Source organism: Microtus pennsylvanicus, chromosome 1 (assembly GCF_037038515.1).
Source record: "Microtus pennsylvanicus isolate mMicPen1 chromosome 1, mMicPen1.hap1, whole genome shotgun sequence".
Lineage (NCBI taxonomy): Eukaryota > Metazoa > Chordata > Mammalia > Rodentia > Cricetidae > Microtus > Microtus pennsylvanicus.
The window spans coordinates 88,713,471-88,784,036 of NC_134579.1; the positions used below are offsets into that span (position 1 = coordinate 88,713,471).

At 48.4% G+C, this 70,566-nt stretch overlaps 2 protein-coding genes across 8 annotated transcripts; one reads left to right on the forward strand and one right to left on the reverse strand.

The window, feature by feature from the left end:
• The first annotated feature begins 7,246 nt into the window (after window positions 1-7,246).
• Mtif3 (mitochondrial translational initiation factor 3) lies at window positions 7,247-19,072 on the forward strand. Of its 7 annotated transcripts, none has more exons than XM_075972196.1 (5): window positions 7,259-7,498; window positions 8,489-8,549; window positions 10,173-10,606; window positions 12,664-12,821; window positions 13,862-19,072. In XM_075972196.1, the coding sequence occupies exons 3-5, from the start codon at window positions 10,174-10,176 to the stop codon at window positions 14,075-14,077; spliced, it is 807 nt and encodes a 268-aa protein (XP_075828311.1). In that variant the 5' UTR covers window positions 7,259-7,498; window positions 8,489-8,549; window position 10,173; the 3' UTR covers window positions 14,078-19,072. The 7 variants fall into 7 exon arrangements, with proteins under 7 accessions (XP_075828300.1, XP_075828311.1, XP_075828322.1 ...); XM_075972218.1 differs by having other exon boundaries at window positions 7,273-7,332; XM_075972174.1 differs by lacking the exons at window positions 7,259-7,498; window positions 8,489-8,549 and adding exons at window positions 8,729-9,538; window positions 9,692-9,879.
• Window positions 14,064-35,825, reverse strand: Gtf3a (general transcription factor IIIA). Its single transcript, XM_075952113.1, has 10 exons — window positions 35,598-35,825; window positions 22,717-23,109; window positions 20,762-20,862; window positions 18,976-19,072; window positions 18,296-18,384; window positions 16,913-16,986; window positions 16,378-16,458; window positions 15,702-15,931; window positions 14,540-14,599; window positions 14,064-14,309 (listed from the first exon to the last, which is right to left on the reverse strand). The coding sequence occupies exons 1-10, from the start codon at window positions 35,823-35,825 to the stop codon at window positions 14,157-14,159; spliced, it is 1,506 nt and encodes a 501-aa protein (XP_075808228.1). The 3' UTR covers window positions 14,064-14,156.
• Window positions 35,826-70,566: the final 34,741 nt, after the last annotated feature.

Genomic DNA, 70,566 nt, shown 5'->3' on the forward strand with positions numbered 1-70,566 from the left:
GAAGTAACTCAGAACACACACTGCTCTTCCAGAGGACCAGAGTTCAATTCCCAGCACCCAGGCAGGCATCTCACAATTGCCTGTAACTCCAACTCCAGAGGGATTGATGCCTCTGTCTTCTTTGGGAACCTTCACACACGTGCTCACACACACACACACACTTACACACACTCTTACACACACATACATACATGCTCATATACACACATATGCACAAATACACATACAGGCATACACACAAATACAAACACACACATACATGCGCACACAGAATTAAAATAATAAAAATAACAAGCCTTTTAAAACGCTAAGTATAAAAAATTTTGTATTCATTCAAGAGGCAAACTTAGGTGTCCAGAAGATTCCCTCACACAAAACATCTCATATCCCAAACAATAACTAAACAAATTCTAGCCCTACCTGAGACAAATGGCTTTCAAGCTCACACTACTTTACTTTGCTGAGCGGTGAGTGGAAAGCATGGCTTGGGAATCCAAGTTCAGGGCGTCAAAATATCCATTATTTATATGAATGAATATCCACCTAAATACTGTACAAATGTACGGACCTCATCCGGGCAAGGCTCCTGACGAGAGAAACGTGTGGTAGTACCAGGGGCTTGGGTAGGATGAAGGACCTCGACGTTAGCGGGTAATTTCACATTTCCCACTGAACGGTGGCATGACCAGACAGTTTCTGCAGCAGTCCATCCCTGAATAGAAACTGTGGAATCGTTGCTGGAGAGACGCTGAGTGGCTCAGAGCACTGACTGCTCTCCCAGCATACACGAGTTCTATCCCCCGCACCCTCATGGTGGCTCACAGCCACCTGAAACTCTAGTCCTAGGTGATCTGAAGCCCTCTTCTGGCCTCCACAGGTATGAAACACGCACACAGGGCACATCCTTACAGGCAGGCAAAAGACCTGTACACATACAAATAAAATTAAATAAAATAAATCATAAGAGAGAGAAGAGAGGAGCTGTTCACAGATCTATAGCTGTCTTTGTGGGCTTATATAGAAATGCAAAACCAGAAAGAAACCCTCCTGCCCAGGATTAAGCTCTTGGTTTAGAGAACTAGACCCCAGGGAAATGTAAAGGAAGCTCCTTGGAATTTCTAAATAGCTAGAAATTCTATCCTAAGACGACTGAGGAAAAAAAAAACACAAAGAATCTTCTAGAAGATGGAACTTCTCCCTCAGCTGGACTGTCCCTCCATTTCTAATGAGGACTTTCTTCAACATCCCTTGTAGATTATTTTTGACTTAGCCACGCAGGGAGCCTATTTTAAAGCTCTCAATTTGAAAATCATGGACGCTTTATACAGCCCTCCACCTGCGTCTCTTTTTAGGAACACAGCCCTTTATTCGCTGATGGATGAAAACCTCCAGCAAGCACAAAACTTTGTTAAGCTGTCACTCTCAATAGAGTAAGAAAAAAAAATGATGGACAAAGAAGGAACAAATTGCATCTTCCAATAAGTTTTCTTGAAGCCCTTGTTAGAAGCTGTAACCTCCGACGTTAACTAAATTTAACCCACTGCGACCCAGAAGGTGACCTTCACCTCCCCATTCTTACGCTTCCTGAGGCTGCCGGAGAGAACTGGCTCCTGCGTTGGAAAAGGCCTCTCTGTCCTACACAAAGGCCCAGCCTTGCTGCCACCCTGCCTGGAGGCCCCTTGCCGCCCGAGGGGTCAGCACCTGGGCCGAGAAGCAGGTGACAGTAGCCTGCCTCCTTCTAGAGCAAGTTGTAAGAGTGTCTACCCGTCAAGGATCACGTGGCAGACGCAGGCATTCAAGCTACTGAAGTCCAGGTTTCCTTTGTGAGCGCAGACTTTACACAAATCAATCTATTGCTGTTCAGCTGACTGTAAAATTGGTAGATTTACTGTTGCAAAAAAAGAAGAAGAAAGAAGAAAAACACAGTTTTCACTTCCATGTTGGCAGGGCCGTGGATGCATAGGGCTGCCAACAAAGCCGCCTTTAAAATCTTTGCCGGGGAGGACTTAGCAGTTTTTTTTGTGTGTGTGGGGGGGTGTTAAACAATGACTCCAATGGACAGCGGACAGTCTTCTCTGCAAGCACACATGTAAAACTCCACACCCCAGGAACTTGGGAAAGGAGAGTAATTGGCCTCTAATTCTATTTGCCTCAAGGAGAGTGACGGTCCAGATTTTCCATCATCAATGTACTTACTGGCAGACCTGCCCTCCTCAAGTAGCGAGGAGCCAGACGGCTGTCACACGACATCGAAAAGCGGAGCTGTGCTTTATGTGAAGTGTAAGTGCTAGGTGATATGTTGGTCGTGTTTTGCTGTGACCACCACAGTAAAGAATATGGAATGTCTTCTAAGTTTTTATCATCTTGTTCTCATTGTTCTGTGTGATGTGAGCAGTGGGAACTACTCGCTTTAACAGTTTCAAAACTGAACGCAGTTGGCTCTGGGGCTATAGCTCAGTTGATACAGTGCTTGCCAGGCAAGCATGAGGATCTGAGTTCAATTCCCAGCACCCATATAAAGAGTTGAGTGTGGTGGTGCACACTTGTAATCCCAGTGCCGAGGAGGCAGTGACAGGAAGATCCTGGGGCCTCCAGCCCAGCCAACCTAGCCTAGTGGGAGAGGTCCAGGCCAATGAGAGACTGTCAAATTTTGTCAAAAGGATAGCACCTGTGGAACAATAGCCACCATTGACCTCTGATCCACTGGTCCTACACATTTGTGCATATGTGTGCACGTGTGTGCGTGTATGTGCGTGTGCACACACACACACATCAGTGATGAAAGTTAGCTAAGTCACTCCAAAACCCACCATCTTGCTTTTCCAAATGAGACATTTCAAACCCATTTTCTCTTTCATTTGGTTGTGCAAAAAGACTATGCATGGAAGAGAAATGCATCTCCTTATGTAAACATTGCATTTAATGCACATGATAGCTTTTGAAAAATTCATCACGCTGTGTAGACTCCGACACACTTATTGTGCTCATTTACAGATATGGTCGTGGTTTAATAATTGGTGTCATCGGTTTTTGACAAAAGAAATACTTGATCTGGAGTGTGATGCTGTGAGGGGCTTTATACATGATGAAGAGGTGTATTCTGGATTGATTTATAGTCTTAGGGTACATGAAGGGCTGGAAGACAGGTGTGGCTACCACCAGATGCTCTCCAGGTCTCCTGGGGGGACCTGTCTAAGTAGTCACGGAACAAATGTGTCACACAGAGGACGATTCTCAAATCTCACACACGTTGAAAGCACAGCTAAACCTACTGGTGTTTTTATTTTGTTTTGTCTTGTTTATTCAGCACATTGGTGTTTGGAGTGAGTGACCCATGGTCCCACCTGAGAGTAAACGGTCAACATGAAGACTTATCGTGATAGTTTATGATAACAGACTCGTGGATTCGTGATAGTCGTCTCATTGGATGGAGCCGGTCATCTTCAGGAAATTTTGAATGCTTTTCCTAACGTTTGGTCAAAGCCTACCCCCGCCCCAGCACATCTTGTTTCCTGCATCCCTTTCACCATAGCAGCAGGCAGAAGATGAATGCATGTCTTCTCAGCCGTTAGACCCACGCTATACTGACAGAGTCACTGCCCTGAACCCATGCAGACTTGACAGCATCTCTACAAGTTCAAAAGAAACCCAAGAATTGCACTAGTATGTGGTTTGCTTTTAAAACTGTGACTGTCCCTAGTCACCAAGCAAGAGGGAGTGTCTGCTGGTGTCTGTGCAGACTTTCTTCACCAGCTTGTCCCAAGGTACCCTCTCTGGTGCCCTGGCTGCTGTGGGTGGCCTAGCCGCTCCCCTGAAAGGTTGGACTCATTGACAGGCTTGCTGTGGACATCAGTGTCATGCTCTTTGGTGTGTAAGGACCACTTGTTCTGAAATTAATTTGAGACAGAATTTTTGAAAGAGTTTCCATGGAGACCTTTTTTGGTCTTTTTTGTTTTGGGTTTTTTTTGTTGTTGTTGTTGTTTTGTTTTTAGTTTTTTGAGACAGGGTTTCTCTGTGTAGTCCTGGCTGTCCTAAAACTAACTCTGTAGACCAGGTTGGCCTTAAATTCACAAAGATCCACCTGCTTCTGCCTCCTGAGTTCTGGGATTACAGGCATGTGCCACCACTGACCGGCGAGATCTTTTAAATAAAAGTAAAATTTGGAAAAAAAAATATTGAGGACTTATAGACCTGCCATCTCTTAGTTAAACATTCATCCTGACAGGACTTTTTCTGGAGCTATAAGACAGCTTTGTTACCGGTGAGAAATGTAACAGAGGCAGCAATGGTACCAGAAAGGTTTAATACAGACAGAAACCCCCAATATTCCAATATTTGTCCAAAGAATCTGAAGTTCTTTTTTGACAGACAAATCAGAAACTGCGCCTTGGGAAATAGGTGAGAGAAAGACAGTCTCAGGGCAGGGTGCTTGTTGTATGTGTTGTCTTCATTCAAGAGTCTCCAAATCCTGCCACCACCAAGCTGAACCTATTGCTCCCAATGTCTCCTTAAAATAGGCCACATCCTGGAGAGATGGCTCAGTGGTTAAGAGCACTGGCTGCTCTTCCAGAGGATCCAGGTTCAGTTCCCAGCACCCACATGGCAGCTCACACCTGTCTGTAACTCCAGTCCCAGGGGATCTGACTCCCTCACACAGACATCTATGCAGGCAAAACACCAATGCACATTAAAAACATTTTTAAAAATCAGATTATTTTTTTAAAAAAATAGACTACATCCCATTTCCTGGAGGCTAAAACAGGATTCAGGAGCTGAAGGGGAAAGTGGGGGTGCGAGTCCTAAGGCCATGTCTACAGCAGCATTCCTCCTTCTGTCTGACTTCTCTCAGGAATGCAAAAGCAAAACCGCTATCCTAGGTCCAGCGCTGTAGCATTCACCTTCTCGCCCAGCGCTCAAGAGGTCAAGCAGGGCACGCTGCTTGTTGTACATGTTGTATGAGACAGAGGACCTCTGTGAGTTCATGTCCTTCCTGGTCTACTTTGGGAAATCCAGTACAGCCAGGACTGCATAGAGAGAGCCTGTCTCAAACAGAATAAAACAACATTTTTTTAAAAAACCCACCATCATGTAGGTGTTAGGACAGCTAATGGTGGCAGCTGCTCCAGCCATTCGCTAGGTCCCATGGCCTTCAAAGAAGGCTACAGCAAGATGCTGAGCAGGTAAAGTTACCAGGGATGTCTGTCTGGTTAAATTTCTTAAACCATAATCTTATCAAACTGTAAGGCCTTTGTTTGCATAGTAAATGCTTCTGTTTCCTTGTGTCCATTGGACTTCGCGTTTCCACAGAGCAGTGTCTCTTCTCCAGCACAAGTACTATCGAGGAATACGGCACCAGGCTGCTTGGGTCAGCTTTTCTTTTTCTCTTTCTCCTCTTTTCATTTCTTTTATTTTTATTTTTTTTCTTTTATTTTTAAATACTCAGGATAGAAACCGGGGCTTGCACATACTGGGCAAGTACTCTTGCTCTGGGGTTAGGGATTTAACTCAGAGTTAGAGCACTTGCCTAGTGAGTACTAGGTTCTACACCCTAAATCAATCAATCAATCAATCAATCAATCAATCAAACAAGGATGATCCGTCACTGAACTCTTTCCCCAGTCCCCTTCACTCTTTCTTTTTTTTTTCTCCTTTTAAAATCTTTTAAAGTTATTTTGATCTGTTTGTGTGTGTGTATCTTCCTGCACGTCTGCATGTACCCGCGTGCATGGAGGTGCCTCCAAGGTAATAACAGGGCGTTGGGGTCCTTGGAACTGGAGTTACAGGCAGCTGTGGGTGCTGGGAACAGAACCCAGGGCCTCTGCAAGAGAAATACCCTCTTAACCACTGAGCTATCCAGCCTTCTTGTTACAGTCATTACATTGCTAATTGCATGATGTCGGGACAAGTCATATAGTGTCTTCATGTTTCTGTCCCCTCATCAAGGAAATGGGTAATGACAGCAGTAGCTCACAAGGGTGTCTGGAGGATTAAACTAACTTGATACACATTAAGTGCTTAGAAGTGTGGCAAATGTTGTCGTAAATACAGGCGCATGTGGCCGTGGTGGACCTGTCTACCCAGAGGTATCCGCACAGCTGTGCTTCCGTCTTCCCATCAAGGACTAATCCCAGCAGAAGAAAACGCGTCTCTAATTCTTCATTTCACTTGGAAATGACCGGCATGCAGGCCCCAGACTGGTCTTTGGGTCATACAGAATTGCTTCAGGTTTTGCCATATCACAGATCCAAGGTTCATGTGCCAGAGGCTGTGATTTGATGGGAAAAGGAGACTTAGACGTGGCTCTCAAGAAGCTATTTAAGGCTGCCTTAGTTTCCTCTGATGCAAGCGTAATAGCTGTAATCAAGTATTACCCTGGTTATCTGTTGAGAATTAAGTAAGACAAGTCTTGTCATACTTAACACGCAGCCTATAAATACAATGGTTTCTGTTCACAAAAAGAATGTAAATACCACCACTTAGGAATCCCCTGTTGAGAACCGAGAGAAGCAGGGACTAACACCGAAGTAGGACAGTTAGTGGCCTGGTTGCAGGGGTGCGGACCCCAAGAGCCAGCAGGTGTAACACAGACCGTGAAGTTCCCATCTGCCCTCTTCCCCAGCTCTGTGGATGAGCTGCGATTTCTCCCAGTTCTGACAGCCCTGGAACCTGAATCCATCACTTGTCTTGGCAGGGAGGCTTACTCCTGGCTACCCAGAGTTCTCACTAGCCTGATTGCTCTTATGGCAGTATTCATACCAAAGAGTGGAGTCCAGACATTTATGGAACACATTTATGAGGCATTTGATAGTTCGTTAATACTGCTATTAATGTAATTGACCCAAGTGATGCAGTGACTTTGCTCCAGGGACTTCACTTTGGGTTTTGTTTGTTTGTATGTTGCTTGGTTTTGGTCTTTCAAGACAAGACTTCTCTGTAGCTTTGGAGCCTGTTCTGGAACTCACTCTGTAGACCAAGCTGGCCTCGAACTCACAGAGCTCCGCCTGCCTCTGCCTCCTGAGTACTGTGATTAAAGGAACGGCCACCACCGGCCCGCTTGGGACTTTACGTTTAACGTTCTCTTCGCCTCCGGAGCAGCAGAAGGTAAGTAGCAATATCCTCAACTTCTTCCTCAGAACTTCTGCACTTCCGTCGTCCCCCGCCCCCCCGGGACTTTATCCTAAAAGCGGAAACCGCGACTGCTGGTGGCACCTTCCCTTTAAAGGACTCGGGAAGTCCCGCCTGCTACGGAAGCCGGCGCGGTCCTTCCGCGGAGCCCGTGTACCGATCTGCCGTTTCCTCCCGCTCGCCGTCCCCGGCCCGAGTAGCGCTAAGGTGAGGGCTCGGCGGTGCGGGGCTGAGGCGGAAGGACGTGCCCCGGGGACAGTGTGCACAACACCCAGGGCGGACGGGGTACGGCGCCCCCAGGCTTCAGGACCCAACCCAGCTGCCGCGCTCCCGAGCCACTGAACAAGCAATCCCAGCCATTTTCGCCGCGCAGGTGCGCACGCGCACGACATGTTGGGTGGGGGACTTGGGGGGGGGGAGTGTGTGTCTGGCTTCCTGGTGGCCGTGTCCTTCGGGTGGGCGTGACCGCTGCCGACCCTTAGAACACCTTGTGAGGATTTTTTATTTTCCTTATTTTTGTCTTTTATTGAAACAGGGTCTCACTATGTAGCTCTGGCTGTCCTGGAGCTTACTCTGTAGAGACCCACCTGCCTTAGTTTCCAAAGTGCTGCGACTAAAGGCGCGCGTCGCCGTGCCCGGACTTTTGAAACTCCTGAAAGTGGGGGTGAGAGAATCCATAGTTATAGTGGAGGCCAAAGTTGAGTCCACAGTATATTGCATCTACTCGAGCCCATTCCTTCTGGAGTGAATAGGTGTCAGGATGTCAGGGCTTGTGACTGTAAAGTGATAAATACCATTAGTATGTTTAGGATCCCTTCAAAAATTGTTGGAAAGCCTGTCCAATCCCAAGCCATAATTCATTTTATTATTATTATTATTTCAGAAAACTAAGCAACTCAAATAGCAATTTTTAAAACAAGACATTGTAATACGTTACAGCTCAGAGATAGACTAATTTGATTCATACTTATTAAAAGTTGTGAACCGTAAGCACTTTGCAGTTCGTAGTTTGCCGTAGCCTTGAATCTGAACTGAGGTGTTTGAGGCAGTGGGCATTTGCTGGTGCTCTGTGCTCTGACGCAAAGTAGGTGCGAAGTGTGTTGTGGGTGTTGATGCTATCAGGCAAGCTCACTGTGGTGTGGCCATAGATCAGGCTGTGTTGAGGACAAAGGCTACCGTGGAGTTGCTAGTTGCCGCATGAGTGCATGCTGGTGGAAGCACCATGGGCTCATTGTGCAGGTGTTTGGGAGTTAATTTTTGATTCTTGCTCATTCGGACATGATATTGAATCAGCTGCCACATCCAGCTACACAGCCCCCAGTTTAAGAAGCTGGATATTAAGCGTTCCTAAGTTTTGTTCTAGAGACGTCTTTGCAGCCCCCATCATCACTATCTTGTGAAGAACACAGTCCGGGCGTCACACGGTAATCAGTCCCTTATCCATAAGAGCCTGAGCCCAAGCAGCTCAGGTGTCCATTAATAATAAATTAGACTTCTGCGGGGTGCAGTGCTGTGTCCTGAGGACCGCTTCTCAGAATAAGGTACAAACTAACAGGTGTTCTGTATCGGACACAGTGAGTCAGGTCAAGCCCAATTTAAAAACTAAAAGCAGGTTTATTTGCACAAAGCAACTTCCCAGGGAGCTCTCCAGCCCCAGAGATTGAGGCGGGAGAAGTCACATGCCAGGACTAAAGCTGGGCGCGCATAGAGCCTCTAGGGGAGGGGTGATGACATGTCCACCGTAAGCTGGGTGTGTGCCCAAGTATGGTCAAAAACTGACCACTTCAGGTGGGGATTTGGACTGCTGGGAACTTCAGCCTAAGAGATGTTTGCATTTTCAGCATGTTGAAGGAAATTACAGCCGTTTTCCTTAACGTTTAAATCATGCAACTGGCTAGGGAGAACCCCTTCATGCTGCCAAACTGTAAGTGAAATATCACCGCCAAACAAAATTATAAGGTGTTCAGGGAAATCTAGAACCCAAGAATCTTGTCTAGAAAGGGCTGTCAGGGCCGGACTGTCATGTTAAAAAGACCGAATTGGGGCAGGCAGTGTCTGCTGGCTACTTTGTAACCAATCCTAGCCACTCGTGGGTGGAGGATGCCACCAGTTTCTGCATAGGCCGCTCAGTACATTGTTTCTATGCAAAGATTTTCCAAGATTGTTGCTGCTGTGTTTGGGGGCTGAGGATTAAACCAGGGCCTTGCAGGTTTTTGGCAAATGTTCTACCACTGAGCCAAATTCCCATGTCCCCAGTAAGGAATTCTAAATAATACATTCTTATGAATTTGTGATTTTTTTTTTCCTCAGACAGGGTCTCACTGTGTAGAGCAGGCTGGCCTAGCACTCACAGAGATCCACTCTGCCCCTGAAGTGCTGGGATTAAAGGCGTGCACAAGAAGAGCCATGAGAAGTGAGAACAGCACTTTTTATTGTTTGACTGTGGTAAAGAAGCATTAAAAAAAAAAAGTACCTATATATGTGTGTGTGTGTGTGTGTGTGTGTGTATTTCTTATATTTTACAAGTGCTTGTCTGCATATGTATCTGTGTACCACATGTGTGCAGTCTCTTCAGAGGCCGGAAGAGGGTGTCAGATCCCCGGAACTAGAGTTACAGTTGAACATTTGGACACCGTATGATTGCTGGGAATCCCGCCCAGGTGCTCTACCAAAGGATGAGACTCTTAACCTCTGAGCCATCTCTGGAGCCCCTGAAATGACATTTCTACTTCATCCTTGTAAACAAACCCTTAGGTAAACTTGACTTTTGAGCTGGTACTGTAGGATCTAGGGAAGAATAGATGTCACGAATGTGAAAGCAAAGGTAGAGAGTGAAGAGTCGTGCTGTGGTGCTCAGTCTGGTCACCAGCTGCACGAGGGATGGTAGCCGCCAAGGGGCCATGCCTTGGTGTTGCCTTCCTATGCGTGGATCTGGTGATCTGTGTGCCGTAAGGCGCCGCAGCCTCGCCTGCACCACACTGTGCCATACTAGCAGACCATGGCATCATCGATTGTGTGGTAATACACTTTCCCCATTACCTTATCAGGATGGCTGTTCTTCTGAAGAGGCTAACGCTGCAAACCTCAATTGGAAGATGTTTCAGAAAACCCACTGTGAAGCCAGACCCGGCACAGCTGTCCCTTGCTGCCTCCACCACGAAGCTCGTGCATCTCACCTTTGCCAAAGGTTTCAGTACTGCTGGAGACGCCCACAGTGAGAAGAGACAGAAGAGGAAAGATGCTTTTACTAACACTGGAAGGAAAATCAGTGAGCGGATTATCCGCGTCCTGGATGAGAAAGGCAGTGACCTGGGACTGATGCACCGAGCCGATGTGATCAGACTCATGGACAAGCAGGACTTGAGGCTGGTGCAGAGGAACACCAGCTCAGAGCCACCAGAGTACCAGCTCATGACTGGAGCACAGATCCACCAGGAGCGGCTCAAGCTCCGGGAACAGGAAAAGACCACCCCAAAAGCTGGTAGGTGCTTTAATGTTGGTGCCTCAGATACACCAGAACAGTGTTTCTCAGCTTGTGGGTTGAGATCCCCCTTTGCACAGGGGTATACGGAACAGCAATCAGATCACCATGAGGGACTATATTAAAGGGGACAACACTAGGAAAGTTGAGAGCCACAGCTTCAGGACAACACAGCAGCACTCACTCTCGTGTTTGCCAAGGTGTCAGTGGGACGTGAGGAACCGGGAACCCTGGTGTGCCCGGTTTTACCATCATTGCAGGGAGGTACACATCCCTACTTCCAGTCCCCTCATTTTTGATGTCCCATGTCCATCACTTCTTTTTTTTAAACCGTCAAGTATGCGGGGGAGACACTGTAAGCCCACCAGAGTGATGGAAGTCGCCGTCATCTTGCAGCCTGGGCTCCAGATGCAGTGGCGAGCCCTGGGGCTGACGGGGCTGATGGGGCAGTGAAGTGACACTCGAAAGAGAGGTTTTCCAGATCCAACCTCCTTTCTGTCATTTTGCTTTTCACGCACCTTATAAATGCTGGAACTGTTCACAGTACCCCTGGCCTGTGCACATGGCCAGTCACCTTCAGACACCTGTCACGGAAGCCACCTGGAACTGGGCACTCAACGAGGAGTTGGCTTTTATGGCTCCCAGGTATGGAAGACTCCATTCCATGGGCTTCATGCTGTGACAAGGATTGGGGGACTAGCCCCACTGTGGGAGGCTGAGAGCTGTGAGGAAAGATAACCTGTTTCTTTACACCCCAGGAATGCTAACCAGAAAACAGACGTTCATAGGAAACTAACGAGATCAGGGAGTCAGGATATCAAACCATGTCACAGCCAGAAAATGTGGAGCAGACTGGGAGCCTGGAGAGCCTGGTGGCTTCACTCCTTTCTCACAGAGACCCAGAGCCAACTGGTGGAAAACAAGGGGTGCTAGAAACTTTTTAAAGACCTGTAAGAAAAGGCACTAAAGGTGGTTGTGGTGGCACACATCTTTAATCCCAGCACTCAAGAGGCAGAACCAAGTGGATCTCTGAGTTCGAGGCCAGCCTGATCTACAAATCGAGGGACAGGATGGCGAGGGCTGTTAAACACAGAAATCCTGTCTTGAAAAAAACAAACAAACAAAAAACCAAAAATACAAAGGAAAGGAAAGGTAATAAACAGTTGTTTATCAGTGAATCTGGCTGTGGTTCAGGTTTTAAAACATTGTGGAAAAGTTGGCATCTCCTCCACTCTCCCAAGAGATGTTGTCATGAACTTGAGCCAGTGTTAATATGACAGATGTTGAGAAACAGTGTGTGGATTTTTAAAATGGCACATCCCATGTTCACAGGACAGCTGTGGGTAAGTTACTGGATCTGATTTGTTATTCCATCTCCACGGCATCCTGCTTCTTCCGTTCTTTATTCTTATGAATGTTTGTGTGCATTCTGGAGTCTGTGAGCCTAAATGGGCCAGGCTGCAGCGCCTGTGTTCCAGTACTGTCACAGTGATTTTCAGCAGTGACAGTGAGGAGCCACTGCTGTCTGAGCGAGTCTCCGAGTTGTCCACTATGCCCCAACTGTATCTCTTGGGTGGTCTTCCTGCAGATTCATAGCTCAGTCTGACACACGGTCTGGGGGCGGGGTCAGTGGGTGAGAGTGCTTGTGCACAAGAGTGGTAAAATCCAGTGTCAGCCGCACTCCAAGCCTGCCCCTTTGGGGAAATGGGAGCCCACAGGCTGGTGACCCTGGTGTACAATGTGCAAACAAGACTTTCTCCAGGGAGGTGAGAACCGCATGCACACACATCTGCACACGCATGCACACCTGCATTCACAAGGCCAAGTGCACACATACACGCAAAAGCCTTAGCGGATTTTAACTATTAATTTAGCACATTAAAAACAACAAACCTTTATGCCTGTCTCCCCCATTTAAAAAAGCATCTGATGGTCCATGAGGCTGAAATTAGATGGGGCTCAGAGCCTGTGGGCCTCAACTCTTACCAGTGTGTGCGGAAGCTGTTTCAAAGGAGAGCAGACACAGCCCAGCAATAAAGTTCACTGTTTCCACCCAGGACCAACTGTGACAAAGGAACTCATGTTTTCTTCAAATATTGGACAGCATGATTTGGACACAAAGAGTAAACAGATTCAGCAGTGGATTGAGAAAAAATACCACGTTCAAGTCACAATAAAGAAGGGGAAAAATGCAGACCAGCCAGGGAATGAGCCGGTGAGTAAGTGTAAGCACCCGCTGGGTCTTTGTTCTCCCGTGCAAAAATACAACTGTCGAAAAACTGCAAGACTACAGGCAAAGAAACTGACTAGTAACTACCACCCTGTGTGGTACCAGCTTCCTAGTGTCAGACTGTACACCTACTGTATGTTTTCTGTTATAATGTATTTGCCACATGTGAACCCAAGGACCCAGGTTCAATCCCCAGTATCCACATGGCAGTTAACAAATTTCTAACTCCAGTTCTAGGGAATGACGCCATCTTCTGGTCTCTGTGGGCTCCACACACATGGTGTACATCAGGCAGAACACCCATACACAGTTTTTTAAGAATTGTAATATAAAAGCTATATTGTCTTTTAAAAAATACAAAAAGTAGATAATTCGCCGGGCGATGGTGGCGCACGCCTTTAATCCCAGCACTCGGGAGGCAGAGGCAGGCGGATCTCTGTGAGTTCGAGACCAGCCTGGTCTACAGAGTTAGTTCCAGGACAGGCTCCAAAGCCACAGAGAAACCCTGTCTCAAAAAAAACCAGAAAAAAAAAAGTAGATAATTCATAGGATTCTCTTCTATTCACCTGTTCTCTCAAGAACTTTATTCCTTAGACTTGCTGGAGTTTCTGTGCTGTGCTGTTTGGCCTTAATCCTAGCTCTCTTTATCCACACCAAAGGTGCGCTGCTACAGTGGGTTTGCAGCCTAGGCTGCTCGCGTCACATACTCGCAGGGCACAGCTCAACTGCTTCCAACTGAGTCCAGGTGGGACCTTCTTCCCTCCCTTCAGAATAAGGACGGTACTTTGCCAAGATCCAAAGCCAGTGCCTGATTTTGGGAAAGCATGGGTGGGCTAGCTATAACAGAGCAGAGGCTGCAGTCCGTCAGTGTTAGCACACATGTGGAGTTCCCATGCAGATGTCAGTGCACAGCAGACATGGGAACTGAGCGGCCTGTCACAGAAGCTCCAACGTGCAATGCTCAGTTTCACCTCAGCGTCAGAGACACCAAGTTTAAACTAATCTTGCACTGTTGTCCTTTGTAGGATGAGATATTTAACCAGATTCTCCAGACTATGCCTGGAATAGCAACCTTCTCAAGCAGACCGAAAGCCATTAAAGGAGGAACGGCCTCCACATGTGCTTTTCGTCCCTTAAGCAAGAAAGAAGAGAAGGCATACAGAGACTCTCAGGAGGCGGAGAGAAGACACACTCTGAGCAAGGATAACAGAAACACGGAGTCAGAAGTTCTGTGTCACTGACTTTAATAAAAAAGTCCAGGCTCATGCAGAAGCTCCTGCTGGCTGCTCTAGAGTCCCTCATGTGGCTGGCCAGTGCTGCTCACTGGAGGGTAAGTGATGCAGCTGGTGGGAGCATCTGGCCTTGCAGGCTACTGCCTAAAGGCTCAGAGGAGTCTGGCTCTGGTTTCTTTTTAGGAGGGAGGTACCCACTGAGGTGAGAGGCCAAGCTCCGTCTTTCCCGACGTGGTCTTACCTATGGGAGTAAGGAAAACAGACAACTGAATTCCCCATCAGAATTGCTTGTGTCACAACCACGTCCACTTCGATGGAGTTACACCTTCAACGGGTGGATACACACACAGCGGCGGGGGCGGGCCAGGTGGAGTCACACCTTCAACAGGTGGACATATACAGGGTGGAGGGGGGGGGATAGATGCCAAGCAGACCTTACAGCTGAGTGCTGGTGCAAGCAGCTCGACTTACTTTGAGCTTCATCCTCTTCTTGTCAGGATCATGCACAACGCTGTGCCTTATAAGGCTTTGCTGCAGTGCAGGAAAAAGAAGGCCACTTTAGAAACCCTTGGTCCAGGGCTGGAGAGCTGGCTCAGTGGTTAGAGCATGAGCCACTCTTGCAGAGGACCCAGGTTCTGTTCCCAGAAACTACATGGTGGCTTAGACCCACATGTATGCTGGTTCCAATAATTAGGCTTTTAAAAATTTAAAAATTCTTGGGTATCTGCTAACATTAAAATGTCATGAAAATCTACAAACTACCAGCTGCCTTTCTGTTGTGGGATGAATTTGACCAGAGCCTAGGGGACTTCCACTCCTCAGCAGAGTGGCGTTCAGTCTTTCCCAAGGGCCACGCAGGGAATTTATTCCATCCGTCTACTGACTTAGATCTTGCCTGAGAAGGGAAGCCTGCTGGGATTGAACTCCCAGCTCATGCCTGCTTAGCTGACTCTCTGTGGCATCCTTGAAATCTGGCTTCTGCCCTGCTGGCTGGCAGCAGTGGTCGCCACACCTGTCCCAGTGTGGACTGACCTGAGCTATGCTTGGAGAGTTTACAGTCCATAGTAAGCTTGTAAGAGACCAGCTAGGCCGAAGCAAACTGCACAGTCCCCTGCTAGGAACCATGTTCTCACCTAACCCTGTGAATCATGCCAAGATCCCACAGCGGAGAGGTTGCCCAACCATGGTACCCACCTCCTTTCTCAGACCCTATGTGATGGTCTACAAGTTCACAGAGTACTGGCTCTCTAAGTGGAGATAAAGGACCCTGGCTCTCCCACAGCACAGCTAGAATCCCCTAGAGCAGTGGTTCTTAACCTGAGGGTCAAGACCCCTTTGGGGTTGACTATCAGATATCCTGCATATGAGATATTTACATCATGATTTATAACAGTAGCAAAGTTATAGTTATGAAGTAGCAAAGAAATAATTTTATGGTTGGGGGGGGTCACCATATGAGGAACTTTAAAGGGTCACAGCATTAGGAAGGTTGAGAACCACTACCATGAGCAATTGTCAAAATAAGTTCATCAGCTTCCAAACCTGGGGCTTCTGGCCTGGCTGGGGTCAGAATGGGGACCTGGGGTTCTGCAGGCTGGACATGAAGACCACCTGGTTGGAGCAGGACACTCACTTTCATTGCAAACGTCTTGCCGCAGCCAGCATGCTCACACACGAACGGCCGCTCTTCCTCGTGGAAGGAGAGAATGTGGCTCTGCAGGTTGAACACGGTAGTGTAGGTTCTCCCACAGCCTTCTCGCACACAGTGGTACACGTCTCTCTCTGGAGCATGAGTCTTCATGTGCTGCTTAAGGTAGTCTTTGCGCTTGAATGTCTTCTGGCACACCGCACAGGTGACTTCCTCTGGTGGGGAGACACTCACTTAGCCAACCTCTCTATCTATTACTGCACATCTAGTCCTGAGACTCCACACAAACCGGGGATGTCAGAGGAAACTTAAACCCCTCATCTCACTGCCGCTGGCTCTGAACCCCTTAAGTCCTCTCATGACTCCCAACTTCCCTGACTCTTCAGTTGGCAAGGAGCAGGTGTCCCTAGCATGGTGACTGGGCAGGCATCTGCCTCTGTCCTCTGACATGCAGCAACATTTCCCAAGAAGCCCTGCAGAGTTGCAGAGTCTCACAAAAGCCAAGTGAACAGCAACAGCAGCTTGGAGATGTGGAGCCCAGGAAGCCAGCACTACACATGATGCCAAGCCCTCCTTTACAGCATCGTGTGCATCTCAGTCTTTCAGAGTGCGCCCTCAGCTCCCCAGGGCCGATGCCCGCCCTCAGCTCCATGTCACCTACCTTTATGGGCTTCCCTCATGTGCTTCAAAAGCTCTGTCCATGTTTTTGCCACAAAAGAACATCCCTTTTGACACAGATAGCCTGTTCAACAAAACAAAAACAAAAAATTATCCATTGCCTATTCTGAACCAGAAAGGAACCGTGTGCCCGTGTAGTCTTTCTCCTCTCTCAAAACTGTGCTGCTCTGCTGGAGGAAATGAAGTGGGGGTGTTACGCTCACTGCTCTGGCAACTTCGACTGTCTAAACCTTTTGTGCACTTTAGAGGAGCTAACTAGAAAGAGACTCATAGGTGGTACACAAAAAGGGTTATTAATAATCTAATCTCGAAGCATAGCCGGGTGCTTAGTACCACACTGGTTTAATGGCAATGACAAGGGACCAAGACCCAAATAACAGAGCAGTGTCCTTTCCCACACAGCTCTGTGTACTCAGTGTGACTATGGAGTGACTAAGGATGCCCAGCGGCCCGAGCAGCAAGCACATCCTGCTGGTGGTGTGTCTCTCAGTGCCAGCATAGTGCCCGGCTGTACGTACCCTCGTGAACCTTCCCATGCCGCTTCAGACTGCTGGGTGAGGCAAAGTGCTTCCCACATCCCTCCTGGGGGCACCTGGGAAAGCAGCACAGGAAGCATTAGCTAGTCCCTGACCGTGGAGAACTTTGTTGAGATCCTCTCATCAGAGCCCATCGCTTCCCACACCAAATCTGTCACCAAAATAAAAACTCAGCTGTGGCCCTAAATACAAACACCAGTGACTTGGCCAGCTTTGGAGCAAAACAAGCTATTTTGAGAAAAAAAAAATCACACATCTTTTGTTTATGTCATCAAATTAAAAGTTCTCATGGTTCTGAAAATATCCTGCATTGTGGCTACTTCAGGAGGCTGGCTGACTTGGTTTAGGTGACAATGGACCATCCTGAGCTGTCTGTGTGGCCAAAGTGCTACATATTGTCAGATAAGAACATAGTGCAGGGCCTGGAGGTGCAGCTCAGTGGGACCAGCACCAGAAAAACGCCAACAAGAGATTGTGTTTGTAGCTGGCTGGTGGTGGCACATATCTTTAATCCCAGCACTCCGGAGGGAAGCAAAGACAGGTGGATCTCTGTGAGTTCAAGGCCAGCCTGGTCTACAAAGCGAGTTCCAGGACAGCCAGAACTGTTACACACAGAAACTTGTCTCAAACAAACAAAACCAAACCAAATGGTGTTTGCTGCTGGGCATGGTGGTCCATGCCTTTGATCCCAGCACTGAGGAGCAGGGACAGGACAACTGAGAGTCCAAGGCTAGCCTGAGCTGTGCAGCAAGAGCCTGGCTCAAGGAAACAGAAAAGAGAAGCAACCAGGGAGGAAAGGGAGACGGTAACAGCAGATGCAAGGGCTGCAGGGGAGTGGGGAAAGAAGGGCCGAGCACTGGCTCTTCAGTACCAGTGAAAACTGCACAGCAAGGCAGCGCCAGGGCCACAGGCCTGTGGGTGACACCGCACTGTCACTGCAGCAGCACAGGGCAGAGCGCACCCCGTGGGAGCCAGAAGCAAGGCCCTGGTCAGCCCAACTGTGCAGGGAGACACCACACAGGCAGGCAGACTCCGTGGCACACACACCTGACCACCGCACCCCACCCCATGTGTCCTGAGTACTCAAGAAACCCTCAGTGCAGATAGAGCCCAGTTACTTCCGTTCTGTAAGAGAAAGTCTTCAGAATGGCATGCCATAAAGCCGAACAGGCGGTTCCTCACCTTCACTTCAAGCTTAGCCAGCGCTGCAAGATTCACACAAGCTGTTCTCCACACACGCAAAATGATTTTTAGAGACATGAAAACAAATATTACTGTTCAAGTCCCCATGGGCACACACGACAGCTCCGCTCAGGACCCCGATCTTTGTCTTTCTCTGAACTGCAGTGTTGGCAAAGCACTGACCTGAAGAGCGGCTCGCCCGTGTGCTGGCACTGATGTGTTTTCAGCTGCTGGTGCTTCTTAAAGGCCTTCATGCAACCTTCAAAACTGCACTGTGAAGACATAAATGCACTGTTCAGTAAGGGAGAGACTCAACAGCTGCTGAAGTCCTCTCGAGGCTACAGGTGGCCTCGTGGTTAAGGACACTGCTTCTCTCTCGGAGGATACAGTGCGGACTCCAGCACCCACCTGGTGCTTCACAAGCTCCCTAACTCCAGTTCCAGAGGAACTGACACCCTCCTCTGACCTCCACAACACCAACATGCATGTAGTGCACAGGCACATACGCAGGCAAAACACTTGCACATAAAAAAAAAATGAATAAATATAAAACTTTTTAAATTAAACAACAGTTTCTCAGCATCTAAGTGCCTCGGGGAAGTATAAACTTTACCCACTTAGTCCCTGTGAAATGCTTCATCTCAAAACTTAAAGAGCAATGACATTCAGAAAAGCAAGCATGCTTCTGCTGAGGTAGCCAGCAGTAACATAGGGTGCCTTGCATGATGAGGGAGAACTTGCAAGATGAGGACAGCCAATGCTGGGCCTCGCATACCTAGTAAGAGAAAATCTGCCTTCTGTGAACTCACTTTGGTGGCAAATGTAAAAATCATCAGAGTTGAAGCATATAAAGCCATACTCACTATATACTGTTTCTGTGGATTTTCATGTTTGCGTTCAATGTGTTTCTTCAAGTTGGATTTTGTGTTGAATTTCTGATTACAGCCATTATCTTCACAACTGCAAGAGATTGTATGAACCAAAATATAATACACTAACGTGAAAGAGGGTTTAGGGTGTGAACATCTGGGGCTGGAGAGACGGCTCAGGTAACAGCACTGGCTGCTCGAGCAGAGGACCCAGGTTCAGTTCCTAGCACCCATGTGGTGGCTTGTAACCACCTGTAACTCCAGTTCCAGGGGATCTCATGCCCTTTTCTGGTCTCCACAGGCACCCTGCACACACAACACAGAAATACATGCAGGCAAACCCCAATATATATAAAATCATAAAATGGTATTTTAAAAAAGGATGTGTATATCCTTCTACATTATAAAAGCTGATGATTGTGCTTGGTGGAAGGTCTTGTGCTTGTGTCGGGAGCTGGGGGACAGTAGCACATGCCACCCATGTCATGCAGGCCTCAGCTGGAGGTGTGCAACAGGATGCTTTGGACGTCCACTCTGGGCAAAATGCACACTGGCTCACCCATCCCTGTACACTGGCAAAGGGAGGAGAACACCGGCCTTGGACACCTGATCGCACCTCGGGCTCTAGGTTCCACCATTTTGATTTAGAATCCAATAACCTAACTTTTGTGAGAAATGTCCCTATAAACTGCATTTTCAACAGGAAAAGAGCCTGGCTCTAGTATGTAAAAAAATAATACTTGGCACAAAAGTGTGACCCACTGTCCCCTCTGGAATGTCACTAAGCCATTCCACTTCCCCTTGGCCTTAAAGGAGTTAAGTCCCTCGTGAAGAGTTCATGGCCTGAGCAATGAACGAGGACCCTTTCCCAGTCTCGCTGCACTAGAAGATGCCCCTTGGGCACTGTGCACCTGGGCAAGGGGTCAAGAGTCCGCAAACACAATGAGGGGGTACAGTGCAGAGGCCACACCAGCACATGGGAGGGGGAGTTATGTACCTGAGCTTTCTCCCCACTGCCCCTCCAATTAGAGGTGGCCATGGCTAAGCTCAGGCCACCCCACTCAACACTCATGGCGCCTGAAATGGGAACAGCATGCCTACTGCCCTCCTTGAAAAAGCTGGGCACCAAAAAGGCATCTTGGACTACAGGGTTGAAGGACCAAGATGAGAATGATATAGAGAGACCAATCTCCCAAGTCCCCAAAGACCCTAGAGTACCCCACCCTTCTCAATCCTACTTCTGCATTCCAGTCAGAACACAGAAAGCCCGATGTGTGAGCGACTTGTGCTTACTTCCTCTGCACTCTTAAAACTACAGACAGTTAAACACAAGCACAGGACGGGAGGACAGGGTCACAAATCCTGGCAGGAACCAGTGGCACAGGCAGGGGCAAGACGGACCCTGGCAAGCTGGAGAAAAGCGTTGTCGTCAAGGACAGCTGGACCAGTTTCATTTCTGAGGGCCCAGCACACGGGGAAGATACGGAGAAAAGGACAGAGAAGCACAGGCATTGCATGGCACAGAAGGGGCACGGATGTTATACAATCTGAGTGCAAAACCACTGTCATGAAGTCCCCTGCTCTTGACAGTAGCCAGCCTGAGCCACCAGCGACACTTCGAGGTTCAAATTCAGGTTGTCAAGCTTGGTGGCAAGTACTTTTACCAGCTAAGCCATTTCGCCCGCACCCTCCATTCTTAATCCTATGAATCAGCAATCATCTTGCCAGGGCTACGTGCAAGATAGGACCTACTGCAAAGGTCTAGTCAGCCCGTACTCACACAAACGGCTTTTCTCCGGTGTGAATCAGAACATGTCGACTCAGATGGTAGTCTCTGATGAATGCCTTGCCACAGCCCTCATAGTCACAAACAAATGGCCTCTGGTGCAGAGAAAAGGGGGAAGGAGAAATGTTACAGTTATTGATTGAATGACTGATTGTGTGTGTGTACCACTACATACACGTGGAGGTCAGAGGACAACTTTCAGTGTCAGTTCTTTCCGTCTACCCTTGGGTTCCAGGAATCCAGGTCCTTAAATCTGGCTCCCAGTGCCCCTCCTCACCAAGCTCTGTTGTTACAAGTCTGATCTGTGGGAGGCAAAAGCTCCAGGCTTCCTCTCTAGGACTATGTCCATTCAGCAAGGCTCCTGCTATGGGCAGGCAAGAGCTAATTCTGCTGCAATGAGTTCCACATCATAACCACCCCATCTTCTCACAAGGTCACTGCTTTGTGGACGGACAGTGTACTGACTGGTTTTGTCTGCCAATTTGACACAAGCTAGAGTCATGAGAGGAAGAAGCCTCAGTTGAGGAAAAGCCTTGATGAGATCCTGTAAGGCATTTTGTCATTTAGTGATCAGAAGGGGGAAGGACCAGCCCGCTGTGGGTGGCACCAGCTCTGGGTTGTTGGTGCTGGGTTCTATAAGGTGGCTTGAACAAGTCATGGGAAGCAAGCCAGTAAGCAGCTCCCCTCCATGGCCTCTGCATCAGCTCCTGCTTCCAGGATCCTGCCCTGTCTCAGTTCCTGTCCTGACTTCCTTCGGTGATGAACAGCAATGCTGAAGTGTAAGCCAAATAAACCCTTTCCTCCCCAACTTGCTTTTTGATCTTGGTGTTCTGTCACAGCCATAGATAGCCTAAGACAGCATCTGAAATAAGTGGGAGAACCCGCTCCTAGCAGGGACCAGGATTCCCCTGCAAACCCCTTTTCAAGGTTACTTTGCTGTGAGCACATGTGGCCTGTTTGCGCATCTCTCCCACAGCATCCCAACCAATGGGAACTCAGGGCAGAGGAAGGAGCAGGTTGTCTCATCCCAGGGAGCTCAGTGTCTGGACTAAGAGATGCCTGAGGCACCGATACAGGAAAATAAATGCATCACAGTTGAAAAAGCTCATAGCTGCAAGGGCAGACAAAGGAAACAGCTCCCAGCCCTAACTGCAATCTCCCTTTGGGACCCTGGAAGGAGGGGAGGGGAGGGGATGCTCTGGTGGATCCACAGTAAAGATTTTATATATATATATATATATATACACACACACACACGTGTACCTAACTATGGAAATACTCTGAAATCCAGGAGAGTGGTACCAAGACCTCATTCACAGTACTAGACAGCCAGTGGACAGGAGCACACAGGTGAGTCGCACTGCCCAGAACAGAGTCAAAGAACCTTGTCCTTGTTCAGCTCCAGTCCCAGAGTAGGGTCGACACTAGTCAAATTATTATGGGACAATAAACACAACTTAGTGTCCAACCAAAGTGCAGCATTTGTAGTCTAGAAGGAAAGGCAAGCTCTGCCTCCGACACGGACCAATGTGGGACCAGAATGGACAAGGAGAAGAGGGGCTAATGTCACAAAGATGTTACGAGGAATGGCAGTAATGGATAAGTCTGCCAAGAGACGGGCCAGGGGAAAGATACAAACAGGAAGGCTTTTCCTGACTACCCGTTACCCAGCTTGATACCTGACCAAAGCCCTGCAATTAAAAGGGTGTACACTTATTGCTTGCAGGGAACCCTTAAGCTTTCCCCTGCAGGAGCTGTAGGAGGCGGAGATTCACTGGATGGGTGTGTCTAGGGGGTGTCTGACTTCCAGATCCCAGTACTGGTCTGACCCCCTACTAATGATGATTGGGACAAGGGCTGCCCTAGACCTCCGTCCTTGCTCCACCAAGGCCAAGACTAGGACGCAGCCCCCACGCCGGGTTAACCACGCGCATCCGCGGCCAGGTTACCTCCCCCGTGTGCTTGCACAGATGCGCGTCTAGCTTCCAGGCTTTGTTGTAACTGGCGCCACAGTCGGGGAAGGAGCAGATGAACCTGGTGGGGAGCGCGGGGCGCGGCGGGGCGGGGCCCGCACAGGCCGCCACGAACGCGTCCTCGAAGGTCAGGGACGACACCGCTTCCGCGACGGAGACCCGCGGCTCCAGGGCGATGCGGCCGCTCCCGGGCCGAGGCCGGGCAGCCACGTGCCGCTCATGGAACGCCCGGACAGCACAACAGGAAATCAGCGTACGTTCCCCGGACTCCACACTTCCGGGAACGCGGCCTCGCCGGGCTCCAGGCCCCGCCCAGCAAACCCCGCGCCTCGACTGCGCATGCTCAGAGAGCCCGGCAGAAGACCCTGGCTGCGCTTGCGTTCGGAAAGGCCGGCTTTGTGCTCAGCTGTGTGGGTTTACAGAAACCGGAAGCACTGCTTGAGGGCCCAAAGTGCCCACCTGGTTTAAAATGGCCTGTTCTTCACATTCCAGGTTTGCCCTCTGCCTCCTGCCACAAGCCGCAGACACAGTACATCTCAAGCTTGTCTGCTCATTCTCTTAGCGTGGGGATTTTTAAAATGTCCAAAACCCCGAGTTTATTAGGATCAATTAAACAGTAATTTCTGAAGGCAAATATGCTGATGAGTGTTTCGTCGACTTTCTTTTTGTTTTTGAGTCCTCAAGTGTTTGGGGCCGTTCTCAGCCCTAGGCTTTCCTCTTTCTGTTCTCTTGATTTAATCTCTGTGTTGGCAGAGACTGAAAAATGCCCTTTTTGAATCTTTACCAGCAGGGTGGTGTGCATTTATGAAGGGCTGAGCTAGCTGATCTTACTGTTGGCTGAGTGAAGATGGCCATGAATTATCTTTACTAAAGAATGTTTTGAACGCACTGTACCCCAGTAAAACTCATCCACGTGAAAAGGGATTGATTGGATAGGCGGTAGTGGCGCACAGCACGCCTTTAATCCCAGCACTCGGAGACAGAGGCAGGTGAATCTCTTTGAGTTTGAGGCCATCCTGGTCCACAGAGTGAGTTCCAGGACAGCCAGGGCAATACAGAGAAAACTGTCTCAAAAAACCAAAAGGAAAAGGGGGGGGGGGGGGTTTGGAAGGATACAAGAGGGTCTCAACAAACCAGATGCAGAAAGGTCTGGGGACAAGAAAGTTGTTCACAGGTCATTTTCTGTGTCGCTATTGGGATCTCCTCATGCTCACCCTTGCTCCTTGGATTCACGCCCCACGTGCCTGTGTGTATAGCTGGATGGCTCTCACTTAGTCCCCCCTCCCGCATTCCCCCCCCCCATCTCCTCCACTCTAACTTCAGACACGCCCTCCCAGTTCCGGTACTCTCCCTACCTCTCTGTCCTTCCCTTTCTCTGAAGACCAGCTTCTAGAAGATTCTGAGGTCCTGTACCTGCGACTCTTGTTTTCCAAAGAGTTTGGCCTCAGCTAAGCAGCATGGACTGCGTAATCTTCTCCCATCTATCCTCTTAGCGAATAACCTTGGTTAGACAATATGGTGCCCAGCTAAGATTCAGGCTCTTCTCAGACCTGAACATCTCCGCCCCGTTCCCGTGGGCGGGGCTTGTGAGTCATGAGGATCAAGAAGATGTACAGAGAACTATCACACCCATACTCTAGCTGGGGGCTTTCTCCATCACTTGACTTTGTTCTCCCTTACTCAGGGGGACCTTCACTCATCCTTGGATTCTGTTCCCAACTTTGAGGCTACTTTGACGCTATCAGTCAGAAGCAACCGTGTGTGATTTCCAAGCCTAAGTCTCAAGAAAACTTGTCTGTGTCCCCTGCACCTGTGCCATTGCCCAAGGATAAATTTTTGTCCAAGAAGACTGGAGGAGCAAAGCTGAGCCCTACCAGCCAAGCCCAGCATGAATAAGCCAGTCAGCCATACCAGTCGGATCTAGCACGCATCTGTGGCAATGACTAGAAGCCATTGAGTTGTAGAGAGGCTTGTGGGCCAGCGATTTGGTAGCAATAACCAATACACCCTTGGCTGGCTTATGCTCATATAAGAAACGTGCTCAGCTGTAGGTGGGTTTTTCTTTGGGCTGCCAGCTCACACTCTCACACACACACACAAACACAAATCACAGAGACTTCTTTTTTTAAAAAAAATATTTTTTATGGTTTATTTAATGTGCATTGGTGTGAAGGTGTCAGATCCCCTGCAACTGGATCTTCAGACAGTTGTGAGCTGCCATGTGGGTGCTGGGAATTGAACCCAGGTCCTTTGGAAGAGCAGTCAGTGCTCTTAACCACTGAGCCATCTCTCCAACCCTCACAGAGACTTCATATTAAGTATGAAAGGTCGGCCAATAGCTTAGGCTTTTATAACTTAAATTAACCTGTATCTTTTAATCTATGTTCTTTTACATGGCTTGTTTGCCTTTATTTTATGAAGCCCATGATGCTGGCTCCGCATCCCTGGCATCTCCTCAGGATTCTGCCCTTCTTCTTTCCAACATCCTCTCCGCCTGAAAATGCTGCCTAGCTATTGGCCGTTCAGCTTTTTATGAAACCAATCACAATTGACGTATCTAAACAAGTATCTCGCGACACCCAGCCAACAAACATGCTCAAATATGTTTCTGTCATCCTTTAAACAAACAACTCTGTCTTAGATCCCGGTGATTACACCGTTCATTACTGATCACACCCCTGCCCTACATAGCCACGTGTTTTAAAAACAACTTACTCCTTTTGCCCAGTCATGCTTTCATCGTTACCACCACCACCACCATCACCACCACCACCACCATCACCACCACCACCACCACCACCACCACCACCATCATCACCAAAACATTAAGCATGCCCCAGAATGGAACCAACAGTACACAGAGCCCATTGGACTCTCACTCAGCTTCAACCACCATCAAATTTTGGCCATTCTGGTTGCATCTTAGTCTCTATACCCTTAAGACCCACATACCTTTAAGTCCAGCATATCCAAAGCGTCTCTTCTTACCCCAGTGAATGCTGCCACAGTCTACCCTCCAACTGACCATAAATGTCCCATTCTAGACTGTACTTACTCATTTTCACTTATGCCCAAGGAAGACCTTAGCGCTCTAGTATCTAGGCTGAGCCATGACTCCATCAGCAAAGGAGTACTAGGGAGACTTCAGTTCTATCTCAACTACACGAAGAGAATTCTATTACTAATCCAGATATCATCTGGTCTCTGGTTAATTCCATCGAGACCTTCAAAACCATCTGACATCTGTGATCTCATCAGGTAGAGCATATTCCATAACTGAGGGAGAAGCCCCTTCCAGAAGCTGGACCCTTCCCGCGTTGTCTATGATTACAAAGAGTGATCATTTTTTGAACCAACACTTGACAGAAAAAATATGCTATTAAAGAAGAAGTGGGGATATAGTGGATTGGAAAGGAAGTTCTGGAATACTAAGTGCATCCTAAGAGGACCTTGTCATTAGCAGAGTTGGAGGTCTGGAGTTGAGGGGGTAGCCATGCGACTGGGACGGAGGAGGCCTGTGAGTGCTTACCCTGCTGGTTAGAGATGCGGGCTTTGGGGTGCTGGGCCCTGACTTTGTGTCCTGTTTCCTATTTGACCTTTAGGCAGTTAATTTCTCTGAAATCCACGTTTTCTATAAAAAACAGTTCCAGTGCCAGTGGCCCTAGAACTGCGTGAGATAATAAGCCCATGTGTGATGTTTAACACAGGGCTAAGTAATTAGAACACAGCAGCCTGTTCCCTTCAGATCTAGAGCAGTTGACACTTCTATCTCTCTAAGGAAGTTCCGTGCCTTCCACGAGCTTCTTGGCTGGTACACTTTTTAAGCTTCTGTCTTGAAGAAGTCTCTGTGGTAAAGTACCGACAGTGGCCTCTGGCCAGCGCCAGATAGGACCCCAGGCTCTCAGTCAGCAGCCATAAAGGACCCTGCCCTTCAGAAAAGTAACCCTGGCTCACTTCTTCACGGTGGCTCTGGGGAGACCCTGAAGGGAAGAAAGACCAACTGTGTCCAGACTCCTGACCCACAGAAACTGTGTAATAAGAAATGCTGGTTGTGGGGCTGGACATGGCACATGCCTGTAATCCCAGCACTCAGGAAGCAGAGGCAGGCAGATGTCTATAAATTCGAGGTCAGCCTGGTCTCCACACAAAGTTCCAGGGCAGCCAAAGCTACACAGAGTGACCCTATTTCAAAAACAAAACACCAAACCAAACACAAAAAATTAAATGCATGTCGGAAAACAAAACAAAAAGAAATGTGTGGTGGTTTAGCCCACTAAGTAAGGGGCGAAATTGTTATTTGGCCCAACCAACATATAGAGCCCTAGTTCTGTGCTTCACAAAGTAACTCTAAAGTTGGAGCTGGGCTCTCACAAAGGAGAGAAGAGATAAGCAAGAAGGAAGAAGGGCCTTCTGGGAACCAGGGAAGACTCTGACACAGAATTCAGGCATTTAGAAAACGTAGCCAGGCAGTGATGGTCTTTAATCCCAGCACTCAGGATGCAGAGATAGTTGGAGCTCTGTGAGTTTGAGGCCAGCCTGGTCTACAGAGCACATTCCAGGACAGCTACAAGTATACAGAGAAACTCTGTCTTGAAAGACAAGCAAACAGGGCTAGAGAGATGGCTCAGTGGTTAAGAGCATGGCCTGCTCTTCCAAAGGTCCTGAGTTCAATTCCCAGCTCACAACCATCTGTAATGAGGTCTGGTGCCCTCTTCTGGCCTGCAGACATACAGACAGAATATTGTATACATAATAAATAAACAAATATTTAAAAAAAGAAAAGAAAAACAAGCAAACAAAAAGTAATAATAAATACAATTTGTATTATCTTATGTGTATGGCTTTTTTGCTGTGTGTGTATTTGTGCATCTTGTGTGTACAGTGATCACCAAGGCCAAAAGCGGGCAGCAGATACCTGGGACTGGAGTTACAGGGGCCACCATCACGTGCAGGCTGGGAGAGCAGCCAGTGTTCCTAACCACTCCCCTAGCTCTTCAGCCTCAATTCAGCTAGTTTCTATTTCTTCCTAACCAAAACTCAGATGTATACTGTGCTAAGAATGAGCGTGTATGGTAAAATCTGCAATCTCCTAGGGCAGACCACACAATCCCCGAGATGGTCTGCCCCAGGAGACTTCAGTGTGGGATCCCATTTGTCCAAGTTCTGCTTTTTATAACTGCTGGAAGTTGAATGCAAGGCTTTGTCCATAAACGCAAGCAGCAGTATCTGCTCTTTCCTCTTATTGGAGCAGTGAGCAAAGTCTTATTCATGTAGCCCTGGCTGGCCTGAAACTCGCCGTATAGACCAGGCTAGTCTCGAACTCAAGAGATCCTTCTGCCTTTGCTTCCTGAGTGCTGGAATTAAAGGTGCGGGCCACCATGCCCAACATGCTCTTTCTTCTTTTGTCACCCAGGTGGTAAGGTAGAAAACTCTTTGGGTTGGTTCCGGTCGTTACCACCAGCAAGTGACTCAGGCAGCAGCCCCCACCCCGTAGTGGTTCCTCTAAAGAGTTGAAGTCACCCTGGCCAACAGCCTTCACTAGGGTGGTTTCAAGTCATCTGAGCAGGTTGATTGGCCTCTGTGCTGCTGCTACCCTGACAGTCACATACCCTCCTCCCCATAGCAAGGCTTAACTAACCGGTGTAAAGGAGCCAAGCATGTGGCTGAGGGGACCTGTTCTGAGGTTAACTCTCATCACCCCCACTTCTGTGCTCTGCATGGCAATCACAAAATACTGTGTGTCTGTAAGCTGTAGGTTTACACTGACACCTGAGTGCTGGCCCAGGTGAAAAGTGACTGTATGAATAGCGCTAAATAAATTTCGTGAGTTAGGAGACAAAGGCTCACAAACCAAATCTAACCATTTTGCCTCCGGGTTAAGCAAGAGAGAATCCCCTGCCACACAACACCTCACCTGCAGCTCCAGTCCCACTGTGCCCCCAGTCTTCCAGAAATGCTACAGAAGCTTCTGTCTGATTGCTTCTTCTGAAGGCAAGCTGTCACTTGTGGCTTGTCCTCGCCCCCCAGCTATGCCATCGGCACTTGCCTCCCAGTCTCCACACCCATTCACTGCGTGTTCCCTGTGATGTTTGCAGATAATCTAGAATTGTGGACAGGCTGTTGAGGCACGCTCCATTTAGTCTTCTTCATTATCGACTGGTCACATGACTCCCCACTGGCTTTTCTGATTAGCCCTCCTCTCCCTTGGTCGGCTTGCGCTTTCTCCTGCAGCCCTAAAAGCTCTTGGGGGGGGGGGGGGGCAGCGCCACCAGCCCATCCCTAATCACTGCCACCCACTTCAAGTCCATTTTAGTCCGAGGGAGCCAGACACTGTCTAGCCAGTGAGGCTTAATTGCTCTCTGATTACCCTTGGGGTCAGGCTCTCGCCAACACACGGTCTCTATCTGCAGCACATACAAGGGTTTTGTGTTTGATAATTTCCCCCAACAGCCAGGAGAAATGTGCCTGACTGACATGAACAGGCATCTCTGGGAAGTCCTTTTGCCGTTTCTGCCTGGCTTCTTGCTTTACCTTGGAGGCGGGATCCGTCCATCTCTCTTCCCTTCCCCTGACACCATTTTGATCCAGTTTACCACAGTCGCATCTGACCTCAGCCACAGATAGCATCTGTACCCATCACCCCTGGTCCTTTCTCTCCACTGCTGCTCAGGGATATTCTCAAACTCCAGCAGTTTGAGGAGTGACCCACTATCGCTGGGATAGTGTCCCAGTTCCTTTCTGATGTAATTTGTAAAGTCTCACAGACCTTAGATAAGTCCAGGCCTCATTTCTTCCACTCCCATCATGGCCAAGGATGCTCAGCTGAGCTGCCTTCCTTAGCCACACTCACCTTCTCCCGCTCTTACGCAGATCCTACCAGATGCCAAGGACCACTGTGCTGTCTCTTGGTTTCCATCACTGCCTCCTTCCTCCTCCATCTTCCAAAATTTGTAAATGCCCACCCACCTATCAGATGGCTGTTTAGGAGTCAGTTCCTCCAGAGATCTTCCCAGACCTCCTCCAGCTAGCCATTGGTCCTGTTGGTGGCGTGGGGGCAGAGGAAGGGGTGTCAGATAAAGGCAACTAGATCCAGAGGTCGTACCCAAGAGGGATGGATCCACACAGTCTTCCATAGAATGTATAGTGTGCCACAGGCATTGCCACGATTGCCTTGGCAGCAAGTAGATGCTAGAGCATCAGATGGACAGTGTGGACTTCTGACCTAGATTGCCAAAAGTCTGGTGGCCTCCAGATCCTGCCAAGTAGGTTTTTAAGCCTGAAACAGGTTTTCTTTCTCTTGGAACTTTTAGATCGCTGACTTTGTCTTATTCCAAAGTCAAAGGTCAAGGAATCCCTAGCCTCTGTGCCCATCTGACCAATACTACAAGATGAAAGGAGAAGGAAGTTTAGAGGAGCCTTGGGACCAATCCTTTCTTGCTGGTTTCAGGGCCAACTTCAGCCTCTAGAACCATCTCTCTTCAAAATGATGGGTTATATGTGGAGAAGAAGGAGCCGGGAGGGTCTGTGTGTTCCTCCAGATGTCCGGGTCCTCTGGGAGAGCTAAAGGCTGCATCCTGGAAGACCCTGGCTCTCATCTGTGGGATAACTCCAGCTCACTAAGAAATCGCCAAAGGACCACTACTGCTGTAGGTTTAGCCATAGAGAAGAACAAACAGCTGGCTCTAGTAGGATGTCTTCTAAAAACAGGGCTTCGAGCAGATGTAGGGGCAGCTGCTGGCTCATCTGGCCACGAGCCCGTCCCCCCTCTCTCTCTAAAGGGATCTAAAAAGAGCAAAAATGCCTTTGTGTTGCTGCAGCTGGAATGGAAAGTTCCATCTGGATTTCCCGTGTTCTAGTTCTTCAGAGCTCGTGGACATGGGTTCAAGGAGCAGCTAGCCAGCAAGTGGAGCAGCAAGTCCTTAGAGGCAAGAGTCTTCTTTGGTCACCCCATCCTTCCATCTCTACAAGTACCAGCTCTCCATACAAACCAAAACTATGACACCTGTGTTATCCTGGCGTGCATTGCCTTCCCCCAGGGCGCTGCAAGTGTGTGTACCCAGTAAGCAGTTGCCTCTTCAGCTGTGTATGTTGCTGTTGTGTGTTCAACCACTTTATATTGTTCACGGAGGAGGTTCCCATCATCGATAGTGAGGTAAACAGGCAGCAGACAGTCTAGCATCTGGATGTGCATGTATGCACATATGTAGCATCCTTAAGGATCTAACTGCAAATCAATTTCTCTGTATCTCACATAGATAACCAACATGGCCCTCAGATGACCTGGAACTGGGCTCTCTGCTACTTCTCAGCTTTGGACCTGGGCAATCTATTCATTTTGTCCATTTCTCCATCTAAAGGAAAAAATAGAATTGTATGCATGGCTTTAAGCTCTGGGAAAACAAGAGAGTAAACCAAACAGACCCAGCCCTTGCGGGGACAGCATCCAGAACCTGTTGAATCTGGGCTGGAGAAGAGGGGAAGAGTGGGTTCCGCCCCACAAGGAAGGGAGGGAAAAGCACTTCTTCTGTCTTGTCTTGATGATACTGTGGCCAGAGCTCATGCTGTACCAAATTCAGGACATGACAGGAAAGAATAAAAAATGTTGCTTCAGGAGGGAGAATTAAAAAAAAAAAAATTACACAGTGCCATCTTGTGGTGAGGAAAAGGAACATGCGTTCCAATCATAATTCTTTATTGGCTTTTATATGACATTAGCAGGTGTAAATAAATTGCATGCTATTACACCCTCAATTCCTCCCATATGGTCGGGCAGCATTTTAAAGTGGTCAGCAAATGTTGACAGCAATCTATACTTGTCCCACTAACACATTTACCACAAGTAATTAACTTAACTACCTGATAAAAATGTCATTGGCATGCTGTAATGCTAGCTATTGTCCGAAAAGACTTTGACTGACAGTTTCTTGTGTTGGTTCTCTGGTTATCTTTATAGGCACATAATCAAATTCAAATTTGATCATTATTTTTACGATTTGATTAAAGTAAACAGCCAAACTGTGTGATCGCGATCCAGGAAGATTTATTCTTTGCTCCAATGATGGGCTTTGGATTTTTATATTATTAGAAGACAATAACCAATTAGCCTGATTGCTTTGTGATGGTGCCAAATGCTGGCAGCCACGCCCTCCTATGAATGTAACTCATCAGCAGGATTCCACGGGCTCTGGGACATCAATCTGTATGCTTTCAGGGTTCCGGTTGCTGCTCCAGGAACAGCCATCATTCCGTGCAAGCCTTTCATTGCCACACAAATAGGAGCGACACAAGCTGAGTTTCGTGAACCATGGCAAGCGTGCCCGCCCGCCTGGGGTCAGATTGGCAGAGGGTGAATGGCAAAGCAGCAGCTGCCTGAGCCCGGGTGGCGCAGCTCCACACAGTCCTATGAGCTGCGGGTCCAGGCTGTTATAAACAGCTCCAACAATGAAAAGCTCCTTGGGGCTGCTTCAGCTGTGACTCGTAGTGTGTGCCTTTTACACATGGAATGCAGTCCTCCAATAGGAAACAGCCTTCTGTGTAAGCTGGACAACGGTCTCCTCTTGCATACGTCTGATAAAAGACACCTCAAAAAATGTGATAATTGGGTCTGGAGAGGTGACTCAGCGGTATAGAGTTTTTGCTGTTATTGCCTAGGATGCTGGCTGGTATTATTCCCACATGGTGGCTGGAGACTACTAGTCCAGTTCCAGGGGATCTGGTGCCCTCTTCTGGCCTCCACAGGCACTGCATGCATGTGGTACACAGACAAACATAAAGGCAAAACACCCATACACGTAATTTCTTTAAAAATTTTTTTTTAATGTGACAGTTTTTAGAGTTTTTCTCCCCCTGACTAAAGGGTTGTCAGGACCCAGTAGATACTTCCATTAATGTAGGTGATTTCTCAACACCCTACCCTTTGCTAGCCTGTGTTGGTGAAGGCCATGTCTCAAGACTACAGACCATGGAAACAGCAAGACTTCAGTATGGTGCTGATGCTTCAGGCATTAATAGACTCAGATTATGTCTTTGGCCATTTATTGGAAAGGCTAAGACAGAATCGGACCAATCTCTAAAGCCCGGTTTCCCAAATCCTGAAGGCTTACCTTATGTGTCCACACCCACCCACCCACCTGAAGCAACCTGATCTTTGCCCAGAAGACACACAAGTACCTGCCAGCCTCAGCCCTGGGCTCACAAGGGCCTCAGAGCTCACTGACTTCCTGTAGGGAGTACTAAAGTGCCTATGTATCAGCTCCTGGCTCCAATGGTCTCTTCCTGGTTCCGCCCATGCCACGTAACACCCATGCCTCCCTAGCAAGACGTTAAGTGACATGGGAGCAGCAGGCCACTTGTGAGGAGCAGGTGGCAGAACCCGTCTGTTTGCTCAATAAATGCTCACCAAGAGCTTATCCCATGCTGAAAAAAAGGAGGGAAGGAAGGAAGGAAGGAAGGAAGGAAGGAAGGAAGGAAGGAAGGAAGGGAAGGGAGGGAGGGAGGGAGGGGAAGAAAGAGAAAGAAAGAAAGAAAGAAAGAAAGAAAGAAAGAAAGAAAGAAAGAAAAGAAGGGAGGGAGGGAGGGGAAGAGAGAGAGAGAGAGAGAGAGAGAGAGAGAGAGAGAGAGAAAGAAAGAAAGAAAGAAAGAAAGAAAGAAAGAAAGAAAGAAAGAAAGAAAGAAAGAAATGCGGGCAAACAGTATTTCCTAGATGCAGACTGTGTCCAAGGTCCTAGGTCACCCAGACGTCTGGGAGTGAGAGATCACACCGAAATCAGAGATTATCTGTCAGCGGTGTCTGCTCTCCTGTGCGCTGCTGTCAGAGAATTTATGTCGAGCAGTTTGATGATAAGATGGGCTTGGGGAAGTTCTCGAGGCTCCAAATTTCTTGCTGTTCTCACATTCAGCATTTGTCCCAGTGGAGCTGGCTCAACTCCAGCCTAAAGAGCGCCGAGATGCTTCCTGGGTTCCCGATGTGGCCTGCCACACTTAGCTCAGTGCAGCAGGAAGTTAAGGGGGCAGTTGCGCTGCCAATTCCAAATTACCCTTTGCAAACACAGTGCCCTTTACAGGGAAACACCACCCAGTTCACGAATGGAGCGATTGAGAAAGAACTTTACCCACCATTAATGTTTTACAGCCTTTCTCAAAAAGAATCACCTTTGACCCCAAGACGGAGCGGTATTGCTCCCGAGTGAGAAAGTTCTAGGTGCCGATGCTGTTCCAGCCACCATAGTTTTGAGGGGAGGAAGGGAGTTTCAAGGCAGGGGTTTCACTGTGTAGCTCTGGCTGTCCTAGAACTCACTCTGTAGACCACGCTGGTCTCAAACTCAGAGAGATCCTCCTGCCTCTGCCTCCCCGGTGCTGAGATTACAGGCATGAGCCACCACAGCTCAGATAGACAGACTCTTTCAAGCACACGAGAAAGCCAACCCAGACTTCCCAGAGCTGTGCTAACAGCCAGCCGCGTAGCCTTCATCCAGAATGATATACGGCTAGTTATCCAAGCACTTCCCTGCCTGCAAGGGAGCTGGGCCTCTGCAGTGGCGAGGCAAGGGAAAGCCACCGTTCTTCAGTCTCAGAAACCAGAGGAGTTGCAAGTAGGCCTGTCGGGAGTGAACTGCAGAAATTCTGCAGCTGCCTCAGCTCCAGCAGCAGGGTGCCAACTGGCTCAACATGAGTGATTTTAATCAAGCCAAGCTGGGGACAGCGAGACATGGGGCTGCAATGCCAGTCCAGAGCCTGAGCTGCCTCTGGGCCAGGCAGCCCCTCCTAAGCAGGGACGAGTGTCTCCTCGGTTAATGACGGCCGGCACTAACAGGCTCATTTTTCAAGATGACTGACGTTCAGTTGTTTGTAACCTAAGAAACTGGTCATTGAGTACATGAGTATGATTAGTTATTAGTCACTAACACCAGGCAGAAGTAGAGTTGACTGAGAAGACTCGCGGTTAGGGTTAGGTGTTTTTCCCTGGAGGCCTGCTGACTGGACAACACATCACCGTAGAGCTAGAATTCCTGTAACCTGGAGGGGTAAGCTTTGTCATCGGTGCTGTCCTTACAATGACAGATAGACTTTTGTTTTTTTTTTCTTGTCTCTCTTTCTTTCTTTCTTTCTTTCTTTCTTTCTTTCTTTCTTTCTTTCTTTCTTTCTTTTTGTAAGTTTAACTCCTGTTGTTTGTGTGACCTTACTGTCTCCTTAGTTAAGTGGGCTTGCTTGCTGGGTACACTGTTTTTCAGGATCTGCCTGTGACATTTTAATAGTTTCACCTTAACACGCAAATGCATGACTCACATGAACACCATCTGTTCATGCTCCTGTTTCTAAGTCACAAACATGTGTGTGTGTGTATATAAGTGTGTGTAAGTAAGTGTGTGAGTGTGTGTGTGTGTGAGTGTGTGAATGTGTGTGTCAGTGGACAACTCTGTGGAGTTGGTTCTCTCCTTCCACTTTAATGTGAATTCCAGGATTGAACTCAGGTCACCATCTTGTGTCTGGTGTCTTTACCTCACTAACCCCAGTGTTAGCAAAGATTTCATGTATGGATATACGTGTGTCTGCCTGAGTGTTTGGGCATATGCGTGTGTGCTGGTGCATAAGCCTGGGAAGGTATTAGGTCCCTCAGATGTCTGAAGTTCCAGACATTCACAGGATGTTCAGTCTGTTAGGTGCGGACTGGAATCTGAAGTCTGCTTCTCCTGATTGGGCAGCGAGCACTGTTGGCTGAGAGTTATCTTTCTAGCCCCTGGGTTATAATTTGTATGTCTTGATAACCAGTGATTATCTTGAATTCTTGACACAGGAGATTCCTGAAGAGCCTTTGCAACCAGCTAGCCAGCTCTGGTGTGGCAGAGTGCGGCCATAACCGAAACACAGAGCGTGGCTGTAACCGACAGCTGTAACTGACGGAAGGGCTGTTTGAGCTTCTTTCTCCTCCCAGTTCCCCTAGCAGCGGCTCCGCTGGGCCTCTCCACCACCACTGTCACCGTCACCACAACGTGGCCAGCTCCGGAGATGAGCTGTGGTTCTGTGCGGCCGAGATCAGCCAGGGCAGGTCCACACTTCAGCCAGTCCAGGAAGCTCAGCCCCACCATAAAGAGAAGGCAAGCAGCAGTTGGGAATTAGGAAGAGATTGGCAGCCTGCACTAAAGCCTCCTGGGGCCATACAAATCTGCCCCGGGTTATTTCTCCAGAAACAAGGTGTGGGCTTTATACAGGCTTCTATTTTCTTTTCCTGAAGAATCTTAACCCCAAACTTTAATTATAAGTCATAAAACTCCAATTCCATTTTCAAAGCTATTTCCAAAGATGTAATTTACACATTTATTGACTTTATGCCTTGACTAAAAGTCCCTCTATGAATAATTGCTTCTGTCTTCTTTATTAGTCAAGTGTGGGTTCTTCAAAGTTTGATTCCCACTGTATTCCCTTTTTACAAGTTATTTATTGATTTTGTGTGTACGGGTGTTTTGCCCATGCATGTATGTCTGTGCATCATGTGTGTGCAGTACCCACAGAAGCCAGAACAGAACACTGGATCCTCTGGGTCTGGAATTACAAATGATTGTGAGGTTCTATGTGGGTGCTGGAAACTGAACCCGGGACCTCTGCAAGAACAGATGGCCCTGGTATCACCTTCATAAAATCAAGTCTTCATGTCTCTCAAAAAAGGATCCTTTTTTTGAAAATGTAACAAGGTGTAACACATTGCCTCAGCTCCCACTTCTGCTTTATCTGTTGACGGAAACTTGGGTCCTTCTGCTGGGGAATGTTCTAGACTTGCCCCGGCTTTTGGCTCCTAACATGTGCTATTCCCATCAGACTCTGGGATTCTTCTCTCAGAACTTGTACCCGTGGTTTCCCATGGAGCACCAGCTATTTTTAAAACATTTTTTAGAGCCATCCTGGGCTGCTGAACACAAATACCTGCCCTTTGTAAGACACGACAGGACAATCCCTGTAGATGTTTGAGTCTCCTCATAGAGGAATTTAATGATGGGATAAAAAACAATGGCAAGGTAATTGTTCTTGACCTAAGAGCCCTCCTTTCTATAATGCAGGAGAAAGAGCCACCTTCAGACCCAACAAGCTGGCTTCTAAGAAGGGTGGAGGAGCAGGTCTGTGAGCGACTTGAAACAGACACCTAAACTGCTGTCTGTCATCGGAGTGCCTTTAACAGTCACATTTATGCACATACAAACCAACTTTTTTTTTAATTAACAGTACCTCTCTTTATAGCTCAGGTTAGCCTAGAATTTGTGATCCTCCTGCCTCCGCCTGCTGGAGGTACATTTCTCTTTCTGAAGGAGGGATCACTGCTTGCTGGACTTCATCAATGACTTTTACATCTCCTTCCATTCTTAGCCTAGTCAACCCAGCTGTCGAGTCAGCTACTGTAGGGAATGGCTGGGTATCAGCGCCGCTGGACTATCTATCAGCGCTGCTGGACTGACATCGCCTAGTTTTGTACTTTGCCCGCATCTCCCAGCAGCTCTTGCAGCTGTCCCATCTGGGTCTGCTCCCCCTAGACTTGCATCTCCAGGGTTTACAGGAATCCTGGCAAAGCCGTTGCTCCGCTCCCATCTCTGAAGCCCAACAAAACAAGGCCTGGGCACCTTCCCGCCCACGGCGCCAATTCCATCCTGTTCCAGGTCCCATTCCTAGGTGAGGTGGAGACAGGTTCTGTAACCAGCAAATATAAAACCGACTGCTGGAAGCCAAGACTCTTCGGTGAGCAGGTGTTTTCCAGTCTTGGTCAACAGACAGTTTGTTCAAACTCCCACCTGGGGTTTATAGATGAAGTGGACAGGAGTCGCTTTTGGGAAAGGTCTTGAGTAAAACGGTGCTTCCTTGAGCAGAGCTTTGGCGAGACTAGGTACAAGTCTAGATAGTCATTTCACACAGCAAAAGCTAAAAGAGAGAGCCATCCTCTGAAGATCAGCCCAAAATGATAGACAAGTGACCAAAAGAGCTGAAATAATGTTCTTATTTATACAGCCCCACCTGTATTTTGTCCAATTTTCACTTCTGAGGACAAATTTACAAACAGAAGCCCAAACCAATAAAAGCTGGGGGGAAGCTGGGCAGTGGTGGCACACACCTTTAATCCCAACACTCCGGAGGCAGAGGTAGGCAGATCTCTGTGAGTTCAAGGCCAGCCTGGTCTACAGAGTGACTTCCAGGGCAGACTCCAAAGCTACACAGAGAAACCTTTTGTAGAAAAATAAAAAAAAGAAAGAAAGGCTGGAGAGATGGCTCAGAGGTTAAGAGCATTGCCTGCGCTTCCAAAGGTCCTGAGTTCAATTCCCAGTAACCACATGGTGGCTCACAACCATCTGTAATGGGGTCTGGTGCCCTCTTCTGGTCTGCAGGCATACACACAGACACAATATTGTGTACATAATAAATAAATAAATATTTAAAAAAAAAAAGAAAGAAAGAAAAAAGAAAGGAAGAAAGGAAGGAAGATAGGAAGGAAGAAAGGAAGGAAGAAAGCAAGAAGAAAGAAAGCAAGAAAGAAAGATCAAAATTAAATACTGGGCATGGTGGTGTAGACTTTTAACAGCAGGCAGACCTTTGTGAGTTCCAGGGCACCCAGTGCTACATAGTTCTACCCTGTCTCAAAATAATAACAGTATTAATAATAGTTTGAATCATGTTTCTCACAGACCTTCAGTATATTCAAAGACACATAATTTCCCTCAGTTTTGGCCCGCTGTGTCCAGCATGCCTGGGAATTTAATAGATAATAAACATTTTAATGGCAAGCATTCATCCCTCAAAATAAGGAGTGAAAAATTATTATACATAGGTAAATTAATTTTAGTTCGTGGCTTCTGTTTTGGTTCCTCTCTGCATTGACTCCCATGCAGGAATGTCAATTTTTCAAGGAAGGGGACACATTTTCTTACTTGCCTCTTGACAACTCCAAATTAAAGACATCTAGGAAAAAGAAGGGTGTGTGCTTTCTAGGTGTCGTGCCGTGTCCCACTCCATCGTATGCTGTTTTCTGCCCTCTACCCCTGTCCCCAGCAGCCGGCCGGCAATCATAGCGTTGGTGCTGACGGCATTGACTTTGGCATTGGGCAGCGCAGCAGGGCAAACAGCAACTACACGCTACATGATGACTCTCAGGGAAACCGTCCTTTACCTAGTTGGAACTTGTTTTTATTACCTGCATAAAGAGGACAATACTACCGGTTTGATAGGGTTGTTGAAGGAAATAAAAGAGATAGTCATATAAGAAAATAAACATGTTGAGGAGAACGGTGTTTAACCTATTTGGATCGGGAGGGTAAAACTACGCCAGCCTACATCAGTCATGAAATCGCTGGTCTAAAGTCCAAAGGAAAGCAATCTTGTACTTCAGTTCCCAGGTAATAACTTCTAAAAGGTTCTCAACTTCTCTGATTATGTGAGCCCCACCATGTACAGAACAGAGCTCCACTCTCTTGGATTCTTTTTTTTTTATTTATTATGTACACAATATTCGGTCTGTGTATGTCTGCAGGCCAGAAGAGAGCACCAGACCTCATTACAGGTGGTTGTGAGCCACCATGTGGTTGCTGGGAATTGAACTCAGGACCTTTGGAAGAGCAGGCAATGCTCTTAACCGCTGAGCCATCTCTCCAGTCCCCTCTTTTGGATTCTTGCTTTTATTATTATTAATATTTATTTTATGCATATGAGTATTTTGGTTGCACGTATGCCTGTGCTCCATGTGCATGCAGTGTCCACAGAGGTCAGAAGAAGGCATGCTAAACTCCTAGAAGTGGAGTTACAGATGGTTGTGAGCCACCATGTGGGTGCTGGGAATCGATCCTGGCTCTCTGCAAGAGCAGCCAGTGCTCTTAACCACCGAGCCTTCTCTCCAGCCCCGAGACTCCTGCATTTGAAGTGCCATTTCACAGATTTAAAGTTGAAGACATGGAAGTGTTCTGAGTGCCTATAAGGAGGTAGCCTGGTGTTTGTAATTCTGTGCTTGAGATGGCACGATAAAGTCAGCCCCTAGGCTTCTGGTTCATTCTGCCTGTGATTTGGGGACTCTGGGAGCACCTCCCAAGCGGTCTCCAGAGAACCTTCAGAGGCCAGGAGGGGTCTAAGAGAAATGTCCTTGATCTCACCCATTATCTAGTCTCTAGGGATTCAGAGTCCAGGAGGGTCATGTGATTTGATTTGAGATGCTTTAAATTCCTTTAATTCTGTGATAAGGCAAGCATTCACTAGGAAGATCATTATTGCAGGAAGATGGTATTGATAATTGCAGGTTAGATGAAGAATTTTAGGACTCTGTGGGAGTGGAGGAAGAGATGGCTCAGCAGTTAAGAGCACTTGCTGCTCTTCCAGAGGACCACGTTTGGTTCCCAAATCCGTTCCAGGGGATCGATTGCCTTCTTGCAGCCTCCTTGGGCAGAAACAGTAAGATCTTTGTGAGTCTGGGGCCAGCCTACGCTACATGTTTCCAGGAAATCCAGGGCTACATAGAGAGACCTGGCCTCAAAATAGAAGAATTCTAAGAAGGAGGAAGAATTTTAGGGATCTCACAATGAGTGTCCTGTGTGAATATTCGCATATGTACACAATTAGTAGAGAAAAGGACCCGTGTAGAAAGAGAACAGGAAGGCAGGCTCTGTAGTCCCAAAGAGGAAAGGATCAAATGAAGATTAAGCCACCTTTGCTGGCTCCCAATGCTGAACGGGCACAACTGAGATGTCAACCCCTTTATTCTTTCTACACATCCATTAATCCTCTCCAGTTCATTCTTACGTTTGTTATCACCAGATAAGTTTAGACTGATGAGTCTCCCACAGAAGTAAAATCTAATCCAATGACTAGTAACCATAACAACAGCAAATGCAGCCACAATGTGGCTGGCTGACCATTTATGGGGACTTTGTTAAGGGGCTGTGCCTGGCACCGACTGTAAGTGGTGCAAGGACTTTAGGACATTCTCTCTGCCTCCTCCAAACTTACAGTGTCCCTAGAGAGACAAGCATATAGGCAACCAACTCAACATGAAGGGGGAAAGAAGTGGAATCACAGGCAGTGTGCACCAGGGTTAGTACTGGGAGGCAAGAATCCACCAAGGGTATCACTTCCCAATGCCAAGTGTGATCACGTGACAGTGGTAGAGGAAAAGCAGCCACCTGGGAGTGTTTACACCACAGGAAGAGCCAACACTACAGATCGAGGCTTATTCCCACGAAGAGGTGATTGCTGTGCCCAGGTGAGGGGACACCTGAACAGGTCCTGCAGGTGGAGCTGAGTTCTCTCCCTGAGACGTATGTTCCGGGTCTCTGCCCACTCTTGATGTTTTTTTTTTTTTTCTATCAGTTCTGGGTTTGCTTCCCAGGTCCAGCTGTGGCAGAGGGAAATGACAGTGGGATGAGTCTTTGGGGCACTTAACCTCTCCCTTACCCCTCGTCCCCATGCGCAGGCTGAAGCGCATGTCACCATCATCAAATCCAATGAACAGGGCCAAAAACCTGAACAAGCTCAGCATTGTAGAGATGGAAATCCCCATTCCCTGGGAATTTTCCTATTTAACGTAATCTAAGTGATCAGATTCACTAAAATGGGTCCTTTAGAGGCAATTGGGTGTATCAATGTTCATTGAAAGATAATAAACGGGAGGCCACGGTCTCTACCGGCTTCTTCCCGCTGTAAGTGCGTGTATATTGCCTTTAAAATAATTATTGAACCATTAAGGGTTTATGGAAAGACATTCACAGTCCAATAAGACGTTTCTGTGTTTTGTAGGTCCCATAAAATTTGGAATGAAAACGTGAGAAGAATACTACACCCATGCAATGGGAAGTGATGCTTGCTTGTTCTGTGTCTTGTAGAGGATGGTTTGGAGTCAGCTGGGGCAGCTGATCAGATTCCTAGAGCATCGTGGTACGCACCCATCTTTGACTTCGGTTCATTTTTCAAAGTCAAAAGAGGCATCTGCAGGAACCGTAAGAAGTCAGTACAGAATCAGGTCATCTGGGGAAGGCAACGCATCTCCTAGTGTCTACCTGAATCCACGCTTATGGGGTTGTGGGAGGCGGGAGAGCATCTTAAGCGTCACGCTCCACCTCAGTGCAGCTTGACAATGGACTCCTCGCTATGAACACGCTGCTGCTCTGGGGACAAGATTTTTCAAAGAGGCCATGGGTTTGTGGCAGTGGTCTCCAGGGGCAGGCCACAGGCCTACCAGCCACATTAACAGGAGGGCCAAGGGGGCTCTCAGGGACAGTGACACAAGAAGGGAGGAGAATAGGAGAAATCCCGTTGGGGGAAATTCCATGAACCTCGCTTCTTTTCCACAGCTGCTAAAGCTGGCTTCCCAGGACTGCATCACTGAGTGCCCAGCTCCAGCTCCAGGCTTGTCCAACATATCATTCCCTCCAAATGCTGGGATCTCCGGAACAGTCTTCCATCTTCCTTTTAAGAAAACACATATGGCGGATCATGCCCAGCACCCGCTGTAAAACACATATGAGCCAGGCAGTGGTGGTTCACGCCTTTAATCCCAGCACTTGAGAGGCAGAGGCAGGCAGATCTCTGTGAGTTTGAGGCCAGCCTGATCTACGAGAGCTAGTTCCAGGATAGGCTCCAAGCTACAGAGAAACCCTATCTCAAAAAACAAAAACAAAAACAAACCAAAAACAGCAACAAGGAAAACATATATGTCTCTCTCTTTATTTATTCTTTTTTCCTAGCTAATTTTTAAATTTTATAACTTATTTATTTGCATTTTTTGTACACCAGTGTTTTGCCTACAGGTATGCCTGTATGAGGACATCAGATCCCCTGGAACAGGAGTTAAAGACAGTTGTGAATCGTCATGTGGGTGCTGAGAATTGAACCGGGGACCTCTGGAAGAGCAGCCAGTGCTCTTAACCCTTGAACCATTTTTCCAGCCCCTATTTTTTTTTCTTTTTTCTTTTTTGTTTTGGTTTGATTTGGTTTCTCAACACAGGGTTTTTCTGTGTAGCCCTACAGCCCTGGCTGTCCTGGATCTCACACTGTAGACCGGCTTGGCCTCAAACTCCCAGAGATTCGCCTACCTCTGCTTCCTGAATGCTGAGATTAAAGGTGTGTGCTCCACACCCGGCTCACAGATGTCTCTCTTGATGAATAAGCTGTTTCTTGGTTGATTATCCTCCAACTTTTCCTGAATTATCCATTTCTCCAAAGACTTAAGAAGTCCGGCGTTTGAGTGTGTTCTCGTGCAAATTCATATTAACAGCTACCAAAGTGGGGTCTATGAGCCCTTGAGGGGGCCAAGATTCGTTGGGGGCTCCCTGATGATCTCTCTCTCCTGCCCTGTGTGTATGTGTGTAGAGATGTATATAACATATATATGCTTTCATGCATAAGACATATATGCTATGAACATTTGCAAAGTAGAAAACATGGCATCAGTGAGATCGGCAAATAAGAAGCCACGCTATTCCTATTCTTTTTTGCTGCTTTGGAAAATACAATTTGTCTTGTTTTTCTGATTTTTCGAGATAGGGTTTCCCTGTAGCTTTGGAGCCTGTCCTGGAACTAGCTCTTGTAGACCAGGCTGGCCTTGAACTCACAGAGATCCACCTGCCTCTGCCTCCCGAGTGCTGGGATTAAAGGCGTGCGCCACCACTAGAAAATACAATTATTTTAATGAGAATCCATATGTGAGCATAGAAAGAATTTACTATTGTTGTTTTGATTGTTCTAATTTGGTTTTGTAGTGCTAAGGGTCAAATATGGGGCCTGTGCACATTAGACAAGCCTTTGATCATTCTCAACCCCTCGGGACTGTTTTATAGTAATCTAATAAATCATGATTGTAAATGCTTTCATTTTAGTCTCTGAAATGATAAGCATAGATGGATATGACTCGCAGGCAAAAATTCATTAACACTTCATTATAAAGGGAATTTTAAAACTAATTTGTGTGGGGGCTGGAGAGATGGCTTAGCTGTTAAGAGCAGTGGCTGCTTTTCCAGAGGACCTGGGTTCGACTCCCAGCACCCACACGGTGGCTTGTAACTGTCTGTAAATCTAGTTACAGGGATTGCAGAAGAGAATAATAACTAATTTATGTGTGTGGGTGTCTTGTTTGCAAATAGATCTGTGGACCATGGGAGTGTCTGTTCCCACAAAGGCCAGCAGAGGGCGTTGGAGCCCCTGAGGCTAAACTTACAGATGGCTGTGAGCCACCCGTGGGTGCCGGGAATCAAAGTCAAGTTCTCTGGAAGAGCAGCCAGAGCTCTTAACCGCTGAACCATCTCTACAGACCCTTAAAATTTAACTCTTTAAACGGAGACTGTAAATATCTCTAGAAAAGTGCATTTGAACTAGATTTCAGGTCTTTTTAAATCCTAGTCCCTTGTAGCTCAAAAATGTAATCTAACAAATTAGTTATTTTGAATTTACAGGGGACAGTCAGTAACTCAGCAATATATAAACACCAGCGAACAACTTAAATTACATGGTAAAAAGATTTAACCAGAGCCAGAGGTGGGTGCTGGGAATTAATGAGATCTGTAATGAGATCTGGTGCCCTCTTCTGGCCTGCAAGCATACACACAGGCAGAACACTGTATACATAATAAATAAATAAATCTTTAAAAAAAAATTAGCCAACCTAAATGGCACATCCATATCTCCTCCTCAAGGCTCCTGGACACCTTGGAAAGGAAGAACTGGAGGGGAAAGGAGAGACATGACATGGGCATTGCGCACACGAACTCTCCCCAGCTGTGGTTATCCCCACAAGATCTGCTTCTTAATGCTTTCCACTAGGGAGATGGTCCTGTCTGCAAAGTGCTCGGTGCCCAGGCAAGGGAACCTGGCTTCAGATCCCCAGCACCCACACAAGAGCCAGGCACACCAGGGCACACCTGCAATCCCAGCACTGAGAGGTGGAGACAGGGGGATGGATGGGACTCCAAGGCATGGCTTTGGGCCCTAATGATGACCTGTTGGTCAATCTGAGCATCTCGCTGTCCCTGTGTCCTTGTCTCCTAGTCTCTTTTGCTCTGTGTTTCTTGGGATTCCTCTATCAGGCCTGGCTGGGTGCAAGGACCCACTTCCTGCTTTCAGGGAATCGGCTGTCCCTGAAGCGGTGTTTCACAGGGTGACAGAAGCCACAGCAGAGTTCCATCCCTCTGGAGCGTAGAGAGACATGGTGACGTTTCTGAGCATGTAGGCCAGATGGCAAGGCCCAAATCTTCCGTTTAATAACAGTTTCCTTTTATGCCTGTCACTCACCACCCAAGCCAAGAAATACGACATCTCCAGCTCCACCGGTCCGTTCCCATGTGGTTCCTTTCTCTGCTGTGACAACCACTCATCGATGACAGTCATCTCCCGGCTACTTCATTGTCTCACGTGTTTCTGTCTCTCCTGCTGACTACCGTGATTTTGGTTTGATGCCTTTGCCCACACCCCTTGGTAACCTCGTTTCTAAATAGCACGCGTGTGTTCTTGGATGTGGCTCATAGCTATGCTTCTGTGATCCTCATGGGCACTACCCAACCAGCTCATTCATCTTGAAGCGGAGTGATTACCCAAGGCAACAGCAGTCAGCAGTGAGTGGCTCCATTTAGCTGCCAATGAACGGCGCCAAGCTGCGGGACTAGGAGCCAGTTTTATGGAAAGGGCACCTGGAAGATCTATTGCCAGGGCTGAAGAGATGTCTCAGAGGTTACGAGAACATAATTCTCTTTCAGAGGACACAGTTTCGGGTCCTAGCACCCACATCGGACAGTTTACAACCACTTGTAACTACAGCTCTGGGGATCTGACGCCCTCTTCTGGCCTCCTGGGGCACTTGCCTGCACATGTACGGACTTACACATAGACATATGTGATATAATTTTTTAAGAACTAAAAAGAGATATATGTTATTTACAATCTAGAATATTTATCTTTAAAAAATAATTTGCAACTGGGCAGTGGGGTCACACACCTTTAATCCCAGCACTTGGGAGGCAGAAGCAGGAGGATCTGTATGAGTTGGAAAGTAGCCTGGTCTACAAAGTGAGTTTCAGGACAGTCAGAGCTACACAGTGAGACCCTGTCTCAAAAAGGGGGGGGGGAGCTTTAGTAGCTCTTCCAAAGGTCCCAGCACCTGCATCAAGCAGCACACAACTGCCTATAAACCCTATCTTTGCCCTTATCTGGCCTTTGACAGCACACATGACGCATACAAACGTACACACACACACACACACACACACAAAAGTTCAAATGAAATAGTGTTTAAAAGCAGAATCATCAGGAAAGTCCTGCACCATCAATGAGAGGGCATAGTCTCAGCACACATTAGCATGTATTATGAAGCTTCTAGAATTCAATCAGTTAACATGAGCACAAAATAGACAGACAGGGAAGCAGAATAGAAAATTCAGAAACATATCCAGTTGCACATGGGAACGTAGGATACCATAAGGAAACGTTCCAAATCCACAAACCAGAAAGGAGCGGCTTGTTCACGTCTCAGAACCAGAAGTGATGGGTGACTGATACAGTTGCTTGTAGGAAACGACAGCCAAATGCTTTGACATAGCAGGACAAGGCAAAGAGATGAGAGATGACTGAGAGAACATGGCCGCTGTGTGCCACAATCTTTTGGAAGATATGAAAGAGTAAGGATGTAGCTCGTAGGAGAAAAACTCCAAGTTAGTCAAGAAAGAAAGAGGGGGAAGGGAGAGGGAGGAAGGAAGAGAGGGGATGAGGGAGGCAGAGAAGGAAGGAGGAAGGAAGAATGGGTGGAAGGAAGAAAGGAAGGAAGGAAAGAAGGAAGGGAGGGAGGAAGGAAGGAAGGAAATAGGAAGGAAGGGAGGAAGGGAGGAAGGAAGGAAGGAAGGAAGGAAAAGAAAATCTTTCTATTGGAAACACCCAAAGTAAAAATAACACCTAGTGGGTTTTACTGAGGACTGCCTAGAACTGCAATGGTTCAGAAGCATCCAGAGCTGGAGTCTGTAAGGAGGAAAGCCATCATGTATGTGTGATGTGATGGTGGGTGTGCTGGTTTAAATGAGGATGCCTCCTTAGTCTTAGGCATTTGAACATTTGGTTCCCAGCTGCTGGTGGGAGGTGGAGATCTGGGATTTGTTGCTGGTGCAAAAGATAAAGTAGAGCACAATATTTATCATTTGCTACTGTTACCTTTTGTGTGTGTGAGTGTTTTGTCTACATGTATGCATGTGCACTATGTGTGTGCAGAACCCACAGAGGCCAGAAGGGGGCAGTAGATACCTTGGAATTGAAGTCACTGATGGCTGTGAGCAGTCATGTGGGTGCTAGGAACTGAACTTGGGTCCTTTGCAAAAGCAGCCAGTGTTCTTAATTGTTGAGCTATCTCTCACTTCCCCGCCACTATTTTTCTATGAGGAGAAGTAGCATAAAAAGATACTTTAAAAGCAGTGGGTTTCATTAAACTATGTATAAACCCTTAAAATGGAGATATAAAGCTTAATACTTAAACACTATAACACTGTAAGGAAGGATGAAATACATTTAAGGATGCAAGGATAAGATAAAAGGTAGTAATATTTTTTATATACTATATCTTTTTCTTTTAAGAAAGGGAAATTGTATTTATTAATTTATTTATTTTGGCAATAAGGATTAAACCCAGGCCTTGACACTTGCTAGGCAAGAGCTCTACCACTGAACTATGGACGACCTTATCTTCAAATCAGTCTGTGAACCAAGAACAACCTACAGATACACTCTCCTGCCTTTCAGGGGTAATGGCAATGCTGGCTCCCTCTGGCAGTGTCCTTCTGTTTAGTGGAAGGTGGCAGGGACTTGATGAAACCTCCTTCTGGTGCTTCTGAGAGCAAATCCCTGTGTGAGGAAGAAAGCCAGGCAGATGCAGAGACCTTGGTGATCCTGGATAGATCTGAAGTCCCAGAGTTACACCTTATGGCAGCTCCCTCTTTAATGTAAAAGTACATGTTTTCATCTGGGTATGGTAGCCTTTAATCCCAGCACTCAGGAGGCAGAGGCAGGAGGATCTCTCTGAATTGAGGCCAACCTGGTCTGCAGAACAAGTTCCAAGACAGCCAAGGCTCTTACACCAAGAAACCCTGTCTTGAAAACCCCAAAGGAAAAAAAAAAGTACATACTTTCTGGCCATCTTCACAAAAAAAAGCTTTGAGAAGCTGGCCCTGTGGGAGTAGCTGGTGCTTTAGCCTGAAGAAGTTGGCCCTGTGGGAATAGCTGGTGCTTTAGTCTGGAGAAGCTGGCCCTGTGGGAGTAGCTGGTGCTTTAACCTGGAGAAGCTGGCCCTCTGGGAGTAGCTGATGCTTTAGCCTGGAGAAGCTGGCCCTTTGGGAGTAGCTGGCACTTCAGTATGCAGATTTCCAACACCCAACATCCTCCACTGAGAGCAGGTGGCCTCCACTTGGAGAAGTGGCCCTGCTGCAGGTCTGGGGACAGACATATTCTACATGTCCCATGCCAGGAATTAAGGATGCTTCTTCGCTGACAGTGGAAGACTTGCGACTTGAAGGGCCTTTCACTGGCCATGGACAGGACAAGCTAGACATTTTCATCAAGGTTATAAACTTCATTGGGTTGAAAACAAGCCCTGATGTTTAGGTCACTAGTCTTGCAGTAACACCCAGGTCATTCACAACAATCATAGCTCATTGGGTAGCAGCAAAAACAAGGGTCCCCTATCTGTCATAGACTTGTTATCTGTGAACAAAAAGCTGCTGAGGGAGGGCTTGCTCTACCGTAAAGAATCTAAAACACTCCAGAAACATCCAAATGTTCACAGTTTACGAGGTTCCCAATTCAAATAAGGCAACCATTAAAGATAAAGAAAACCCAGGGACACACAAGTGTAGACCGGCTGTCTGAACGCTACTGGGGGACACTTACGGATATTTGGAGGAGCTGATACCATGGTGGTAATTTTTTAAAGGATTTTTATTGTTTAGAAATCCTTGAGAAAATAGATAGGTGATGAACTTTCTGGATTTGCTTTAGAATAATCTAGGGGTGGAATAAACTAGGGGCACAGGAGAAGATGAGCAAACTGGCCCTGGCCTGGAATTGAAACCCACAAAAGACAAGGATCCTCAGGGCGTGTACTCTCCACTTTCTTCTGTTGTTTGTTTTCAGGAAAGAATCAAGCTTGGCACCAGACTGGCCTCAAAGTGCTGACCTTCCTGCCTTAGCCTCCCAAGTGCTGGGTTTGCAAGGGTATAGCACCATGCCTAGCAGATGTGGGAGTATCATATCAGCTAATGGGCCAGGCAGTGTTTAAATGAATACAATTTGTGTGTTGTTATTTTGGGGCATAAGCTAGCCAGGCCAGGAGATGGGCGGCAGGAACACAGCCCACAGCTCCCACTACACCTAGCTTTATATTTAAAGGAATATCTTAGCTAGGAGGCTGATGGCTCAGCAGTTAAGAACACTTGTTGTTCTTACTGGGGACCCCGGTTTGATTCCCAGCACCCATACCACACTGGTTCACAGCTCTAGTTGCAAGAATTCTGATGCCCTCTTCTGGCCTCCACAGGTACCTGCATGCAGGTGGTACACATAAAACCTCATGCAGGCATTCATTAAAAGAAAAATTAAGCCAGGTGATAATGGTGGTGCATGTCTTTAAATCCCAGCACTCAGGAGGCAGAGATAGGCAGATCTCCGAGTTCGAGGCTAGCCTGGTCTACAGAGCCAGTTCCAGGATAGTCAGAGCTACACAGAGAAACCATATCTCAAAAAACAAAACAAACAAAATTTAAAAGAACATCCTAACCAATTAGAACAAATAATGACACATATGTATGAAAATACCACAATGAAACTCATGACTTTGTATGATAACTAAAAACATTAAACAATTAAATATAAAATAAAAATAAATCTTGCTTTGTTTTTCTTTTTTGTTTGGTTGGGTTTTTGTTGTTGTTGTTTTGTTTTGTTCTTTTCCCTGAGACAGGGTTCCTCTGAAGCTTTGGAGCCCATCCTAGAACTCACTCTGTAGACCAGGATGGCCTTGAACTCACAGAGATCTCCCTGCACCTGCCCTCCGAGTGCTGGGATTAAAGGTGTGTCCCACCACCGCATGGCATTGTTTTTCAAAACAAGATTTCTCTGTGTAGTCCCGTCCCACCTGTCCTGGAACTCCACTTTATAGAGCAGGGTGGCCTCAAACTCACAGATCCACCTACCTCTGCATCGAGAGAGTTGGGATTAAAGGTGTGCACCACCATAACCAGGTGTGTGTGTGTGTGTATGCATATTTTAAAGAGAAAATAAAAAGAACATTCTAGCCTCTAACAACTGAGAAAAGGTGGACCACAGACCTGCCCAGGAGTGGAAGTTGGGTCGGAATCAGGATGGGACCTTAGGGGCAGAAACAGGAAACTTTCTGGCTCTTTGGCACTTTATCTGAGTACACCTGGGTAGGGGGATGAGGGAGGCCTGCTGGGGTGATGGGGGTGAAGAATCGGAAGGCTGTGGGGCATCTTCACCAGCACGACTCTCTTCCCAGGCAAGCAGCTGGCAGGCCAGCAGTATAGTCAAGCCGCTGCAGAGATGCCCACCAAACTGCCCTGCTTTGATCTGCTAGAAACGGCTCTCTCTCTCTCTCTGCGGCTCTCTCTCTCTCTGCCTCTACTCCCTCCTTCCCTCTCTTCTCTCTCGTTCTTCCCCCTCCCAGCTTCCAGGGTTCCCCGGGCCTGTGTGTGGTGGGTACTGGGCAAACACTAAGCTGGGCTGATGTGTCCAGAGAATAGAAAACGGCCTTTGGAAGGTGGTGGTACCAGAGTGTCTGGTCGTTTTCCTGCTGAAAACACATCCCAGAAGAAATTCACCCCTTTAGCTGGCTAGGTGGGTCCCAGAATCTGGTATTTGACAGTCAGGGACATTTCCAGCTGGAGAGGTTGGCATATCTCTTGGAGGGTACTCCCGCTTAGCTGTGCCTCTGAGGAGGGTTGAAGGGCGAAATGACGGGTGTGCCTCTGGTCACTTGTTTTGTGACCTCAGGGTGACTTATTCCCCCACCCCTACACACAGCCCCTCCTGTCCAGGACCATCCAGGCATGTCGCTTGTCTAAGAATCGCATTGCTGTGCCCAGGGTGGCTATTCTCCTATGATGTCCCATTGCATGGACAGACACACGTATTCCTGAGGGAAGGTAAAAACTAAACATGCATGCTTAAAACATAACTGGACCCGTGTTCCCGTGCCCTGGAAGTTTTATTACTGAGCCATGCCAAACGCCTTGCTTTTTTGAACCCAGACCTTGTTCTGTATCTCTGTCACCTCAGCACTGGCTGTCTGGCCTAAAAGCAGGTGCGTCTTAAAGGTATGACCAAACGGCAAGGGAAGCTTATACACACAGTGGCAGGTGTGCCCGTGCTGCCTCGGTGAGGCTTCCAGAAATTACAGACAGAGCCACTTTTGGCTTTGCAGAAGAGCATCTGCCTTCCTAAGCAGCTTCAGAAACTCCCAGGAGAACGACATCCCCGCCACGGCCCACTCCCCTCCCCCTCATCCCGTGAACCACCTCTCTTTACACTTCTCAGCTGTAAGAGGGGAGGGGCTAAAAAAACCAGCTGTCTGCAGCCCCAAGTCCATTATAAAGGAATTTACGCTATAGAGGCTGACCTAAAGGGTGGCTCCCTAGAAGCCCAGAGGCCCTGACGTCCAACCCTCTTGTCCCCCCACCGCCCCGCTACGCTTGCCCCCCCCCCCCCGCGCCCCATCAGGTTGGAATGTGGGATCGCCCCTGGATGCCTGGAGCGGGTGGGGGAGGGGCGCTCCTCCCCCATCCGCACTGGAGCCTGTGATGTTGGGAGCTGCTCCGACAGGAAGGCCATTCTCAGCCGGGTCGGCCCACCCCGGCCACCACTTTCCCCATTGATCTGGCCAAACGAACCCGCACCTGGCTCTCCCGTGTTGTAAACACTTTTATTTTCCCTCGGGTTTATGGCCTCCCCTTACAAGGCTCCACGACTTGTTTAAAAGTGCGCCAAACAAAGGGCTCTGGGGATTACAGACTAGCTGCTGGTTTATGGTGGTCTTCCTTTGTCTCGTCTTCTCCCGCTCTCTTCCTGCCTCCCCCACCCCCTCCAGCGCCAGGTACACGGGCCCTTTAGGAGAGCCCTCCCTGTCAACTGCTGGGGGCTTCCGACTCCAAACATCTGGTTCCCCTCAGCGGTAAGCTGGCTGACAGGAGGTGTGGGACTGGGCACTGAGACCCTGAGTGTCCTCAGGTCAGGCTTCGGCTTGTCACCGTGAGATGAGGGTTCTGGGATGTCTCCATGGGGCTTACCAAATGGCGTCTCTAGCACATAACCTCTCATGGGCCAGCCCAGCTACGGGGTAAAGATATTCTTGGTCTTCTGTTGTATTTTCTGCCAGGCTGGCAAGCCCACACTTGATGTAGTCACTACCATGGAAGTCCAGAGGGTGTGCTAACTCAAATGCCTGTGTGGATGGGTGCCTGGGGGATGGGCTCTCATGTCTTCAATGGACTCAGGTTGCAGGAGCTCCCGAGGGCTGGGTCCAGATAGCAAGTGATAAACAGGTCCATATGTGAAAGAATGGACTCAAATGTTTGTATGTCCCAACAGCCATTATTCAAAGAGCGAAGAGGTGGAAAAGACCCACGTGCCTATCAATGAATAGAGACGGCTGAACAATGGGATAATGCATATCACTGAGCCTCTTGGAAAGGACGAAAATTGCAGTACGCGCCGCTGCAGTGTAGACAAGTCTTAAAGACCTTATGCTTAGTGAGATAAGTCAGTCACAAAGGAATGGGGTTAGCCGCTCAGCTTTATAGCAACAGCGATAGCAGGGTGCTTTCCCGTGACTGTGGGGAAGCAATGGGAGTCACGGTTCTAGTGGGACCTCGCAGCTGGACGGTGGAGATGGCTGTGCACCAAGGTGCACTTTGATGCTCCTGAAACATAGTCTCGGATGGTTTTTAAATGGCCAAGTTAATGGCATGTGGGTTCTATCACTTCTTTTGACATTTATTTATTTTGTGTGTGTTGTGGGTGTGTGTGTGTGTGGAGGGAGCACCCATGCCACCGTGTGAAGGGAGCATCTGTGCCACAGACAGCGGTGGCACATTCCTTTAATCCCAGCACTCGGGAGGCAGAGGCAGGTGGATCTCTGTGAGTTTGAAGCCAGCCTGGTCTACAGAGCAAGTTCCAGGACAGGCTCCAAAGCTACAGAGAAACCCTGTCTCGAAAAACCAAAAAAAAAAAAAAGCTATTTTTATAATTTCTCCTCTTTTTCTAGATAAATATTGACTCCTTATGTCTGACTGTGCACCGTGTGCATCCCTTATACACAAGGAGCCAGAAGAAGGTGTCAGATCCCCTAGAATTGAATTATAGACAGTTGTGAGCTGCCATGCAGGTGCTGGGAGTCAAACCCAGGTCCTCTGCAAGAGCAGCCAACATTCTTATCTGTTGAGCCATCTCTACAGCCATTAAACATTCCCTTCTGTACCTCATGGTTTCCAATGGCACTTATTATGTGATACTTAGTTTCATTTTCTGAAAGTGGAGCCTATGTAGGTAGCCTGTACAGTCATAATGGCACACACCTTTAATCTCAGCACATGGGAGGCAGAGGCAGGCGGATCTCTGTGAGTTTGAGACCAGCATGGTCTACAGAGCTAGTTCCAGGACAGGCTCCAAAGCTTCAGAGAAACCCGAATAAGTTTAAGGCAAAGAGGTGCCCCCCAAAAGACAATTCATGTACCCAATATATGTTTGCCTTAAACTTATTCGTGGTGTTCGTGGCACCCAATCTTTATTGTTGCCTATGGCAAAATAGCTCCTTCTCCAGACACTAAGCAGGTGGGAGGTCCAAGTTCGATCCTCTGCCAGCAAGCAAGCCCTGCAGAAAGGATTACTGAATATAATTCTCTAAGAATAGAAGCTGCGGTTCCAGGCAGGTCAACCACACCCCAGTAGATGGCCCCACACCCAGGAGTATATGGATGGCACAAATTGGAGTTGATGGGTTTTTACATTTAAAAATTTAAAAAAGAACATAAAGTTGAACATATGGGGAGGGGCCCTGAGTCCAGGAGGAGTCAGGCTGAAAAGGTTATCAAAATCCATAGCAGAAAATTCTAAAATATAAACCATTTAAAAATATACTCATGAGAGATTTTTTTTTGCTTTGTTTTGTATTGTTTTGCTTTTATTTGAGACAGGGGTTCTCTGTGTATCCCTGGCTGTCTGAAACTTGTTCTATACTCAAAGCTGGTCTTGAACTCACAGAGACCCGCCTGCCTCTGCCTCCTGAGTGCTGGGATTAAAGGCGTGCGCCACCACTGCCCAGTTGAGATATTATTTTTTTTTAACAGGATAGTTTCCTTTTCTTACTTAAACATCCACAATTAAAGTTTTATGTTCTAAGCTTGTTTGAGGGACACATGCCATATTTCAAGCCAACTGAGGATATGTCACGTGGAGAGTTGGTGGCAATATCGTTTAACCATCATAGTCAATGTCACTTTTAGCATCAAAGGAGTCCTATTGATCGTTTCGATTAGAGTAGATAGAACCGAAGATGTTGCCTTAACTTTAGGAAATTGTGTTGACAGAAATTCCATGCAAATGTGTCCAGGAAAAGATAGATCAAGCTGGTTTAGTGTCTACCCAGTGGCAGAGGACTTGGGAAACGTCCCCATGGGTTCCAAATCTGTGCCAACCAATCTCAAAAAAAAAAAAGAAAGAAAGAAAGAAAAAAGAAAGAAAGAAAGAGGAAAAAAATAAAAAAGAAAGAAAGAAAGAGGGCTGGCAAAAGAGGAAAAGAGGTGGCTTAGAGCACTGGGAGCTCTTGCAGAGGTCCCAGGTTCAATTCCCAGTACCTACATGGCAGCTCACAACCTAGTTCAAGTTCCGGGCTCTCACACCCTCTTCTAACTTCTTTGGATACCAGGCACATGGTACATACACATACTTGCAGGCAAAATATGCATACATATAGAATAGCTAGATCTTTTAAAAATTGACTGGGGGTGGTGGCACACACCTTTAAAACCCAACGCTTGGGAGGCATACACAGGTGGATCTCTGTGAGTTTAAGGCTAGCCTGGTCTATATCGTGAGTTTCAAGACAGACAGAGCTACCTAGTGAGATGCCATCTCAAAACCAAAACAAACAAAAATTTCGAGAATAAAATTAATGCATACTGGACGTGTACGGATTTTTGTCTTGCTGTTCCTTATCCCCTAGACACTGCGTTCCCAATGCCAACTATTCACACAGCATTTACATTGTGTTAGTCATTACAAGAAATCCAGAGATGGTTGAACGTGAGAGGGTGTGTTTTGGATCTATAAGGGTCGCACAAGGGACTCCAGCCAATTTGACGGCAGGATCCCTAGGGTCGGTGGACCACAGAGCCCCGAAGCGGTTTATGGCCACACAGCGCCACCTACTGGTCATTTCCTGAGTAAAGACAAGCCCGGCGTGAAATCAAGGGGGATTGCGGACTCAGCTCGACAGATGAGAAGTAAGCGAGGCTGAGGCTGTGCTAGTTTGTCCTGTGGCTTGCCAGCATGAAGACACCTCAAAGGACTGGCTGCATCTAGCGACGTCTGCCAACCGGGAGCCCATCAGATAAAACGGGAGGCTAGTGCCACACGCTGACTCACAGGCAAGACTCCTGAGGCTGTGCCTGTGCACTCCGAGGGTTAACAGCCAACTGAATCAGACACACCAAGTAGAAAGTGGCCTTCTCTTTAATTATCCTAGGAAATGACACTCCTCGGCACCAGGCTGTCTAGGGACGGGCTAGGAGGTTGGGTATGACAAGTCTATTGCTCCCTGACTCACTGACAGGACCCTCTCCCAACACTGCTCTTCAGAGGAGACTCAAGGAGGTCGAGGGAGGGGTTTTAAGGTCTCCCTTATCCGGTCCATGTGACCAAGCCAGGGCTTTCCAGAACTCTTCAGAATAGGCGAGGCATCTGGGTGGCTGAGGGAGAAATAGGAGCCTGCCACCATGCGGGCAATGTAACCCTACGGAGCAATATATCGCGCCAGCAGGCCGTATTTAGTGGCTTCCACTCACTTTGCTGTGTCTGCATTCCGACACTCAGATGTCAGAGCTGGGGAGGGCTAAGAACACCCGGGTTCACACTAAATGCCGGTAGGTATTCTGCGGGTGGAACCAAATAATAAACAGGCCGCGGAATCCTTGAGCTGCTCAAATGTAAGGATGCCGGGATACATACCAGGATACGCAAACACTGCCTTGTGGGGAGTGTGGGGTTAGCGGGTGGGATCTCCTGGAAGGAGCAGAAGCCGCCGCGCCAAGTGGGATAGGCCACGGCAGTGAGCTGGAGCAGCCAAGGACGTGTGCTCACGGGTACGGGTGCTCAGCCTCTCTGGATCAGGGGTTGTGTGTTTGTGCCTGTCACTCCATGTCACATCTGAGTAGAGTACAGACAAACATCTCAAAAACCACCAGTTCCCTGTCTGGAAGGATCCCTAATAACACACCCAACAGCAAAACCAGCCTTGTAATGGGGAACCGGGAGCTCGGTGGTTCCGAATTTACAGTGGTCCACTTGAGGGCAGCTCCACCGGATGGGGTGAAAGCCACACACAGTCAGTTGAAACTGTACTTCAGGTTTGGAACCTGGATCTTCTGGCTAGTGGAGATGCACTCTGATGCTCTTTCATGATCCTGGCAGACAGCAGCGGTCACAACCACAGGCTACAGCTGTGGGTTTCTTCAGGGTGGATGGACCACAGTGTTTTCCACTTAGGGTATGTCAATGTGCTATGGGTTTACTAAGGCACAATCTGCTCATTACTCAAGAAGCAACGGCAGATGCTGAGGCTAGTGAGAGTGGATGGTGAGCTTGACTCAATTCTTTCTGGTTTTTCTTTTTCTTTCTTTCTTTTTTTAATTTTTTTTTAATTTTTTTCGAGACAGGGTTTCTCTGTAACTTTGGGGTCTGTCCTGGAACTAGCTCTTGTAGACCAGGCTGGCCTCGAACTCACAGAGATCCGCCTGCCTCTGCCTCCCGAGTGCTGGAATTAAAGGCGTGTGCCACCAGCCACTAGACCCAATTCTTAGTTCCTTAAACTCCTTAGCTAAATTCCTCCTTCTGAACATGCCTTTTATCGCCATCCTGCAGGCGAGGACCCTCGGTTGCACATAGTTTAAACCTTCTGTAGGGAAACCGGGATGTCAACACCACCAGTCTGGCTGAAGCTTGTTAAAAGTGTTAAAAGCTCTGCTCCACTTATATCTATGGCGAAATGGAGGGTGTGGCCTGGTGGAATAAGAACTAAGCAGTCATAGGAACAGTGGGTTGGTGGGCACCCTTTCTGGGATCTTCCTTTCTGCTTTGTGTAGACATCTTTGCACATTTTCCCCACGAATACTTCTTTTCTAGATTTGTATTGATTTATTTATTTTGAGAGAGAGGGAACTGAGAAAGAGCAGTCTGTTTGCAAAAAGCAGTGGGCAGCTTCCAGTTTCCGGTTGCCTGCTCTTCCGGTTGCCTGCTGCGCCCATCTCCACAGCCTGGCGACCCAGTGGCTTGTTCAGGGCGGTCTGTTTGCCGACTGCAAACAAGAGCCCTGCTGGGGACGTCAGGGAAGCAGCTGCTGGGTGTCCAGTGCAGCTTGAGTGTGGTTTGTAAAGTAAACGGACTCTAATTTGGACAAATACGGCTGGGGCCTGGAACCCGGGGCAGCGAAAGCTGCAAGGAGGTGTTGACCTGGAGGCACCTTGTCTCCAGGACCCAACGGGGAAATGGGAGTGGCCCAGGAATGCGGGTTGAGGACTACCGTCTGCTGGGGGGAGCCGACAACAGTCCACAGCCATTTGACACCTTTGGTATTGGACTTGTCTGCAAAGGAGAATTGGTAGAGGGTGCTATGGAGTGTTTGTTTACAGTTACCTCACCTTCTCGGAACCACAAGTTCAGCTAGGTTTGAGGCTTGACTTCCTTATGGACAGCTCAGGTAAAAGCCAGTCTAGGAAGGGTGTCCGCCTTTGCCAGGCTCTGGCATAAAACGTACATCAGTCCCCAGCTAAGGGGGAGCTGACTGGAAAGGGGTCCATTCATCATGAGGAATTCCCTAGAGGCCACTGTTGAGGCCAGCTCGCCACAGCACTGAGGCCAGGCCTTGCAGGATTGGAGGCTGCCTGTGGGGGTGACCTGTGCTAGGCAGGCAGGAAGGGTCACTGCAAAGGTCCCTTTGGAGGCCTGGGAAGTCGACTGGCTCCAGAACTGCTCGTTTCTTTCCTAGGGGACCACAGAGGGGGACCTAGGAGCTGAGTCTTCGTGGTAATGGATGCTGTCTGTTTAGATTTGTCTGCCCGCTGCACAATCGAATTTGCCCTTCTCCATGATCAGCTTGGTCTTCCCGCCCGACTACAGTACCACGCTGGGAGTGGGAATTAAGGACCCTCTCAAGCTCAGTCTGTGGTCTGTGCCACGGGTCCACCCCACCCGACAAAGGCTGTGTGGTTCACAGACCCAGTGCTGAAGCAGAATAGAGGAGCCTGGGGCCAGCCGAGGAGGCACAGTTTTTAGTTTAGGAAATAAAGCCCAAGAACATAGACGCACCCAGTGTCATTTTAAAGTGGCTAAGTGTAACTCCAGCTACTCAAAGCCATCTCAAGGCCAGCTTGCAAAACTGAGGAAGACTTCTCAAAACTAAAGCGAGCAAAGAGCTGTGGCTGTAGCGTCCACGTGCAAAGTCCTGGACGGAACCTCCAGGGACACACGCGCACACAGACGCAGCCATGCACAGAGACACACCTGGGCATGCACAGACACACGAGCATGAACACATGCTCATGGACACACATTGGCACAATGCAATGGTGAATTTCATGTTGTCTACATTCTGCCAGTCGAGGCCATGGTCCAAATTTAAACTGAGTGAGTGAGCAAGGGCATGTGTTCTATCACAGACTAGAAAGTCACCTGAAACAAGTGTTTTAATCCTTTCAGCACGAGGAAGTGCAGATAGTTGATAGGAGGACGAGGCATGATGGCCATGTCTGTAGACCAATGGGCTACCTCTCATCTAACGGGCCCGCCCATTCAGTCTTTTTTCCCTTATGGAGATGGAAGGCTTCATAAGACATTTGTTACTGAGGTCCTCATATACATAAGAGTCCTGTGGCCTCCCAGGTATCTTTCTTTCCTTGTTCCCCTCTCCATAGGACAGCTGATTATCTATCTGTCTGTCTATCTATCTATCTATCTATCTATCTATCTATCTATCTATCTATCTTTGTAGTTCAGGCTGGCCTTGAACTCATAGGAACCTGTCTGCTTCTGCCTCCCGAGTGCCAGGGTTTTAACCAGGGCACCACCACACCTGGCGGCCACAGGGCAAAACCAAGAGTGAAAATGAGACCCCGACGCCAGGCTCTGAGCATCCACACTGTGCAGAAAGCTCAACTAGAGCCAGATAGAGTGACCGTCGTATTCATTTCTGATTGGCCTCAGTCTCCCCAGTGTTCAGCATAGGCTCACACTCAGAGGAGTGGCTCAGGGAGACTGCATTGTCAGCAGGGAATGGGAAGAGGGAGGGAGGGACGGAGGGACGGAGGGACGGAGGGACGGAGGGACGGAGGGACGGAGGGAGGGAGGGATGGAGGGAGAGAGGGACGGAGGGATGGAGGGACGGAGGGAGGAGGGAGGGAGGGATGGAGGGAGGGAGGGACGGAGGGAGGGACGGAGGGACGGAGGAGGATGGAAGAGGAGAAGGGTCTCTACATTCTACCCACTGTCCACCCTTTTACACCTCCTTGTTCAGACAAAAGGACATTCCTGAGCCAGAGAGGTTAAGGCCAAAGGCGCTGACTTTCGTGAGTAAGCATGACCTAGCTGGGGTCAAGACCAGACTCCTGGTGGCTGATCCGAGTGCACCTCCGCCCCGCCCCCCCGTGTTATATGAAAACTTGACAATCAGCATGCCGCTTGATGACTCAGTTAAGTCCAATTAACTCCCACCTGGAATAACTGAACTTTTGTGTCTCTCTTATTTGTTTCTTTGATAGCTTCTGTTTGCCCAGGTAGAGTAAAGTTTGCAAAGATACGGAGCCTGTGTAGAAGGCCTTGCTTTTTCTGCATGCTGATAAGCACGCCAGCATGCTTATTTCATCGACAGAAGTGCGGCTTCACCAATCTGTGTTGCTTTCCAAGGCTGCCCCCTGGTGGCGGGCCCCAAAGAAGAAACGAAAATAGTCTCCGGTAGACTTTCTCATGCCCTGTGAGCACTGTGCTCGTGAACTGTACCCCAGACCGTATTGTCATTTGGAAGGGGCTCTATTCTCAGTCACTGGGGTGGCAATGTTGTCAGATAGACAAAAGCAGCTCAAACAGGAACTTCTGCCAGGGGTGGTGGTGTGCACACCGCTCGCTAATCAGCACTTGGGAGGCAGACACAGGCAGATCGCTGTGAGTTCAGGGCCAGCCTGGTCTACAGAATGAGGTTCTGTCTCAAAACAAAGAAATAACAAAGAGGAGAAATAATTAAGCCGCAAGGGTTTTTGGTTTTGTTCTCTCTCTCTCTCTCTCTCTCTCTCTCTCTCTCTCTCTCCTCTCTCCTCTCTCTCTCTCCTCTCTTTCTCCTCTCTCTCTCTCCTCTCTCTTCTCTCTCTCCTCTCCTCTCCTCTCCTCTCCTCTCCTCTCCTCTCCTCTCCTCTCCTCTCCTCTCCTCTCCTCTCCTCTTCTCTTCTCTTCTTTCTCTCTCTCTCTCTCTCTCTCTCTCTCTCTCTCTCTCTCTCTCTCTCTCTCTGTTATTTGGGCTTCATCAGTCACACAAACAGTGGAGAGACCTGCATGGTTAAGGAGCTAGTTTGCATTTCAGATTCTGAAGCAACAAAAGGAGAAGCGAACCGGAACTGTGCACTGGACAACCACTGTTCTCGCCAGAAGAGCTACCTGGAACCCCTGGGCACAGCCGCCGCCAGTCCGGCTTCCCCAGCCTCCAGCTGTTTATTACATCCTCTGAGAGGTCATTTCTGCTGGCGGAGGCTCTGCAGAGCCAGGACCAGTGATGAGGGAGTGTGATGGACAGCCCTGTTAACCCTGGAACTGAGTTTCAAGGACTGGAGGAAGAGGCTCCAGAGTTCCTGCTTCAAGTGTGTCCTGCTTGGGTGGGAGTGTGTGTCTTTTCTTTTCCCTCCTGGCTGTTGTCAAAGCCTCTTGTTGAAAGGTTATGCAAATAGAATTAGCCACCCACGGGGCCATTAGTGATCTGTTGGGTACAGCTGGCTTTGTCCCAACTAAGTTTTAATAACTACCGTTCAATTCTCAGCTTCTGTAGGAGCAATGTTTAAGATACCATGTATTAATTAGTTCACAACATAGATTTGCTTTCTAGGGGTCCTTGGGATTGAACCCAGGACTTTGCATAATTACTCTGCAATCAAATCTCATCCCTTAGTCTGGGTTTATAGTATTTTTTTTATTTTTAGTTTTGTTTTGTTTTTTGTTTAGTTTGGTCTCCAGTGGGACCCTGAAAGCCATTGAGATGTTCAACCTAAGTGAGATCTTCTCCATGAAACCATTAGTAGAGTTAAAACAACTTTATTAATCTCAGGCGGGCACTGGGCAGATCCTCTATCCCTTTGAGTCTGGGGTCCAGGAACAGCTGTGTGGCAGTGGTGCGCCCTGGGACATCTCCCACTCAAATCTGGGCATCTCGAGGACAGGAGAGCCTGCACAGCTCAGCTGGGGCAGCACCCAGAAGTCACAGTCTGATCACCAACCAGAGTGCCAAGGGGCATGCAGAGCCCCTGGAATGAAGCAGGAAAGGATGCTAAAGACCTACAGGGATCAGATGAAACAAATCGTGACCTCCGACAGCAAAACTCAGAATATAAAAGCCCCCAGAGATCACTGCCGCATCCTTAAAACCGGGAAAAGTGCCCGGTTCTCTACTACCTCTGAGGGTCACCTGGAAGAGTTATACGTCATCCCTTAGGGTCTGGCGACATCTACTGGCAGCCGCTGTCACTACGTAAATGGACTTTTGCGAGAAAAGCGTGCACCCAACAGTGAGGGAGGATTTTATCCACAATCTTCACATGCCTTTGGGCACCTTTAGCTTCCAAAATAGGAAGTGTCCCTACCAAAATACCGTTCCTCAGGTTGGGAGTGCGTTAGGAGACACAGCACCTGCTTAGCACGCCCGAGGCCCTAACCAACCAATCAAACAGTAACCGTCCTCACCACAATGTAAACGCACCTTGAGAGAGGTCAGCCACAAAGGGCCAGCTCTGTGTGACCCTCCTGGAACCTCACTGGAGGGAAAGTGGGTCTATCCCCACACAGTGGGGACCCCGCCTTGGTGGCATCCTGTGCAGGGGACCGGGAAATCCTCAAACAAGCCAGTCCACATCCCGGGGTTACTTACTGACAGGGGACGCTGGCGTCAGCACGGGTTCCCCTCTGCCTCAGTGCAGGGTGGGTCTCACGGAGGAAATCGTATTTAGAGAGGACTTCCATTGATTCCTTCAACAAATCGGAGCCAAGGGCTTCACTCTGCTACCAACAAGGCAGAGAGCAATGTGGAGTGAGGCACAGTAGCCGAAAGTGGAGAGACACTTCCTGATAGCTGTACTGTTTGAAAGAAAGACCCGGGGCGTCAGGTGGGAGTGGGGGCGTTCCTACTGGACCCTAAGGAGCCAACTGGGTTAGGGAAGGCCTTGCCGACAGGAGTGTCCTCAAGGAAGGGGAAACCTTTGAGTATTGTGGAGACAGAACAAGGGTGTGGGAGCTGAGCTGAGTAGGTAACTGGTGTAGGTAAAGCCCTGAGATATGTGTCTGGGGCAGAAGAACCAGGTGTGTCCTGTTTGAGTTGCTGAAGTGGCATTTCAAAGTGAATCTTTACCCTAGATGGAACAAAAATAACATGACATTTCCATTGTTGAGGATTACTACAGAGAAATTAAATCATAGATTATGTTTAGTTTTAAAATTATGAGCTTTTGTTTGTTTGTTTGATGTGTGTCTCTGAGGCTAGAAGAGGGCGAAGAAGGGTCCTTCGGCGGTACATGAAGTTATGAGTTACTCCACAGGGCCTCTGGGAAGAAACTTTGCAGGAGCAGTAAGTGCCCTTGATCTCTAGCCCAAGAACTAAATTATTTGTTTGTAGAGACAGGATTTGGCTGTGAAGCTCTATTCTGGAACTCACTAGATAGGCCAGGCTGGCCTTGAATTCGCAGAAATCCATCTGCCTCTGCAGTGCTGAGCTACTAAAATTTTTCAGAGCCCCAAGATTACCTGTGCTAATGCAAGCGAGGCCTGTTGGGTGCAGCCACCAGGTGGCGCTGTAGTCTCAAAAATTGACGGACGTCCTTGTTTCCCCACGAGGATGTACAAACTTTGAAAACATTCTAAAATATTTGCCAAGCGCCCTCCGTGGTAGTGCACCCTTTCATCTCAGCACTTGGTAAGTGGAGGCAGGAGGATATCAGCGTTTGGCCACACCTACTATAAGTCCACCATCGTGGAAACTCCAAGTATCCCCCTGCCTGGAGTTAACTATCAGTTAACTATCCTCCGTTAACTATCGTAGCCCTCCAGATTATTTTCTGGTGGGTTCCTGCCCTCACAGGGAACCTCAGGTCCTCATGAACCAAGGTGCTGCTGGGGCCTGGTGTCTGCCAGCCCATCTTTCTGCCTTGTCTGTGGGTTACATGGAAGGTCAAGGCCAGTGATGTTGGCCCCAAACTCAGGACCGACCAAACCAAAACTATAGGAACCCGAAGGCCCAGTCTCCATGGCTACTGCAGCCACCAGCCCTGTGGAGTCTGTGAATCTGGCCCCTGAGCTTGTGTGTTTGGGGGCGGGGCACAATACTCTTTATTCCATGACTGTCTCATTGTGCCCCTGGCAGATGAAAACCAAGAAACAAACACCAAAACGGTAGATCCCAGAGGTTTTCAGAACGCTGTGCCTGCCTTGGCCCAGCCCATGGGCTTGCTTTTCAGTCTTGTATGTATAGAACTTGCTGCAGCTGCCAATGTCTGCTGCAGACTGACTCCCGGAATTGCTATGGACACCATATGCCACAGTGTTCCCGGAAACCTCCACACGGCCGGCCACACTTACATCCTCTCTAGATGATTTACAATGCCAAACACAGCAGAAATGCCTGGCAAAAGCCATCGTGCGTTTGGGTTTAGAGAACCATGACAAGGGGTCTGTGTGAGTTCAGCACGTTCATGCCCGCTCTGGAGCCACCCACCTGATACATGTCAGCAACGCTGCTTTCCCGAATGCGCTTGCTCTGTGGTTATTGACTCTTTAAGGGTGTAACCATCCCGCAAGGTATAGCAGGCGTGGGGTATCCAGTGGTGAGCCGAATAAGGCAGACCTAGTCTTGGGGAGCTCAGGGAGTGCAGGGGATGTTCATCACTCAATGAGCAAGTACCCTAGTGAGAACACAGGGTGCTTTGGGGATAAGTGGGTACCCCTAGCTGTGGATGACATTACAGAGGCTCTGGGCCCTATAACCAAGTCTGAGCATCAACTCCCTGACTCCCTAAGGTGTTGTGGGCCAGGAGAACCCACCACTGCGGGTGCAGACTTTTAGGCCTGGTAGGTTGATGCACACCGAACAAAACCAGCACCAAAGCTGGCCCAGACCCAAGCAGTACAAGAGACCCCTTTTCAACCGGGTTGTCAGGTTGCTTTGTTTAGTTGAGGGGTACAGGAAGGCAGAGAGAGAGGAGGCAGAGGGTACTGGAGACCTGTTAGCTCCCAGAGATGTCTGATGGCTTCTGTATTCTTACCCATTCCACAAAATTAACAAAGTGTTGGTCATGCTAGCTCCTTACAATCCCATTCACTGACAGGTTAGCATTCTCTTGCCTTCTCTAGAGAAATCAGCTGTTCTTCATTTTTCTGCTCCTATCTTTATTATTTTTTCTACCCCACCCACCCACCCTAGTCTTTACACACTTGGAGGCAAATTAAATGGTACGGAAATCCTCTCGGTGAGGAGGCGGGTTGAGATCCAGCTCGGAACAAAGAGAAATTTGCACGTCTTCCAGTCCTGTGTAATTACCCATTTCCTCTTTCTGGCTCCATCTTGAGAACAGTTACCGCCGGAGCAGTCTCTTCCTAGATAAGCACTGGAGGCAGTGAGGCTGCTGGGATGACTCTGCTGTATCTGTCAGACTTTTAGGGTCCCCCCAATTCTGACCTGAGTGCTCCTCAGAGATGTGACCTGGGCTCCCGAAGGACCACAAAGGACAGGAGATACAAAGAATGCAAAACACAGGCCCTTCTTGAGGAGGGTTTCTTGTGGCTATGCTTCTTATATTTAATATTATTAACCATGCAGCATATTCTTGCTGGTAAGTGGAGCACTAGAATCAGTAATGATAATCCCAGCACTCCAGCATGTGGTTTGCTATGTGGTCTCCACACACTGTTAGAACGGCAATAAAAACTCATTAAGGAAAAACTTCTGCTCAAGGGAATAGAATTTTGTGTGTGGGGTTGCGTGTGATACAGATGACACTGGACACCTAACATTTCCAGCGTCAGTGACCGGGCTAAGCGAGCATCCCTAGGAAGGCAGGGTCCCCTTAAACAACACTGAAGAGATTGGCAGGATGGTTATTCCTTTAATGAGATACTCTTCCTTCCCAGAATCCCCAGCAATTCTCCTACATCCCTAGGTAGGATGATAGGATGGACTGCGTCTGTCTGCCTTTCAAAGGCTCTACCGTGGTTTGATTTTTGTTTTCGGACGCTGACCACAGCCTATAGATGCTTTTCTGGTACTTTGGACATCCTTATTCTCTCTCTAAAGCCACCTGCTCTAGTTTGCTCTCTGTGACTGTGATCATCACCATGACCACAATGCACCTTGGAGAGGAAAGGGTACATTTCAGCTTATAGGCCACAGCTCATCATCAACGTACTCAGGGCTGGAGCGTGGCAGCAGGTGCGGAGGCAGACCCACAGAGGACCGCTGCTCACTGGACTCAGGGAGGGAACGTGGCATCAGGGATGGAGGCAGACCCACAGAGGACCGCTGCTCACTGGACTCAGGGAGGGAACGTGGCAGCAGGGATGGAGGCAGACCCACAGAGGACCGCTGCTCACTGGACTCAGGGAGGGAACCTGGCAGCAGGGGTGGAGGCAGACCCACAGAGGACCGCTGCTCACTGGACTCAGGGAGGGAACCTGGCAGCAGGTGCGGAGGCAGACCCACAGAGGACCGCAGATCACTGGACTCAGGGAGGGAACCTGGCAGCAGGGGTGGAGGCAGACCCACAGAGGACCGCAGATCACTGGACTCAGGGAGGGAACCTGGCAGCAGGTGCGGAGGCAGACCCACAGAGGACCGCAGCTCACTGGACTCGGCTGGAGCGTGGCAGCAGGGACGGAGGCAGACCCACAAGAGGACCGCTGCTCACTGGACTCAGGGAGGGAACGTGGCAGCAGGGACGGAGGCAGACCCACAGAGGACCGCTGTTCACTGGACTCAGGGCTGGAGCGTGGCAGCAGGGACGGAGGCAGACCCACAGAGGACCGCAGCTCACTGACTTGCTTCCTCTAGACTTGCTCAGCAGCCAGGAAAACCCTTCACAGACATGTCCACAGGCCAGTCTGATGGAGGTTGTGCCTCAGTTGAGGCTCCCTCTTCCCAGATGTCTCTAGTTTGTACCAAACTGAGAAGAAACTAGCTGACCCACTTCCCTTCTCTCCTTGTAGCTGATTGCTATTTGCCTTGACTAAGAGAGAATGTTATTTGTTGTTGTTTTGCTTCTTGAGACAAGGTTTCTCTGTGAAACAGTCCAGGCTGTCCTGGAACTCACTCTGTAGACCAGGCTGGTCTCAGACTCATAGAGATACACCTGCCTCTGCCTTCCGAGTGCTGGGATTGAAGGTGTGCACCGCTGCTGTCTGGCTTAAATGCTTTTATTCGTGAGGCAAGGAACCCCGAAAAGAGGTCCCTATTTCTCTGGTATCATCTGGTAACTATAAAGAGACACCCCCAAACTCCTGGTAACAACTTGAGTAGCAAAGTCAGGATTAGAACTCAGTTCTTCCGGAGTCAACTCCCACCTGGCCATCCAACGAAAGCCACACCCTTGCTTGTCCCACTGCCAGCCCCCCAGTGAAGCAGCCTGCCACCTTGCAACATTATGATCCAAAGAATCATTTTAAAAGCCAGAACTGAAGTTCTGATGGTTCTGATGGTTCTGCTCTCTCTGACTCGGACCTGAGGTGAGCTGTGGATTGTAGACTTACAGCTGCTTCCTGCATGGATATTGCTGCATGGCAGCCCCTGGTCAGGCAAACGCAGTTGTCTGAAGCTACCCTAGCTTTGTCCTCACACAAACCTGCTCCTCTCCAGTCTCCAGGCAACAGAGCTGGAAGTTATCCTCAGCTGACCGCATTTTCATTCCTCAAAGAATGAAGAAGCGGGCAGTCTCGGTTGCCTTTCTGATGTGATCAAATACCTTAATAAAGGCAATGGCGATGAGAAGGGGTTTGTTTTGCTCACAGTTCAAGGTTACAGGCCATCTTTGCGGAGTGGGGTAGGGCCGAGGCAACAGGAGCTTAAAGCTGCTGGTCACCTCACATCCACTGTGGGGAAAGAGTGAGCCATGGATGTCTATGCATGCTTAACTCCATATCTCTTTCTTACAGGCCCGGAGCCCAGCCCCAAAATGGTGCCACCTACAGCCAGGAAAGAGAGGCACTTGGGGGCCTCCCCTCCTGGGGCAGGTACCAGAGAAAGAGACAGATGGTGAAGGGTGGTGAGGACCAAAAAGGAAAGAGAGAACTGAAACAAGGAAGGGCAGAGAGGCTGGTTCAGGTTAGACTCAGGATGCTCCCTCTCCCCCGAGTCTGAGAAGATTCCAGATCTGGATAGGAATGGGATGTCTGCATGTTAGAAGGGGAGGGAGAGCAGGGGCAGGCAGAACTGGATGGCCTGCTTCTGTGGCCTTGGCTCACCACACACCATCCCAGTCACATCTCTGTGTTCTGGGGACAACCACAGGGTCTGACGGGCAGCTGTCTATTGGTCCAGTGATTAATAATTACTGCATGTTTAACACATGTCAAGCTCTGCGCTGTTAGACCGTCCTGCAATGGGCTCAGAAGAAGGGTCAGAATGTTCCAGAAGCAGACATATATGCCTCATGTGATCAGTACTTTAAGAAAAGTATGAACCAAAGAGCCTGTAAAGCCCAGGGGAAAGAAGGACCGGATTCCCGGGGAGCTGAGGACAGCTAGGGAGAAGGAATTCTAAACCAGGCTGTGCAAGGTGAATTTAAAACAATGAAGTCTGGGCACTGAAGAGATGGCTTTTGTAGAAGGCCCAGGTTGGGTTCCCAGCCCCCATGTTGGGCAGCTGACAACCACCTGTAACTCCAGCTCCAGAGGAAGCTGATGCCCTCTGCTGGCTTCGGAGGGTACCTGCATGCAAATACACATATCCTCTGAATAGACATACACATAATTAAAAAAATAAATAAATCCTTAAGGTCCAGGAAAAAGAAACAAAACAAAACAAAAAACCCAAACCACCCACACAGAGCTCTAAAAGCCAGCATCATGTCATCTAGGTTTTTGTCTTGAATCTATGGACAAGGGGGAGAGATACAGTGAGTCAAAGAGCCTTGCTCAGGGCCGTGGGAGGCAGCCCCCAAAGCCATGTAGTGAGTGAGGCACATCCTGTTTTTCGTCTTCCTTGCCCAGGCTTGGCTATCCAGTAATGTCCCCTCAGCACTTTACACGAAGGGCACTGGGGGCGTAGGTGACATAGGGACAGCAATCCGTCACAGGCCCGAATGGCCCACCCTCCACGCAGGGATCGCACTAGCAGATGTGCCCCGTGTGGGTCCCGAGGAGCAAAGCTCCCCTCCAGAAGCTAACCCGACCCAGGCAGGAAGACGCTAATTCCTTCTCTCTGCTTCCCTTTGGACTCTGGCGGGCGATGCTGCTCCCACTCAGCTCAGGAAGCTAAATTTCTACTCTGCCGTTTTATGGTGGAGGAATTTGATATCTAATGAGATTTAAGTAGGAAATGAGCTCCTTAAGTACCAGGCTGAGCGACTTGCATAACAACCAAGGGTAAAGAGAGGCCGTCCACCGACTCAGTCTGCGGAGTTATCGGTGCGCTGGGACGTGGCTGGCTCCTCCTGTCAGGCCGAGCTAAGCACTCCGAGGAATCTGTAGCGATGAAATGCCTTTCAAAGGCAGCTACCCACTAGTTCTGCAGGGCTAAAATCTCTACATCTGACTGACCCCGGTCTCTGCATCAAGTTTCTTGACGAATCATTCAGTGTCCTCACAAGGGCCCCAGACTCAACTTTTCCTAAGCAAAACACATCACTTCCCAGCATTCCCTGCCCGTTCCACCTCAGACTATCCAAGCTTGTAGTACATTCTAGACAATTCCCTTTGCCACTCAGCGCAGCCTTAGCCACCAGGCCCTTGGATGAGGCCACTCTTGCCCCACCCCCATCCTCCCTGAGGAGCACGGGTACAGATCTTCACCACCCCTCACCTCCACAGATCTTCACCAACCCTTCCTTTCAGGCCAACTCCTGTTAACCCCACAGATACGATGAGAAAGACCACGGACCCAAATCATGGGCAAATTCATTAAAAGGGAGGTTTTCTGTCTGTGTACACAGGCTGACTCTCCTCAAAGAGGGGTTCAGGAGATCGGCAGTGGATGTGGGGAAGGTAAAGGCTTTTATAGCTCAGGGGTAGGAAACTTTCAAACAGAGGGTGGTGTGGCAGGCAAGTAGGTGGGGTTCCAGACACAGAACATAAGCATGGAGTTGCCCATGACGACGGGCTGAAACAAAGACACAGTCACAAGGTAGTCATAACAAGGTCGTCATAGGCGGCCATAATAACCTTTAGAAACAAAGGCATGGCTGCTGTTTCCTGGAACGGCCGGTACAGAACCAATTGTAGTTAAGGTTACAGGTGGACTATAGCCCAATCCTTGAGAAACAGGCTCAGTCATACACAGGGATGGACCTGGTTCATCTTTACTGTAAGACAGCTTTCAAGTCTAAGATGGAGGCAGGCTGGTTTAGCACTAACTACTCAGCTGTAGGGCCCGGGTTCAAGTCCACGCTGCTCTCTGGCCCCCAACATGCTGAGTTACTAAACAAATACAAGAGAAGGAGAGTGAAGAAAACACGTCCACTGCTTTTGTTGTTTTGTTGGGGATGGGAGTCTTATGTAAGCGAGGTAGAAGTGTAGAAGGTGAAGTCTGCAATGTCCTGTGAATGCCTGTGACTCAACATTTTCTCAGAAGAATAAATCTGCGGCGTTTGGTAAGGTGAGGCCTGGCTGATGGAGTCACTGCCTGGCAAAGCCTCAGGAATTCTGGGCTTGATCGGAGCATCCTGTGAGGAGCGCATCTGTTTCATACCTGTAATATTCAAGATCAAGGCTACTCACCAAAAGAGATTGTAGTCAGAGACTGCGCATTGGTTTCCAGGTTGCCCAGACCCGAATAATCACATAGAAACTATATTAATTGCATCACTGTTTGGCTGATGGTTCAGGCATATTTCTAACTTACTTCTTTAATTCATTTCTATTAATCTATGTATTACTATAAGACTATGGCTTACCGGTAAGGTTCTGGCATCTTTCTCCTTTGGCAGCTACATGGCGTCTCCCTAACTCCACCTTCTCTCTCCCTGCATTTGGTTTAGTTTTCCTTGCCCAGCTCTATTTTGCCCTGCCATAGGCCAAAGCAGCTTCTTTATTAACCAATGGTAATAAGGCATGTTCATAGCATACAGAGGGGAATTCCACATCAAGAGATAGACCCCACCCAAGGGATTCAGCTGCCTCACGAGA

Excerpts from the sequence above, each read along its gene's own strand:
- Mtif3 (XM_075972166.1), top strand. The coding sequence starts at position 9,842 with ATGACATTTCTACTTCATCCTTGTAAACAAACCCTTAG. Across the intron at positions 9,880-10,172 it reads CCTTGTAAACAAACCCTTAG|GATGGCTGTTCTTCTGAAGA; the intron begins GTAAACTTGACT and ends TTACCTTATCAG. Across the intron at positions 10,607-12,663 it reads AAAGACCACCCCAAAAGCTG|GACCAACTGTGACAAAGGAA; the intron begins GTAGGTGCTTTA and ends GTTTCCACCCAG.
- Gtf3a (XM_075952113.1), bottom strand. The coding sequence starts at position 35,825 with ATGGTGGGGCTGAGCTTCCTGGACTGGCTGAAGTGTGGACCTGCCCTG. Across the intron at positions 23,110-35,597 it reads CAGCCACGCTCTGTGTTTCG|CCAGGGTCTTCTGCCGGGCT; the intron begins GTTATGGCCGCA and ends ACGCAAGCGCAG. Across the intron at positions 19,073-20,761 it reads ACCGGAGAAAAGCCGTTTGT|TTGTGAAGATAATGGCTGTA; the intron begins GTGAGTACGGGC and ends AATCTCTTGCAG.